General features: G+C 44.5%; 1 protein-coding gene across 1 annotated transcript; it reads left to right on the plus strand.

Annotated features, from left to right (window-relative positions):
- The first annotated feature begins 26,405 nt into the window (after positions 1-26,405).
- LOC123086299 (ATP-dependent DNA helicase Q-like 2) lies at positions 26,406-50,254 on the plus strand. Its single transcript, XM_044508048.1, has 21 exons — positions 26,406-26,706; positions 26,842-26,931; positions 27,524-27,744; positions 28,117-28,263; positions 28,339-28,554; positions 35,601-35,705; positions 35,777-35,881; positions 35,993-36,115; positions 39,474-39,562; positions 40,619-40,655; positions 40,731-40,764; positions 41,906-41,958; positions 42,038-42,115; positions 42,216-42,281; positions 47,578-47,644; positions 47,718-47,771; positions 47,907-48,014; positions 48,166-48,245; positions 48,682-48,760; positions 48,931-49,148; positions 49,235-50,254. Exons 2-21 carry the CDS (start codon positions 26,865-26,867, stop codon positions 49,397-49,399), a joined length of 2,112 nt encoding a protein of 703 aa, XP_044363983.1. The 5' UTR covers positions 26,406-26,706; positions 26,842-26,864; the 3' UTR covers positions 49,400-50,254.
- The last annotated feature ends 21,835 nt before the right edge of the window (positions 50,255-72,089 follow it).

Raw genomic sequence — 72,089 nt, forward strand, 5'->3', positions numbered from 1 at the left:
TTAGTGTGTTTGGTCAGATGGCAACCCCATACAGCTGTTGGCCCGTGTTTGTCATTCCACTCAATCTCCCCCCCCCCCCGGGCAGATTATGCAACGAAAGAATATTTTCCTGACGTTGATAATTCCAGGGCCCAACTATCCGGGGAAGAATATGAATGTGTACATGCAGCCGCTTAAGGACGAATTGCAAGAAGCTTGGGATAATGGGTTCAAGACATACGACGCCTTTAGCAAATAGAACTTCATAATGCGTGCCTGGTGCATGTACTCGACGCATGACTTGCCGGCGTATGCGCTATTCGTTGGCTGGTGTGTGCATGGAAGGTTCCCGTTCCCCACATGCAAGGGAGCTCTTGAGTTTCATTGGCTGACGGCAGGGCGCAAGTATAGTTGCTTCGACTTGCATAGACCGTTTCTACATCCTGGCCATAAGTTCAGGAAAGACAAGAAGAACTTCATGAAAGGTAGAGTTGTCAAACACTCTACACCACCTGCGTTGACATGCCAACATACCTTAGATCAGTTAAACGCTCTCGAGCTAGATCCAGAGCGTCCAGGGTATTTCAAGGGGTATAATAAGGAACACGCCTGGACTCACAAGACATGCTTCTGGGATCTGCCTTACTTCAAAGACCTCCTTTACCCACACAACATCGATGTGATGCACACTGAAAAGAATGTCGCCGAAGCCATTTTTGGTACATTGTTCGGCATAGAGGGGAAATCAAAGGATAATACTAAGGCTAGAGTCAATCAAGAGGAGCTATGTGATAGACCATTACAAAACATGAAAGAACTAAAAGGAAAAGGGATCAACTGGATGAAGCAAAAGGAACAGTTCAATCTAGGACTGGGCGTTTGGTTAAACCGAACCGTTCGGTCCGGTTCTCCGGGTTTTGAACAAATTCAGTTTTGGAAAAATAGTAACCGATTGGTCATGTGAAAAACAGCTAACCGAGCATTCGGTGGACCGAGATTTTGGGTCGGTCCTGGGTCAAGGCCGAACTGACTGATATATTAGAGAACGAGAACAAAAGCAGGCACACTTCTGAATTTAATCAACAAATAAACATTGTGTACACACAAGAAGTAGATCCCGTGAGTAGAAAAATCAGATCCTACTAGCGGAACCATCACGTGAACTCATCAGCATCTCACGGGCCTATCAAGAAGATCCAAAGTCATAGAAAGAGGAGGCAGAAGATTAGAGGAAAAAGACATGCGTAGGCCGGAGGGCACCACTGCTGCCCGCTGGGTGCAGTCGTGCAGATCGTGGAGAAGCAGACGCGACGCACTTGCTGCTAGTCGTGCAGATCGGGGAGAAGGAGAGGCGGCGCATTGGCTGCTAGGGTTAGGAGTTGTGTGGGAAATCGATCGGGAGTGGAGTCAGAAGCGTAGCAGTTAGTAGGACGGGCCGCTGGAGGTTGTGTACAGAAACAAGACTTGAGATGTTGGGCTGTGGGCTGGGCTGAGATTTTACGTAGACGTTAGTCCTTCTGATCGGTCTCATTGATTATTTTGGTTAACCAAAGTAGAAGACCGAAATTTCCAAATTAATTTCGGTTTTTACAAAGTGCAGACTGAATTAAAGACTGAAATTCTCGGTTTCGGTCTATTCGGCTTCAGTCTCGGTTTTTTTGGTTCGGTAGTTTGGTGCTCGGTTAATATGCCCAGCCCTAGTTCAATCTTGGAAGGCCAGCTATGAAGGAAATTATTTTGTGGGTGAAAATGCAGTTGATGTTCCCCGATGGGTGATAACCCACAAGTATAGGGGATCAATTGTAGTCTCTTTCGATAAGTAAGAGTGTCGAACCCAACGAGGAGCTAAAGGTAGAACAAATATTCCCTCAAGTTCTATCGACCACCGATACAACTCTACGCAAGCTTGACGTTCGCTTTACCTAGAACAAGTATGAAACTAGAAGTACTTTGTAGGTGTTGTTGGATAGGTTTGCTAGATAATAAAGAGCATGTAAATAAAAAGTAGGGGTTGTTTAGGTAAAGACGCAACTAAGTTAGTATTAGTAAAGAGTTTTTTGTTATGAGAAAGTTATTTGTCCCTAGGCAATCGATAACTTGACCGGTAATCATTATTGCAACTTTATATGAGGGAGAGACATAAGCTAACATACTTTCTCTACTTGGATCATATGCACTTATGATTGGAACTCTAGCAAGCATCTGCAATTACTAAAGATCATTAAGGTAAAACCCAACCATAGCATTAAAGCATCAAGTCCTCTTTTTCCCATACGCAACAACCCCCTTACTCGGGTTTGTGTTTCAGTCACTCATGCAACCCACTATAAGCGAATCATGAACGTATTGCAACACCCTATAGCAGGGATCCCTCACGCTTGCGCGACACGGAGAGCACCATAGGACAGCACCAATAATAAAACATGCAACTCAAACCAATCTTGATCATCAAATAGCCCATAGGACAAAACAGATCTACTCAAACATCATAGGATAGCCATACATCATTGGGAAATAATATATAGCGTTGAGCACCATGTTTAAGTAGAGATTACATAGGGTAAGAGAGAGTTTACACCGCTGCATAGAGGGGGGAAGAGTTGGTGATGATGGCGGTGAAGTTGTTGGTGAAGATTGCGGTGATGATGATGGCCCCCGGTGGCACTCCGGCGCCACCGGAAGCAAGGGGGAGAGGCCCCCCTTCTTCTTCTTCTTCCTTGACCTCCTCCCTAGATGGGAGAAGGGTTTCCCCTCTGGTCTTTGGCCTCCATGGCGTGGGAGGGGCGAGAGCCCCTCCGAGATTGGATCTGTCTCTTCGTCTCTCTCTGTTTCTGCGTTTTTAGATTCTTCCCTTTCACCGTTTCTTATATTCCCGGAGATCCGTAACTCCGATTGGGCTGAAATTTGAACACGATCTCTATCTGGATATTAGATTTCTTGCGGCGAAAGAAGGGCATCAACCGCCTTACGGGGTGGCCACGAGGGTCAAGGGCACGCCTGCCCCCCTGGGGGCGCCCCCCTACCTCGTGGGCCCCTCGAGCATCGTCTCGCGTTGATTTCACTTCCCAAAAATCACATATATTCCAAAAAAATTCTCCGTCCGTTTTTATTCCGTTTGGACTCCGTTTGATATGGATATTCTGCGAAACAAAAAACATGCAAGAAACATGAACTGGCACTGGGCACTGGATCAATATGTTAGTCCCAAAAATAGTATAAAAAGTTGCCAAAAGTATATGAAAGTTGTAGAATATTGGCATGGAACAATCAAAAATTATAGATATGACGGAGATGTATCAGCATCCCCAAGCTTAATTCCTGCTCGTCCTCAAGTAGGTAAATGATAAAAAAGATAATTTTTGATGTGGAATGCTACCTAGCATAATCTTGATCACATATCTAATCATGGCATGAATATTAAGATACGAGTGATTCAAAGCAATAGTCTATCATTTGACATAAAAACAATAATACTTCAAACCCACTAATAAAGCAATCATGTCTTTTCAAAATAACAAGGCCAAATAAAGTTATCCCTACAAAATCATATAGTCTGGCTATGCTCCATCTTCACCACACAAAATACTCACATCATGCACAACCCCGATGACAAGCCAAGCAATTGTTTCATACTTTTGACGTTCTCAAACCTTTTCAACTTTCACGCAATACATGAGCGTGAGCCATGGACATATCACTATAGGTGGAATAGAATATGGTGGTGGAGAAGACAAAAAGGAGGAGATAGTCTCACATCAACTAGGCGTATCAACGGGCTATGGAGATGCCCATCAATAGATATCAATGTGAGTAGTAGGGATTGCTATGCAACGAATGCACTAGAGCTATAAGTATATGAAAGCTCAAACTGAAACTAAGTGGGTGTGCATCCAACTTGCTTGCTCATGAAGACCTAGGGCATTTAAGGAAGCCCATCGTTGGAATATACAAGCCAAGTTCTATAATAAAAATTCCCACTAGTATATGAAAGTGACAACTCAAGAGACTCTCTATATGAAGAACATGGTGCTACTCTGAAGCACAAGTGTGGTAAAAGGATAGTAACATTGCCCCTTCTCTCTTTTTCTCTCATTTTTTATTTTTTTATTTTTTTATTTTTTTGGTGGGCTTCTTTGGCCTCTTTTTTTTATTTGGGCTTCTTTGGCCTCTTTTATTTTTTTGTAAAGTCTGGAGTCTCATCCCGATTATGGGGGAATCATGGTCTCCATCATCCTTTCCTCACTGGGGCAATGCTCTAATAATGATGATCATCACACTTTTATTTACTTACAACTCAATATTACAACTCGATACTAGAACAAAGATATGACTCTATATGAATGCCTCTGGCGGTGTATCGGGATGTGCAATGATCTAGCGTAGTAATGACATCAAAAAACGGACAAGCCATGAAAATATCATGCTAGCTATCTTACGATCATGCAAAGCAATATGACAATGAATGCTCAAGTCATGTATATGATGATGATGGAAGTTGCATGGCAATATATCTCGGAATGGCTATGGAAATGCCATAATAGGTAGGTATGGTGGCTGTTTTGAGGAAGGTATATGGTGGGTTTATGGTACCGGCGAAAGTTGCGCGGTACTAGAGAGGCTAGCAACGGTGGAAGGGTGAGAGTGCGTATAATCCATGGACTCAACATTAGTCATAAAGAACTCACATACTTACTGCAAAAATCTATTAGTTATCGAAACAAAGTACTACGTGTATGCTCCTAGGGGGATAGATTGGTAGGAAAAGACCATCGCTCGTCCCCGACCGCCACTCATAAGAAGACAATCAATAAATAAATCATGCTCCGACTTCATCACATAACGGTTCATCATACGTGCATGCTACGGGAATCACAAACTTCAACACAAGTATTTCTATAATCCACAACTACCCACTAGCATGACTCTAATATCACCATCTTTATATCGCAAAACTATTGCAAGGAATCAAACATATCATATTCAGCGATCTACAAGTTTTATGTAGGATTTTATGACTAACCATGTGAATGACCAGTTCCTGTCATCTCTCTAAATAGATATAAGTGAAGCAAGAGAGTTCAATTATTTATACAAAAGATATGCCCAAGATCGAACAAGTATAAGTGAAGCAAAAGAGCATTCTACAAATGGCGGTTGTATATGTAAAGAGAAACAGGCAATCCAAGCTTCAAATGATATAAGTGAAGCACATGAAGCATTCTATAAAGCCATACTCAAAAGATATAAGTGAAGTGCAATGAGCATTCTATAAATCAACCAAGGACTATCTCATACCAACATGGTGCATAAAAGAAAAATGAAACTAAATGCAAAAGACGCTCCAAGATTGCACATATCGCATGAACGAAACAAATCCGAAAACATACCGATACTTGTTGAAGAAAGAGGGGATGCCTTCCCAGCATCCCCAAGATTAGACGCTTGAGTATCCTTGAATATTTACTTGGGGTGACTCGGGCATCCCCAATCTTGAGCTCTTGCCTCTCTTCCTTCTTCTCACATCGAGACCTTCTCGATCATCGAACACTTCATCCACACAAAACTTCAACAGAAAACTCGGTAAGATCCGTTGGTATAATAAAGCAAATCACTAATCTAAGTACTGTTGCAAACCAATTCATATTTTGTTTTTGCATTGTGTCTACTGTAATATAACTTTTTCATGGCTTATTCCACTGATATAAATTGATAGTTTCATCAAAACAAGCAAACTATGCATCAAAAACAGAATCTGTCAAAACAGAACAGTCTGTAGAAATATGAACATTCACCATACTTATTATACTTGAAAAATTCTGCAAAAATTAGGAAAAATAAAAAATTTGTATAGGAAGATTGTGCAAAAAGAATCAGAACCATTTGACGTTCCAGCAAAAAATGTAAAATCGCGCACTACAGCCAAAGTTTCTGTCCTGCACCATACAAACCATCAAGCAAATGTAAACATCCTAAAGGCAAACCTCGGCACATTATTTTTATAATACAATGGAATTGTACAAGGGGATAAATATTTTTGTTGAAAGGTTTCTGTAATTAAGATTCACAAAGTTCCCATGGGCATGAACAAAGTTCAAGGACGTCCCCCACTTTCACAATGCTCGTCTCTCTCACTTTTCTTTTAGAAAAAGTTTTGGGTTCCCCTCTTTATTTTTGTTGTTTTTAAACTATATGAAAGCACTCAACAGAAATAAATGACTCTCTAAAACTTCCGGGTTGTCTCCCTGGCAGCTCTTTTTTTAAAGCCATTAAGCTAGGCATATAGTGCTCAAGTAGTGAATCCACCCGGATCCCAAGGTATATCAAAGCCAATTTTAATTAACAATGATTTGTAATTTAGTGGTGAGCACAAGGTAACATATATCATGTAATGATGAAGTCTAACTCTCTTCCTATGCATCGCCATGTCATAAAAGAACAATTCATTCACACATAGTAAAGGCCAATGCATAGTATAAACAGTTTCTTGCAATTTTTTCGTGTTGGAAACATAGAGAGGTGGAGATATAGTTCCTATCTCATAATAATTGCAAGTAGGAGCAGCAAGCACATGCATATTATATCTATCAAAAACATCATGTGCAATGGTAAAAGGCAACCCATCAATATAATCCTTAATAAAAGCAAACTTCTCCGATATAGTGTAATTGGGAGAATTCAAAAAGATAATAGGACTATCATGTGTGGGTGCAATAGCAACAATTTCATGTTTAACATAAGGAACTATAGCAAGTTCATCTCCATAAGCATAATTCATATTGGCATCTTGGCCACAAGCATAGCAAACATCATCAAAAAGGGATATTTCAAAAGAATCGACGGGATCATAGCAATTATCATAGCATTCATCCTTCGGTAAGCACGAAGGGAAATTAAACAATGTATGAGTTGAAGAGTTACTCTCATTAGAAGGTGGGCATGGGTGATCAATCCGCTCTTCCTCCTTTTGTTCTTCGCTCTCCTCCTCATCTTTTTCATCCAATGAGCTCACAGTTTCATCAACTTCTTCTTCCATAGATTCCTGCAAAATATTAGTCTCTTCTTGGACAACGGAGACTTTCTCAATAAGTGCATTAATATCGGAATTGTATTCATAATTCTCATAGCAATATCTGAGGATAGCTAAATTTTCAGGTCTATAACAAGCATCATCAAAATCTTCAAACTCTTTAAACATAGATTCAATTTCATAAGCACCCATAAAAGCAACAAATTCTTCTATTTGTTCCACATCATAGTAATCATATATACCATTAGCATAAGAAGCTAAGGTTTTATTATCATTAAATTTGCATGAAAAGGGAAGGTGTGGAGCATTCATCCTAGAGCAACAAGTATAATCATATTCTGAGCATAGTTGTCTAGCATACCACTTCAATATATGAATTTGATCCCATAATAGTTTCCCTTTTTGTGTCAAGCGATAATCCCTAAAGTATTCACATTGATCCAACGTTACTCCCATTACATAATTGAATGGGGTTTTCTCAGGATTATTAAAGTAGTACATAATATTTTTCACGTAACCAGCATCGAGGGTTTTAGGAGGTTCCCCATCTCCATGAGTAGAAAGTACACCTAATTTTTTTTGGTATTTCGTGTTCCATATCAATAACTAAAGATAAAGAACAAATAAGAACAGCAAATAAAAAATTACTTAGTGATAAAGCAAACAAGCACACACGAGAATATTCACCCCACGCTATTGCTCCCCGGCAACGGCGCCGGAAAAGGGTCTTGATAACCCACAAGTATAGGGGATCAATTGTAGCCTCTTTCGATAAGTAAGAGTGTCGAACCCAACGAGGAGCTAAAGGTAGAACAAATATTCCCTCAAGTTCTATCGACCACCGATACAACTCTACGCATGCTTGGCGTTCACTTTACCTAGAACAAGTATGAAACTAGAAGTACTTTGTAGGTGTTGTTGGATAGGTTTGCAAGATAATAAAGAGCATGTAAATAAAAAGTAGGGGCTGTTTAGGTAAAGACGCAACTAAGTTAGTATTAGTAAAGAGCTTTTTGTTATGAGAAAGTTATTTGTCCCTAGGCAATCGATAACTTGACCGGTAATCATTATTGCAACTTTATATGAGGGAGAGGCATAAGCTAACATACTTTCTCTACTTGGATCATATGCACATACGATTGGAACTCTAGCAAGCATCCGCAACTACTAAAGATCATTAAGGTAAAACCCAACCATAGCATTAAAGCATCAAGTCCTCTTTTTCCCATATGCAACAACCCCCTTACTCGGGTTTGTGTTTCTGTCACTCACGCAACCCACTATAAGTGAATCATGAACGTATTGCAACACCCTATAGTGGGGATCCCTCACGCTTGCGCGATACGGAGAGCACCATAGGACAGCACCAATAATAAAACATGCAACTCAAACCAATCTTGATCATCAAATAGCCCATAGGACAAAATGGATCTACTCAAACATCATAGGATAGCCATACATCATTGGGAAATAATATATAGCGTTGAGCACCATGTTTAAGTAGAGATTACAGAGGGTAAGAGAGAGGTTACACCGCTGCATAGAGGGGGGAAGAGTTGGTGATGATGGCGGTGAAGTTGTTGATGAAGATTGCGGTGATGATGATGGCCCCTGGTGGCACTCCGGCGCCACCGGAAGCAAGGGGGAGAGGGCCCCCCTTCTTCTTCTTCTTCTTCTTCTTCCTTGACCTCCTCCCTAGATGGGAGAAGGGTTTCCCCTCTGGTACTTGGCCTCCATGGCGTGGGAGGGGCGAGAGCCCCTCCGAGATTGGATTTTTCTCTCCGTCTCTCTCTATTTCTGCGTTTTTAGATTCTTCCCTTTCACCGTTTCTTATATTCCCGGAGATCCGTAACTCCGATTGGGCTGAAATTTGAACACGATCTCTATCCAGATATTTGCTTTCTTGCGGCGAGAGAAGGGCATCAACTGCCTTACGGGGTGGCCACGAGGGTCAGGGGTGCGCCCCCTACCTCGTGGGCCCCTCGAGCATCGTCTCGCATTGATTTCACTTCCCAAAAATCACATGTATTCCAAAAAAATCTCCGTCCGTTTTTATTCCGTTTGGACTCCATTTGATATGGATATTCTGTGAAACAAAAAACATGCAACAAACAGGAACTGGCACTGGGCACTGGATCAATATGTTAGTCCCAAAAATAGTATAAAAAGTTGCCAAAAGTATATGGAAGCTGTAGAATATTGGCGTAGAACAATCAAAAATTATAGATACAATAGAGACGTATCAATGGGTATGCAACAAATCTAAAGAGGGGAGCGAGTCTTCAAAAATTGAAAATATTTGGTCTAAAAAGTCTTGATTGGCACATATGGATTGAGCGGACAATGCCGGTGATGTTGCGTGGCTTCATCCCTGAGGATGAATGGCTAGTACTGGCAGAGCTGAGCTATTTCTTCCATGTTCTTTGTGCGAAAGAACTATTGCCTGGCCTCCTAGAAGAAATGGAATAGTTGGTGCCAGAGTTGATCTGCAAGTTAGAGAAGATCTTTCTGCCAAGCTTCTTTAATCCAGTGCAACACTTGATTTTGCATCTCCCGACTAAGGCACGATTGGGGGGGGGGGCGTGCAAAATCGTTGGTGCTACTCAACTAAGAGGATGCAGAAGACGCTTAGAGCAAAATGTAAAAATAAACGTAGAATAGAAGCATCGATGGTGGAGGCATTCATCACTGAGGAGGCGACAAACTTTGTGGACGCACACTACGAAGCCAAAAATCGTCATTTGCATAATCCGAAGCCTCGGTACAATGCTAACGAACCTCAAAAGGGTCAATCCAACCTCAGCCTATTCAAAGGGAATCTCGCACCAGCCGGTGGTTGGAAACCAGTAAGGTTGGATGTTGAAGAATGGTGGACCATTTCGCTATATCTCTTCAACAACCTAACAGAAGTGCGGTCGTACATCGAGTAAGATATCGGTACATTGTTTCACAACTTCTAATTCCTTTGAACTTCTCTTATTCCTGGATATTTGATGCAGTCGATACGTCTCCATATTCTCATATGGAGCGGTGATCCAAAAGGATTCCGTCGAAGAGTATGAGCTTCTGGCAAAACAAGGAGCCGAATTTCCCGATTTCATCTCTTGGTTCAAAAAAACGATAATTTCCATTAGACCCTTTCTTTTCTTTGGCTAATTTGCGACTAATGCAACAATCCTTTCGTATTAAACTTGTAGGCTAATTCAGAGATTATGGATGCCGAGTTGAGACAAGTAACTAATGGTTTTGACTATAAGGTCCGTTCATTTGACAAATACGACATCAACGGGTATCGCTTTCGTATATGGCAAAGAGCTATCTATGGCCGACCGAAAGTCTACAAATCGGTGTGTCTCTACTATCGGCGAAGGAGGTATCAAGTATTATGGAAGAGTTGAAGCAATTTCTGAACTTGAATTCTATGGTGAAAACCCACCAAACGTCGTAGTCTTCAGATGTTATTGGTTCCAGCCGAGGGAGACTAGAAGGACTCATGAACATATAGGGCTAGTCAAAATCAAACAAAGCACCCATTTGGATGTTCCCGATGTCTATATTATGGCTCAACAGGCAACCCAAGTTTTCTATCTACCGTGGGCCTGTCAAAGTGATCCAAATCTCAGTGGTTGGGACGTCGTTTATGAAGTGCCACCACGTGTTAGACCACCTCCCCCCAATGAAAAGGATTATGAACCTCACATTAACCAAGACACATATGACGAAGGAGAATTCTTCCAAGAAACACGTCTTTACAAAAAAACGTTTCAAGAACCGCTCTACTCCACCCCAGAACATTGAAGTAGACAACGATAATGAATCCGACTTCACCCTTGAGTCGGAACAAGAAGAGCCGGAAGAAGAAGAAGTTACTGCTGCAGATGACCTGCCAATGCTTGAATGATTACGTAAAGGTGGCCTTCCACATGATGATGCATTTATTAATGATGATGATGAGCACGTCATTACCGATAGTGATGATGATGATGCTTTTATTAATGATGATGAAGAGCGCGTCATTACCAATAGTGATTATTAGGTATTCAAATTTTTACGTTGTACTTGATTTATATAGTTATTTGTATGATTGTATGATTTATATAGTTGGTATTTATAATTTTCTTACTTTGTATGATTGTTTCTTATACATAGTGCCATGGTCTTGATGTCCGTCCCGGTCGGCCCTCGCCCGCTTTTATGATTCGGATGTGGTAAATTCTCTTTCATAACTATTTGTTGCATTTCGCATTTATGACAATTATGGCCATCAAGTTGACATCGAGATATTTTAATCTAGGAGGTATGTGAACCAGAATTTGAAACGGACCCTCTTGTCGAGAAGTTAAATTTAGTTGAAAAAGAAAATGAGTATTTGAAAGAAAAAATTAAAAGAATTGAAGAAGAGAAGATGACATTGGAGTTGTATGTTGCCGATGTCATCGATGATCACAAGATGAAGATGAATGCAATGCGCTTGAAGATGGATGCAATGCGCCTGAAGCTTAAGAAGATTAGAAAATATGTCATTGATAATGAGGCTTGGTATCATTATGCCGTTGGATCAGTTGTTACCTTTGTTGCGATCTTCATCACATTTGTTGTGATTAGGGTAAGTTTTCTCTAGTGTTTTGCTTTACAAATGGATACTTAGCTTATTTAGGTAAAAAATGGCATGATAATCTTTGTTAGCTCCAAAATGATATAGACTTAGCTTATTTTCCTCGAAAATGACATAATAACCTTACTAAGCTCCAAAATGACCTATTTACCTACCTTAGCTCTAAAATGACCTGCACTTAGCATTTTTACCTAGCGTAGCAATAAAATGACATTTATACCTACCTTAGTTAGAAGAAGAATATAAAGAAGAGGAGAGGAGAAAAAGAAAGAGAAGAAAAAAAATCTTCTTCTTCTTCTTCTTCTTCTAACTAGTCTTCTTCTTCTTCTTCTAACTTTCATCTTTCCCAATTTGCAGATTTGCTTTACATGAGGAAGCTTGGATTCATGGAGTGTACTATTCTTGTGGTGCTTCCTTGTTGTTTATGAAAACTTGTTTGGATATGTATGTCTATATGGATATGTTGTTGGAAACTTGTTTCTGGTTATGTATATATGGATATGTTGGACTTTGTTGAACTGTGTTGTTGGATTGGATGAAATATATTGTTGGACATGCTGTTGGATATGTTGGATATGTATGCATGTATATATGTGTTTGAAACCATGTCTAATTAATGGGATTTAAATAAAAACAGGGGATATATAGCCCTTTGTCGTCCTCTAGCAGACGACAAAGAGCTTTACCGTCCACTAGCAGACGGCAAAGAGGACACGTGGCAGTCACCTATGCAAACTGGGAACATTGGCTGCCTATTTGGTCATTTTGCCATCTGCTGGCGGACGGCAAAGTGACCAGCTATGCCGTCCGCCAACAGACGGCAATGATTCAAACCTCTTTGTCGTCTACTGGCGGACGACATATCTCGACACGTGGCAGCTTCCCAGTGCTGCCTAGCTGGGCTCTTTGCCGTCCACCAGCGGACGACAAATATCTTTGACACTTTGTCGTCCGTTGGCAGATGGCAAAGAGTGTCGTTAACCCCCTAACGGCTCTCATGCCACCGCATTGCCGTCTGCTTGCCTCGGATGGCGGACGACGTAATCCTTTGCCGTTCATGTCTAAGAAGCGGACGACAAAGAAGGCCTTTGCTAGCAGGCGTTCATCCGGACAATTTGCCGTCCGCTAGCGGACGGCAAAGATGCTTGTCGTCTGTGATCTATGCACCTAGTTCTTCTAAAAAGAAGAAAAAGAAAAATGATAGAACTGTGCAAACTTCTAGTGAACCTATTGCTGAACCACCTGATAATCCAAATGATATTTCTATTTTTGATGCTGAAACTCAATTTGGTAATGAACATGAACCTAATGAAAATGTTAACGATGATGTTCATAATTATGCTCAACCTAGTAATGATAATGATGTAGAAATTGAACCTGCTGTTGATCTTGATAACCCACAATCAAAGAATCAACGTTATGATAAGAAAGACTTTGTTGCTAGGAAACATGGTAAAGAAAGAGAGCCTTGGGTTCAGAAACCCATGCCTTTTCCTTCCAACCCATCCAAGAAAAAGGATGATGAGGATTTTGAGTGCTTTGCTGAAATGATTAGACCTATTTTTTTACGTATGCGATTAACTGATATGCTCAAAACCAATCCTTATGCTAAGTACATGAAAGATATTATTACAAATAAAAGAAAGATACTGGAAGCTGAAATTTCCACCATGCTTGCTAATTATACTTTTAAGGGTGGAATACCAAAGAAACTTGGAGATCCGGGAGTACCCACTATACCATGCTCCATTAAAAGAAACTATGTTAAAACTGCTTTATGTGATCTTGGAGCCGGTGTTAGTGTTATGCCTCTCTCTTTATATTGTAGACTTTATTTGAATAAGTTGACACCTACTGAAATATATTTACAAATGGTTGATAAATCAACTGCTATACCTGTCGGTATTTGCAAGGATGTGCCTGTTGTGGTTGCAAACGTTACTATTTTAACAGACTTTGTTATTCTTGATATTCCCGAGGACGATAGTATGTCTATTATTCTTGGAAGACCTTTTTTTAATACTGCAGGGGCTGTTATTGATTGCAACAAAGGCAATGTCACTTTTCATGTTAATGGTAATGAGCATACGGTACACTTTCCGAGGAAACAACCTCAAGTTCATAGCATCAATTCTATCGGAAAAATTTCATCGATTATATTTGGAGGTTTTGAATTTCCTCTTCCTACTGTCAAGAAGAAATATGATATACTTATTATTGGGAATGTGCATATCCCCGTTGAGGTAACCTAGTGTTATTCGAAATTTCTCTGGTTTCATGTTAATCAGAATGAGTTTGTTAAGAAGACTTGATCAACCTTGTTAGTGGATTCCTTTTGACGAGCATGAGATGGATGAAACTAGAAGCACAACCTTCTGTACCCTCACTTTTACTTTCTGTTATTTAGTTGAAATAAAATAAAAATAAATAATTTTCTATCTGTTATCTGATTATCCGTGCAATATAAAAATACCTCAAAATAAAAGTTCTCCAAATGCCCTGAAAATTAAATATGATTTTTATAGAATATTTGAGGATTTATGGAACAAAGATCACACCAGGGGGGCAACCACCTTGCCACGAGGGTCGAGGGCGCTCCCACCCCCTAGGGCACGCCCCCTGCCTCGTGGGCCCACGGTGGCCCTCCTCCACTTATTCTTTCAGCCACACACTTCATCTTCATCCCCCAAACACGAAAAACCAGCTCAAACCCGAGTCCAAGCTCGTTTTGCTGCCATTTTTATCTCCTTGCTCAAAGCACCTCTCACAAAACTGCTTGGGGAGATTGTTCCTTGGTATGTGACTCCTCCATTGGTCCAATTAGTTTTTGTTCTAGTGCTTTATTCATTGCAAATTTGTGTTGCTTAGGTGACCCTGTTCTTGAGCTTGCATGTCAAATTTATATGGTCAAAAGTAGTTTTGATGCATGATATAGGCCCTAGGCACTTGTAGGAGTAGTTGCTATCAATATTATTGAGTTTGGTTTACTTTTATTTTGAAGTTACTAAAAATTTCAGAATTTTTCAGAAAATGATGAGGAGATTATTGAGGGGCTCATCGAGCCAAAGCTTGAAGGAAAAGGAACCGAAGCCTAAGTATAATTTGCCACGCACCGCGGAGGTTCGGGCGTGTGAATGGCCTTCTGAGGATTTCTTGAGAGCAGTCGGGATTTATGAAGATTTTCATGAGTTGGCTCATAATGCAGGCCTCACCGCTTTCCTCCATGACCAATGCGATCAGTGTCTCTTACTCACAAATACCTTTGTGCAAAGCTTTCATTTTCATTCTTGGAACTCACCACCTATGGTGGAGTTTCATTTATATGATGAGCATAAGGAGATGTCACTTCATGATTTCTGTCGGGTTTGTTTAGTCCCTTTTGGAGCAAGACAGAAGAACCACATCATGATTATGTAGAGGGATTTATTAATACTACCATTGTAGGGGAAACTAGGAAGGTTTCTGATGCATGAATCATTAGCATACATTTTCCTGTCTTACGTTACTTTGCATTATTTGCTAGTCGTTGCTTAATTGGTCGCGGAAACTGTGGAAACCTTAGTATCCCTGATATTATTATTTTGCTCCAAGGTTTATACAGTGATAACACTTTTAGTATGGGCGGCATTATTGCTAGACGGTTAAGTATGAACTGTACTAAGGGTCCCATCTTTGGAGGCATCTATGCTACACGCCTAGCTGCACATTTTAACATTCCTATTAGGCATGCTGAGAAGGAAGAAAAAGTGTTGCCTCATGTTTATTTAGATTATAAAAGTATGGTGTAACATGATTTTATTGTTAAGAATAGGGCAGGAGAGCTTAAATATCAATTGTTCTTTAATAAACATCATCCTGAGACCATTACCTTGCCTGCTCCTGCTTTGTTTGATTTGACTGTAGGCAAGTACCTTGTTCCGTTAAAGTCCATCCACGCCTACCGGAACCCTACACCAGCCGAGGAGCCAGAACCAGAACCACAATTTGATCCTTCATGACAGTCTAACTATCAGTGGGATCCGGAGATGATTGCCAGCCAGTGGCAATCGAAACCTTCTTCTTCCTCATCACAGTACGACCCCAACAACTATTATTATGGATATCAGCCAGGCCAGCCGTGGCCATAGACCAACTTAGGCCAAAAGCCTAAGCTTGGGGGAGTACGTATTTCTCACCGACATTACATTTATGTTCACACACACTCATTGCTAGATGTCGGTGCTCATACTTTTTCATTGTATCATCCATGCTAGTTTATTTCCCTTTTATGCTTTCTTCTTATGTGTTTGATAAACCTTAAGAAAAACAAAAAAATAGTTGTAGCTTTTAATTAATTTACTTTCCATGCTTGTAGTAGTAATTAAAAAGAAAACCCAAAAAAATTTCATGTTCTTCTTTTGCTTGTTGGGAGCTTTCCCGTGTAAATAGTTTTATTTCTTTTCTTTTCTTTGGGGGTCAGTAGGAGAAGACCATGATTAAATTGTTGAAGTGGCTCTTATATGCATTATTGTTTATCTGACAAAAGAGCCCATATTGCCTTATCTTCTCCTGTTTATTGAATGCTCGCAGATTCCAGCTTAGTCCAATGCACGTGCACTCTTATTATTATTCACATCGTTCGGTCGTGCAAGTGAAAGGCAATTATGATGATATATGATGGACTAACTGAGATGAGAAAATCTGGTATGAACTCGACCTCTTTTGTTTTTGTAAATATGATGAGTTCATCGTTCTTGATTCAGCTTGTTATGAATAAACATGTTTGCAATGACAATTAGAGATCATAGTTGCTTGTGCCATGCTTGATTAGCTATAAGTTATAATGGTTTACCTTGCATGCCAACATGCTATTAAAATGGTTATGATGTGGTATGATAGGGTGGTATTCTCCTCTGAATGATTTAAGTGACTTGACTAGGCACATGTTCACACATGTAGTTGAAATAAATCAACATAGCCTTCACGATATTTATGTTCATGGTGGATTATATCCTACTCATGCTTGCATCCAATGTTTATTAATTTTAATGCATGTACATGGCTGATGTCGCTCTCTAGTTGGTCGCTTCCCAGTCTTTTGCTAGCCTTCACCTGTACTAAGCGAGAATACTGCTTGTGCATCCAAACTCCTTAAACCCCAAAGTTATTCCACATGAGTCCACTATACCTTCCTATATGCGGTATCTACCTGCCGTTCCAAGTAAATTTGTATGTGCCAAACTCTAAACCTTCAAATAATCATCCTGTTTTGTATGCTCGAATAGATCATGTATCAACTAGGCTGTCTGTATCTTCCATGTTAGGCGGGTTATTCTCAAGAGGAGTGGACTCCGCTCCTCACTCACGAGATTAAGGGCTAGTCACCGAGATGCCCAGTCCCATGCTTTATGCAAACTAAATCAAAATAATTTCAAACAAAACTCCCCCTGGGACCTGATGTATGTTGGAGGCACTCGTTGTTTCGAGCAAGCCATGGATTGATGTTTGTTGGTGGAGGGGGAGTATAAACTTTACCATTCTGTTTGGGAACCGCCTATAATGTGTGTAGCATGGAAGATATCGCCATCTCTTGGTTGTTATGTTGACAATGAAAGTATACTGCTCAAAATTTTATTCACCTCTATTTCAAAACCGAGCTCTGGCACCTCTACAAATCCCTGCTTCCCTCTGCGAAGGGCCTATCTATTTACTTTTATGTTGAGTCATCACCCTCTCATTAAAAAGCACTAGCTGGAGAGCGCAGCTGTCATTTGCATTCATTACTGTTAATTTATATTGGGTGTGACTATGATTGGATCTCTTTTACCATGAATTACAATGTCTAGTCAGTCCTTGATCTTTAAAGGTGCTCTGCATTTATGTTTTGTGGTCTCAGAAAGGGCTAGCGAGATACCATCTTGTTATATCATATTATGATTGTTTTGAGAAAGTGTTGTCATCCGAGATTTATTATTATGGCTTGCTAGTTGATTATGTTATTGATATGAGTAATCATGAGACCTGAGAATTATTGCAAATGTGGTTAGTTATAATCTTTGCTGAAAACTTGAATGCTAGCTTGACATATTTACAACAACAAGAGCAAACAGAGTTTGTAAAAGTTTTCTTTATTTCTTTCAGTTTGTCAACTGAATTGCTTGAGGACAAGCAAGGGTTTAACCTTGGGGGAGTTGATCGTATCTACTTTTCCAAACACTTTTGCCCTTGTTTTGGACTCTAACTTGTATGATTTGAATGGAACTAACCCGGACTGACGTTGTTTTCAGCAGAATTGCCATGATGTTGTTTTATGTGCAGAAAACAAAAGTTCTTGGAATGACCTGAAACTCCACGGAATACCATACAATAAATAATAAAAAATCCTCGCCAAATATGAAGACCAGGGGGCCCACACCCTTCTCACGAGGGTGCCCCCCCCCCTCGAGGGCATGCCCCCCTACCTCGTGGGCCCCCTGGAAACCCCCCGACTCCAACTCCGACTCTATATAACTGCTTTCGGAGATAAAAAAATCAGAGAGAAGAAATCATCGCGTTTTACGATACGGAGCCGCAGCCAAGCCCTAAAACCTCTCGGGAGGGCTTATCTGGAGTCCGTTCGGGGCTCCGGAGAGGGGGATTCGTCGTCATCGTCATCATCAACCATCCTCCATCACCAATTTCATGATGCTCACCGCCATGCGTGAGTAATTCCATTGTAGGCTTGCTGGACGGTGATGGGTTGGATGAGATTCACCATGTAATCGAGTTAGTTTTGTTAGGGTTTGATCCCTAGTATCCACTATGTTCTGAGATTAATGTTGCTATGACTTTGCTATGCTTAATGCTTGTCACTAGGGACCGAGTGCCATGATTTCAGATCTGAACCTATTATGTTTTCATCAATATATGAGAGTTCTAGATCATATCTTGCAAGTATATAGTCACCTATTATGTGTTATGATCCGTTAACCCCGAAGTGACAATAATCGGGATACTTACCGGTGATGACCGTAGTTTGAGGAGTTCATGTATTCACTATGTGCTAATGCTTTATTCTGATTCTCTATTAAAAGGAGGCCTTAATATCCCTTAGTTTCCATTAGGACCCCGCGGCCACGGGAGGGTAGGACAAAAGATGCCATGCAAGTTCTTTTCCATAAGCACGTATGACTATATTCGGAATACATGCCTACATTACATTGACGAATTGGAGCTAGTTCTGTGTCACCCTATGTTATGACTGTTACATGATGAACCGCATCCGGCATAATTATCCATCATTGATCCGATGCCTACGAGCTTTCCATATACTGGTTTACACTTATTTACTTTCCCGTTGCTATTGTTACAATCACCACAAAACACCAAAAACATTACTTTGCTTTCATTACTCTTTTGTTACCGTTACCATCACTATCATATTACTTTGCTACTAAACACTTTGCCGCAGATACTAAGTTTCCAGGTGTGGTTGAATTGACAACTCAGCTGCTAATACTTGAGAACATTCTTTGGCTCCCCTTGTGTCGAATCAATAAATTTGGGTTGAATACTCTACCCTCGAAAGCTGTTGCGATCCCCTATACTTGTGGGTTATCACACCCATATCACATAAGCCATGATAGCAATGATCTCCTATTTTAACAGAAATAACAGGCGTGCCTACAACAGGTCTATGTTTATTTTTAGTATCAGGCCTAGCAATTCTAGCAGCTTCATCACATAAGTAAATAACATGCCCATCAATATTATCGGCCAAGAGATCTTTAACCATAGCAATATTAGGTTCAACTTTAACTTGCTCAGGGGGTTTGTGTGTCCTAATATTACTTTTGTTGACTACAGTTGAAACTTTAGCATGATCCTTTATTCTAACAGGGAAAGGTGGTTTCTCAACATAAGCAGTAGGAACAATAGGATCATTATAAGTGATAGTCTTTTCTTCAACTTTAATATGTGCAACTACTTTTACTTCAATGGAAGGATTATATTTAAACCACTTCTCCTTAGGGAGATCAACATGAGTAGCAAAGGATTCACAGAAAGAAGCTACTATCTCAGAGTCAAGTCCATATTTGGTGCTAAATTTACGGAAAACATCGGTATCCATAAAAGATTTAACACAATCAAACTTAGGTGTTATACCTGACTCCTTACCTTCGTCGAGATCCCAATCTTCAGAGTTGCGTTTAATTCTCTCCAATAAATTCCGTTTGAATCAATAGTCTTCATCATAAAGGAACCAGTGCAAAAAGTATCGAGCATGGAGCGATTGTTGTCAGAAAGCCGAGCATAAATTTTCTGAATAATCATTTCTCTTGAGAGCTCATGATTGGGGCATGAATATAACATTAACTTAAGCCTCCCCCAAGCTTGAGCGATGCTTTCTCCTTCGCGAGGCCAAAAATTATATATATAATTATGATCACGACGAATAAGATGCATAGGATAAAACTTCTGATGGAATTCCACTTTCAAACGTTTGTAGTCCCATGATCCCATATCATCACATAGCCTATACCATGTCAATGCATCTCCCTTCAAAGATAAAGGGAAGACCTTCTTCTTGATAACATCATCGGGCATACCTGCAAGCTTAAATAATCCACAAACTTCATCCAAATAGATTAAGTGTAAGTCGGGATGCAATGTTCCATCTCCTATAAAAGGATTAGCTAGCAGTTTCTCTATCATACCCGAAGGAATTTCGAAGTAAACATCTTCATTTTCAGTAGGTCCAGTAGGTTGAGGAGCAACTATTTGCTCTACCGGTCGGGGTGAAGATACCCCGAACAAGCCCCTCAACGGATTACTTTCCATAGTAACAAGTGACAGTAAATTTTAGCACACTATATAAATTTTTCCTTACCAAATTCCACCTACCAAAGGCGCTTCACTCCCCGGCAACGGCGCCAGAAAAGAGTCTTGATGACCCACAAGTATAGAGGATCTATCGTAGTCCTTTCGATAAGTAAGAGTGTCGAACCCAACGAGGAGCAGAAGGAAATGATAAGCGGTTTTCAGCAAGGTATTCTCTGCAAGCACTGAAATTATTGGTAACAGATAGTTTTGTGATAAGGTAATTTGTAACGAGTAGCAAGTAATAAAAGTAAATAAGGTGCAGCAAGATGGCCCAATTCTTTTTGTAGCAAAGGACAAGCCTGGACAAACTCTTATATGAAGGAAAGCGCTCCCGAGGACACATGGGAATTATTGTCAAGCTAGTTTTCATCACGATCATATGATTCACGTTCGGTACTTTGATAATTTGATATGTGGGTGGACCGGTTATTGGGTGCTATCCTTACTTGGACAAGCCTCTCACTTATGATTAACCCCCATTGCAAGCATCCGCAACTACAACAGAAGTATTAAGGTAAACCTAACCATAGCATGAAACATATGGATCCAAATCAGTCCCTTACGAAGCAACACATAAACTACGGTTTAAGCTTCTGTCACTCTAGCAACCCATCATCTACTTATTACTTCCCAATGCCCCATCTACGCCCAAACAATGGTGAAGTGTCATGTAGTTGACGTTCACATGACACCACTAGAGGGATGACAACATACATCCTATCAAAATATCGAACGAATACCAAATTCACATGACTACTAATAGCAAGACTTCTCCCATGTCCTCAGAAACAAACGTAACTACTCACAAAGCATATTCATGTTCATAATCAGAGGGGTATTGATATGCATAATGGATCTGAACATATGATCTTCCACCAAGTAAACCAACTAGCATCAACTACAAGGAGTAATTAACACTACTAGCAACCCACAGGTACCAATCTGAGTTTTGGATACAAAGATTGGATACAAGAGATGAACTAGGGTTTGAGATGAGATGGTGTTGGTGAAGATGTTGATGGAGATTGACCCCCTCCCGATGAGAAGATCGCTAGTGATGACGATGATGATTTCCCCCTCCCAGAGGGAAGTTTCCTCGGCAGAACAGCTCCGCCGGAGCCCTAGATTGGTTTCGCCAAGGTCCCGCCTCGTGGCGGCGGAGTCTCGTCCCAAAAACTTGCTTATGATTTTTTTCCTCTACGAAAGACTCCATATAGCAGAAGATGGGCATCGGAGGGCCACCAGGGGGCCCACGAGGCAGGGGGCGCGCCCAGGGGGGTAGGGAGCGCCCCCACCCTCGTGGCTGGTGGGTGGCCCCCTCAGGACTTTTGGAGCTGTGCAGAATAGGTCTATAATATTTGCTCCTTTTCTAGCCCAGAATCCCAGCTGCCGGCATTCTCCCTCTTCATGTAAACCTTGTAAAATAAGAGAGAATAGACATAAGTATTGTGACATAATGTGTAATAACAGCCCATAATGCAATAAATATCGATATAATAGCATGATGCAAAATGGACGTATCACTAGGTCAGAGTATTTGAGAGCACCAATGCTCAGGACATGCCGAAGCTTTTGGAGATGAACAAAGCCTATGGGTTTCCAGGTATGCTTGGCTCCATTGATTGCATGCACTAGAAGTAAAAGAACTACCATGCATCATGATATGGACAAATTCAAATGACACAAGAAGGGTGCCACAATCATTCTTGAGGCCGTGGCCAATCAGGAGACATGAACCTGACATGCATGTTTTGGGATTCCTGGATCTTGCAATGACATAATGTGCCCGAGAGGTCACATTTGTTTGCAAAGTTAGCCAAATGGGTAACCACCATCGATGGAGTTTCAAGCAAATGGCCCATACAACATGGGCTACTACCTTGCAGATGGGGTATATTCGAAGTGTGCAATTTTTGTGAAGCCAATTTCAAGCCCCCAAGGTAAAAAAGAAGTCTACTTCCATAATGCTCAAGCAACTGCTAGACATGGAGAGGGCTTTTGAAATTCTACAAGCCCAATTTGCTATCATGCGAGGACCGACTAGGTTTTGGGATCAAGAGATCCTCTGCCACATTGTCACTGCATGCGTGATCATGCACAACATGATCATTGAGAATGTGCATGAGAAAATTATGGATTGCACCTTCTATGAACTCATGGACAACCGGTGCGGTCGGAGAAAGGGAAAGACTGAATCCAATGCTTTCTTCAGGTGTACCATGGCATTCGAGATTCTGATACCCACAAATATCTTTAAAAAAATTCTCATTGAGGAGTGATGGACATTGCATGGGCAACAATGCAACTAATTTTATCTTTATGTGTTCATGTCATGTGTGATGAACTTTGTTGTTATGTGTCATGAACAATTTATGTTGAAATTGATGTTATGGATTGATGAACTATGTAATAATTGATGTTGTGGATTGATTATTTTGATGTTATGTCTGTACTATTTGTGTCTTATTTGTTACAGATTTTTTGGGATGAGTTTGATATTATTTGTTTCAATATGTATGCAATTGTAGTGTCCTATTTTAGTGCAATTGTAGTGTCCTATTTTAGGACGAGTACTAGTGTTTACTGTTGGAGAAGAATTTTTTTTCGTATGCAATAATTTATGCTCTAATAGCACCATATTACACGAAAAGTGCCTGTAGAGGCAGAGCTCCATTGAGCTCTTTAATTTTTCAGCGAACATACCTTTTCCACATCTCAAAAGAATTTTAAAAAAGTTTTCATGTGGACATATATTTGTAGTATATATGTATAAATTTTCATGAACATACATATTCATATGTGATGTACATAAAAAAGACAAATATACATACTAAAATAGGTCTTTTCTTTATCGTATTTGGATCACATTTTTCTTTTTTGTAGCATGCAAATAATTAAATTAGTTGATGAAATTTTATGCACGTTTGAAGAATATGCATATGTGTTTGTAGAATTTTTTTGACATTTTTTTTGTAAAACGAGGTCCATGCCCCATAGTACTCCATGAAGTATAGAGTGCGATTTGGTGAACGGGTACATTGAAGGATTTTATTTTGAATGATTAAAAAATTATATTTTCATGGTTTTAGAAAATAGAAAGAATCAGTGAAAGCTTATACATATTCGCGACATATCTGTAAAATTTTGTTCAAAAATATTACGATTTGCAAGATGCACAGAAAAACAAATCCCGGCTCAACAATAACAAATTTTTTGCCCATTTTCACATACATAATTTAGTATACACCACGTATGAAAGTATATTGTTACGTAAATTTCTCTGAACGTGTTATATTTGTATGTGTGCATGTACAAACCTGTAGTTGAATGGTTAGGTGGACACTGCTATCTCCGACCCACCAGGGTTCAAGTCCTGGTGCTCGTGTTTATTCTGAGTTTATTTCAGGATTTCCGACAACGCACGTTCAGTGGAAGAAAATATTTTCATCGACTACGAGGCGCCTACGGTGACTTCGTAAAATCTCAAGATGATATGCCAGCTTAGAGCATCTTCAGCCGCGCCCCCAACAGGCCCCTCAGGCCACTTTTTCGGCGCCGATGCCAAAAAAAAGCCCTAGTCGCGCCCCTAAGACGATGAAAAGCGCCGGTTCAACCCTTTTTTCCGCCCGGCGGCCGCAGGCCGAACCCGGCGCACTGGGGGGCGATCGGGGGCTCCGGCGCAAGGGAAAAGCGCGGCCGGCCCACACCGTTAGGCGAAAAGTCAAGATTTTCTTCCCCGACCTGCCTTCCATCCCCCGCGCCCTCGGCCGCCACTAGCTATATCCCGGTGCCGCCCGCCGCCCTTCACCGCTAGATAGCCATTCCCCGCCGGACAAATAGCAGAGGTTCGCCGCGGCAGCCCCTCCAACAACTGGGCGTTTCCGGCCGTGGAGGGGCAGTTCGGCGGGTGCACGCCCACCGGGCGCAAGGTGTTCGGTGATTTGCCTGCCTCGGTGATGGACTCGGATGACGAGGAAGTGCTCGCCGTGCTGCTGGAGGAGGAAGCCTAGGCCGACGTCCAGGAAGAAGAGCATTTGATGGTGCTCTCCGTCCTCGCCCAGCTGCTGGCGAGCAATGAAAAGCCGCGGCGAGGTGGCTCGGCGCCGGGGCGGGTGAAAGCAAAAAACTGGCATCATCTCAAAGGCTACTGCATGCTCTACTCCGACTACTTCGCCGATGCTCCACTTCACGGCGACAAAACATTTTGGCGCCGTTATCGGATGAGCCGAAAACTCTTCCTAAGGATTCTGAATTACATTCGGGAGTTCGACAACTACTTCAAGTGCAAGATGGATTGCACCGGCAAACTTGGATTCACCTCGATCCAGAAGTGCACGACAGCGATGAGGATGCTTGCATACGGAGCTCCCGGTGATTCACTCGACGACCATGGGCGCATGGCCGAGTCCACCAACATAGAGTGTTTCTACAAGTTCTGTCGGGCAGTGGTGGCAGTGTTTGGACGGCAATACTTGAGAACACCCAATGCGGAAGACACTGCTCGGATCCTAGCACAAAATGCAGCAAGATGATTTTCTGGGATGCTTGGAAGCATCGACTGCATGCATTGGAAATGGAAGAATTGCCCATTTGCTTGGCAGGGGATGTACAAAGGCGCCAAAGGCGGTTGCAGTGTGGTACTTGAGGCGGTGGCCACACAGGACCTCTGGATTTGACACTCCTTCTTTGGTATGCCAGGAACTCACAATGACATCAACACGTTGCAGTGCTCTCCTGTCTTTGCCAAGCTTGTTGAAGGTCATTCTCCTCCGGTGAACTTCGAGATCAATTGGCGGCACTACAACAAGGGGTACTATCTAGCTGATGGCATCTATCCGAGATGGTCGACATTTGTGAAGACGATCTCAAACCCTGTGCCAGGAGGCAAGAACGCCTGGTTTGCGAAGATTCAGGAGGCTTGCAGGAAGGATGTCGAGCGGGCATTTGGTGTGCTCCAATCTCGATTTGCTGTTGTCCGGTACCCCGCTCAGACCTGGTCAAAATATCAAATGTGGGAGATTATGACTTGCTGTGTCATCTTGCACAATATGATCATCGAGAGCGAGCAAGAAGACCCAGTGTTTGACACTGAACCATATTACAGGCAGGGTCCTCTAGCCGAAGTTGATCACCAGCCACCGACAACCTGGACTGCCTATCTCAGTACGCGTCAGGAGATTCGAGACCCATAGGTGCATCATCAACTGCAGCAAGATCTGATAAAGCATCTATGGAGGCTCAAGGGCGACGCTGGGCGCGACATGTGATGAAATATGAGCTTTTATTTGTTGAACTATATAATTTGTATTGAACTATTTGTTGTTGTACTATTTTGTTAAAGTATTTGATTTTTTTGTGATGAAATATGTGATAAAAAAATTTATGTTGATAATTGAACGCCGAGCAACGGCGAACCACGTCGAATATGGGCCTATTCTCGCTCATATAGGTCCTTTATTCGCCAAAATGGGGCTGAAAAGTGGGCCAATATCGGCGCCTGGGGGCGAGCTGGGGGCGACGACTGGGCGCAAAACCACCCCAACACCGATTGTATCGCCGGCTCGCCCCCAGGGGGCGATTTTTATGCGTCGTGGGGGTGGGGGGCAACGGCTGGAGATGCTCTTAGTCTCTCGGAGGTGCTCATAGGAATATGAGGTGCGCATGTATATGAGCGCTTACGTCTTTACTGTGTTAAAAAAAAGAGTGTAGCCATTGACCTTTTCAAAAAAAGTTAAAAAATCTATTTTTTTGTGATGCAGAAATATTTTTTTGTAAAGTCCACCATGGAGCCCGTCCTCCATTTGCTCTTTTTTTCTTGACGTGTCCATTTGCTCTTTTCGATATGGTAGAAACTATCATCCGAATCGAAATCAGGGCTTAGCAAAATATTTAAAGACAAGAAACGGTGTGTAATTATAACAGAGCTGGAGGATGTTTTCGTAAATGCTCCAAAGAACCCTTCCTGCCGGTTCCTCTCCTCCCCAGTCCCCACCTCTGAACACCGGTGAGCGCCGCCTTCACCGCCACCAGCACCAACTCACCGAATCCAGAGCTCCCGCCTGTCATCCCGCCGTCGCCCCGGCATTAGTTCCGCTGTCCTCTACCTCGTGCCTCCCCGCCCGCAGGTCACGCACGACCCCTCGTGTTTCCCCATCTGCACCGGTGACCTCGACACCCCATCTGCACCGGCCTTCGTCTCGGTATCCCTGCTGTTCTGCTCTTCACTCTCGGATACAACCCACAGGCAATATTTCATCTCCCTCATCACTACAGCCTCCGCGCCCCTGCCTTCTTTTCCTGGGTTATCATCAAAATCCTTCCACTTCTGTATATGGTTAACTACATAATTAATCTGCAAAAATCATACTCTGTATTTCAGCAATTTAGGTGAAATTTTGAGGCATGGAGGATGAAGAAAACATCGAGGAAGAACTTTTGCTGGTGGAGTCGCAACTCAATGGACTACAAGGTCATCACTATAATCATCATCCACAATTGATCCATATTCCATAAATATTTCAGTTAAATGAGTTCGTTATCTGTATCGTTTGTCCATAACAACCCATCTGTAGGATAACCACGGTAGAGCCAAGAATGAGGGGCAGGAAGTTGACATACAGCATGTCTAGTTTCCAATTGCACGCCATCTGTGTGGAAACAGGCCAGCCACACTTGCCTGTAAAACAACCCCAAATGGTCTATTAGCGTATGCCCAGGTCCCAAGGATAAGCAATGACACCTTCTTTACTTAACTGATAAATACCTATCATGAACCACATTCATACTTCTAAATGCATAGTTTTGAACATGGCAACTTATTCCATGTACGTATATGGATGCGGTTAATGTCGCCACTATTAGTGCACTTGGCCCTGGGTCCCTCTTGTCCTCTTCAATTGATGTTAAAGGGCATTTTGTTATTTTTCCAGCAAGTGGTGTTATTTCAGACATAGAAACAGATGTCACCAGCTGTCTTTTCTGGTGTTTTTTTTTCTTAATTACACCTTTAACCTGTTTGAGTGCTACTGAGCTAGTTTTCCTCTTAAAATTATTATATGCAGACAAAATCAAGACATTACTTGATCAGCAAGAAGAATTGTATGAGCGCCAAGCACAGTTGAAGGCTATGCTGGAAATATCTAAAACTTCCAGAGATGCATCAAATAGTGCCCCTTCAGTTGCTCTGGAAGATTGGTCTGGAAAGTTCTCATGGGATTCTCAGGCTGATGACACTCGATTCAATGTATTTGGTATTTCTTCCTACAGGTCAAATCAACGAGAAGTAAGTTTGTAGCAGAAATAATATATCTATTTTTAATTTTGATGTTTACTCTTTGATGAACTGCTTATTAACCCGCAAAAATTATCCAGGATATATATAGTTTTTAACACCACAAGTGACATCTTATAATAACTTTATTTTGTGAAGAATCTTACGTTTGAAATTCTTCATATACGTAAGATACTGCTTTGTAGCATGTCAATTGTTTTATCCGTTGTATGTTGCTCAATGCCCTTTGATGTCTTTTTATTTTTTATCTCCCATTTCTTGGTAGTGTTGAACCTAATGCTATATACCAGAAACTATCTCAGTATTGTTAGAATTGTGTAGTTTTTTCTTGTTTTGCATTCTTTAAGCATGCTGTCCTTACAGATAATTAACTCAATCATGAGTGGAAAAGATGTTCTGGTTATAATGGCTGCTGGTGGAGGGAAGAGTCTGTGTTATCAACTTCCAGCTGTACTTCGTGATGGAATTACACTTGTCGTCAGTCCTTTGCTTTCGCTTATTCAGGATCAGGTGTTTAAGACTTTTCTGTTCTTTTGTTGCCCTATATATGCTCGTTCTCACTCTTGAGGATTTGTTTTATTGTAGGTCATGGGACTGGCGGCTTTAGGTATACCAGCTCACATGTTGACTTCCACTACCAACAAGGAAATCGAGAAGTTCATTTATAAGGCACTTGAAAAAGGTGAAGGGGAATTGAAGATATTGTATGTGACACCTGAAAAGATATCCAAAAGTAAAAGGTTCATGTCTAAGCTTGAGAAATGCCATCATGCTGGGCGTCTTTCTCTTGTTGCAATAGATGTGAGTGATGATATTTTCTCCCTTCGTTGCCAATGCCAAAATATATGCTGTAGTCTTTTGTTTATTTTATGATTATCTAATCTGCTGGTTTCATTGAACTATACATGATTGCAACACTTTTACATTATGGACCACACAATGATCACCTTTTGACTGGCTAAAGTTGGATCTTGTGTGATACTTACAGTGCCTAAGAATTTACTATTTACTTTGTGCTGGTTAATGTCGACAATGTCTATGTTTATTTTTTTTCGAGAAAACGCGTGAGAGCGTGCGTTTCATTGCATTGTAAAGAGGGAGAGTTTGGTTACATTCCTCCTAGGAGGTTGTTTACAAAGACTGGACTAATGGACGTCCCAAGTCTGGGGGGTAATGGCTTTGAGCCATAGCGCGCCTGCATTTGCCGAAAGGGCAGCCTCTTCCTTGATCTTCGCTACGAGGATGTTCACAGATGGGCGCGCTCCGTTGAAGATGCAGTCATTGCGGTGTTTCCATATCATCCAGGGGACGAGGAGGGTCACGGTGCCGAGGCCCTTGCGCATGGGCGCAGGGGCGGAATGTCGCGCCGATTGCCACCAGTCTAGAAGCGAGGGCTCGTCGTCGGGCGGGGTGCACGGGATCCGTAGCCAGCTTAGCGTCTCATGCCAGGTTTGCCGGGTGAAGGGGCATGCAAGGATGAGGTGATGCATGGTTTCAGGCGCCTGGTCGCAGAGGGGGGGGGGCACCGTGCGGGGTGTTGCAGCCCACGGCGAGCGAGCCTATCGGCGGTCCAACACCTGTCTAGGTGGGTGAGCCAGTAGAAGAAGCGGACGCGCGGCGGCGCCCAGTTTTTCCAGGTGAGCTTCCAGGCGGCGCAGGTCGTGGAGCCGGCAAAAGTGGCCGTGTAGGCCGACTTGGCCGAGTAGACGCCATTTGCGCTCCATCTCTAGATTAGGCGATCGGGCTCGGCAGAGAGGGTCGTGTCCTCGATCCGGTGCCAAAGCTGGAGGTATTGCCCGATCTCGTGAATGCCAACCGTGCCCTGGATATCTCGTGCCCAACGGTTGTCTTCCAGCCCATCCGCAACAGTTCGGAGTTTGCGACGGCGTTTGGGGATGCATGCGTATAGGAGCGGAGTGATCTCGCGGACGGACCGTCCGGCAATCCATCGGTCCTCCCAAAAGAGGGCGTCCGTGCCGTTTCCGAGCTGCATGGTGGTGGAGGCGAAGAAGAACGCGCGCTCCTCGGCAGTGAATTGGAGGTCGAGGCCTGCCCACGCCTTGTTGGTGTCCGTGCGGCTGAACCATAGCCACCGCGTACGCAGCGAGAGGCTGGTGCGCGCGAGGTCGGGGACTCCTAGGCCACCAAGAGGGATCGGGCGGGCAACTCGCTGCCAGTTGACGTGGCAGTGCCTGCCGTTCGCCTCCGCGCGCCCGGCCCATAGGAAGCCGCGTTGGATCTTCTCGAGCGCCTTGATGGTCTTCTTGGGGGGGGGGGGACAGAGCCAGCAGCTGGTGGATGGGGATCGCGCTGAGGATGGCTTTCACAAACGCGAGGCGCCCAGCCTTGTTCATGAGGTGCGCCTTCCAACATGGGAGCATGCCGGCTGTTTTGTCGACGACGGGCTGAAGCTGGGCTGCGGATGGTCGGCGCAGCGTGAGGGGGATGCCCAGGTAGGTGATAGGCAGCTTGACGATGGGGCAGCCGAGCGAATCAACCATAGGCGCGGTCTCGTCCGCGCCGGTGCGGATCAGCGTGGCCATGCTCTTGGCGAAGTTGACCCGTAGTCTTGAGGCGCGCCCAAAAAGTTGCAGGATGCTCTTGACGGCGGTGACATCGCTTAGGGTGGGGTGACAGAAGAGAATCATGTCATCAGCGTAGAGAGAGACGGATGGCATCGGCCGCCGAGGGTGTAGGCGTTGCAGAATACCCAGCTCGGTTGCGCGGTGGAGAAGGCGTCTAAGCGTGTCGACGGCGAGTACGAAGAGCTGGGGCGAAAGGGGGTCACCTTGGCGGAACCCACATCGGTGCCAGATAGCAGGGCTCGGCTCCCCGTTAACAAGCACCCTGGTGCTTGCCGAAGAGAGAAGGATGGCAAGCCAGCCGAGGAACCTGGAGCCGAAGCCGTATCGGCGAAGGGCATCGAACAGGAATGGCCATCTGACCGAGTCGAAGGCGCGCGCCAGGTCCAGCTTCAGGAGCACGCGTGGGGCACCGAGCTGGTGCAGCAGACGAGCCGACTGGCGGACGAGGATGAAGTTGTCGTGCAGACTGCGTCCGGGGATGAAGGCGTTCTGGCTTGTGCTGACGAGAGTGTTGAGCTTGGGCGCGAGGCGCAGCGACAGGACTTTGGCGAAGATCTTGGCGACCAAGTGAATGAGGCTAATGGGCCTGAAGTCGCCGAGGGCGTGGGCGTCGGCGCGCTTGGGCAGCAAGGTGAGTAGCGCTTGATTGAGGCAGCTGAAGCCACGACCTCGCAATGTGTAGAGCTGGCAGAAGACGTCGACGAAGTCCTGCTGAACGGTGGGCCAGCATGCGCGTAAAAATTCAGCCGTGAAGCCGTCGGGGCCGGGGGCTTTGCGCGTGGGGAGCCGTTTGACCGCCTGCCAGATCTCCTCGGCGTCGAACGGGGCATCCAGGCAATCCCGGGGCGCCTCCTTGCCCAAAAGCGCGTCGAAGTGAGCGTAGGCAGCCGCAGCCATCTCCGAGCGGTCGGTGACTACGCTCTCACCGACAAGGAGGCTATGAATCCTGTTCTTTTGGCGCCTGTATGTGCATTGCCGATGAAAGAAAAAAGTGTTGGCATCGCCGTCCTTGGGAGTGGCGAGGCGGGCACGTTGCCGGGCAATTGTGCGCTCGAGGGAGGCGAGGCCAAGGTATGACGCCTTGATTTGCCGGCGCAGCCAATCCTCATGCAGGGATAGGGCGTGGTGGTCCTGTGCTGCATCAAGCCGGAGGAGGAGCTCTCTGGAGATTGCCAGTTTGAGCCGCACATTGCCAACTGTCTTCGAACTCCAGCTTGTGAGCATGCGCACCGTGGACTTCATGCGGAGCATGAGCTGCCTGAATGGGTCAGGGTCATGGACGGAGTGCCAGGTAGCCGTGACGATGTCCTGGAAGCCATCCAACCGGATCCAGAATTCCTCAAAGTGGAATCGCCGGTGGGTGGGTGGCATCGGGGCACAGTCAAGTAGCAAGGGGCTGTGGTCCGACACGACGGAGGCGAGGCAGCGAAGATGGCACTCCCCGTGGAGCTCTTCCCAGTCTGCCGTGCAAAGGACACGGTCAAGGTGAACGAGGGTCGGGGGTGACTGCTCGTTGGACCACGTGTACCGGCGTCCGTTGAGGTAGATCTCCTTGAGCGCGAGGTCGTCGAGGATGCGCCGGAAGCGACCCATCATGCGGTGGTTCAGGTGGCCATTGTTCTTGTCTTCTTCACGATATATGAGATTGAAGTTGCCACACACCATCCATGGTCCAGGGCAGTCCACGCGAATGTCGCGCAACTCTTGCAAGAATGCGATTTTGTCGGCGTCTAGTTGGGGCCTTTAGACCACGGTGAGCCACCAGGGCGTGCGAGCGCTCGATGGGTGAGAAACCTTGGCCGTAATGGCATTTGCCGTGAAAAGAGGATCGGTGATGGACACCTCACGGCTCTTCCAGGCAAGCATGATTCCGCCGCGAGTGCCAACCGCGGGAAGGTACATGTAGTCGTCGAATTCCGAGCCAAGGGTCTCAAGGACAGTCGACGAGCAAATCAAAGTCATCTTCGTTTCCTGGAGGCAGACAATGGAGACATTTGCGGTAACAACGAGCGAACGGACGGCGGTGCGGCGAGCGCGCGCGTTGAGGCCGCGCACGTTCCAAATGAGCATCTTGGGGTTGTGATCCATTGAGGAGAGGTCGACGTCGTGGCGCGCGGCGTGGCTATGCCTCGATGGGGTTGCCCGCAACCATCATGGTGATCGGCGCGATGGTGGGATCTGCGGGGAGCTCGCGATCAACCAGAGCGGCGATGGCCGACAGGACGGATAGGGGAATGGTCGCCGCGAAGAGGCCCTCGTATGCCTGCATCTCCGCTGCGGTGATCCTCTGATCAACTCCGACAATGCTGAGGGTGCGCAGAATGTGGATCTGGGCGCGACTCTCAGCTGTCGGCGGCGCGGCCGTCTTGCGGGCGGTGGACGTGGCCGATCTCCCATGCCTTGGGGTGAAGTTGGGCGGGATCCGTCGCTGGCGCCGGCCAGGGATTGGGAGGGCGGCGTCTATCTGCTTGGTTGCGGCGGCGAGGAAGTCACCCAGGGTCCAGGCCGTAGGCGCCGTGACGCGCAGTCGGGAATGGCGCATGGTGATCGGGGGAGTTGCAAATCGCGCAGGTGGGCAAGGCGAGTGGGCGGATCTTGTCATGTCGCTCGGGGTCCCATGTTGGGCCTCATGATGGGCTTCAGACTGGGCGTGGCGAAGGGCCTCGGGGCCTTGCTGGGCTGGAGCGGCGTCCAAGGTGGATTCTGTGCGCATCACGGCATGCACGGGCGCTTCTGGAGGTTCCTGGACGGCCTCGGCTGGCCCCGTGGGATTGGTTGGGTGTGCCGTGGTGGGTTCCATCTCTTGCGGTGTCTCCGTGGACCGGTCCGCAATGGGCGCGGCCTCAGCAGCCAATGGCAGCGAGGGAGCAGCAAAGCGTCCCGACAGCGGGTCCGGCGTGACCTCCAAAGGCTGGGAGTCGGGGACCTCGCTTGCCAGGGATTGTCTGGCTGGGCTGCAATCCAGATCCCCATGCGTGTCAGGGTGATCCACGCCTGGCACGACTGCGTCACGAGTGGGCCTTGGGGGCAGGCGGGATGTCTTGTTGCGCGGGCGAGGGGTGGGTGCCAGCGCTCTCAGACTGGCCGCGAAAGGCGCCAGCCAATGGGCGGGTGGCAACCGCTGCCAGGTCACGCGGGTCCTCCGCTGTTGGGCCACAAGTGGCAGGGTGAGGGGGCAAAGCAGCCGCAGGGGGTGCAGCTTTTGCACGTCGGGCCGCTTCTGCCATCCTTCTTTTCTTTCCACCGCGCTTTCCCCTTTTGGCAAAGCCGCGGGAACTGCGGGGGCCACCAACAGCGGGCCAGGGGGCCATCGTGCGGCCGGTGGTTTGCCTTGTCGTCGGCGGCACCGCTGCGACCGTACGGGTACGGGAGCCTGGCTAGCCAGCATCGATGGCAATGCCATCAGCGCGGGCACGGAGGTTGGACGAGTGCCAGCCCACGGAGTCGATGGCCATGCCATCCGCGCGGCCATCAGGGGCGTCGGAGGTGCGGCGGCGCTTGCGCCCGCGTCGATGGCCTCGGCCGCCCTCATTGCGGCAACCGGCGCCTCTGCCTCCTGCGCCAGGTGCACCGTCCCACGGGCCGCGATCTCCGTTGGCGGTCGGGGTAGGCCGCCCGACCGCGGCAGCGGCGGCGATCGTGATTGACACCGGGTATTGGAGGGTGCGGATGGTCGGCGGTGAGGAGCGGATGCGAGCTGGGATGGATTCCACGATCTCGAGGATGGCCGCCCGACAGATGTTTGCTAGGTCGTGGGTGCGCGCGGTCACCCGGAAGGTGGCGAGGTCAGCGCGGGAGCGCGTGCTCGGGTGAAGCCGCTCTACCCAGCAGCTGCCGCCTAGAAGGTGGCCGTGGACAGGTGCCAGGCCTGCGCCGGGATGCCACGCAGTTCCGGCTGCACGGAGTGTTCGAGCGAACCAACATCGGCGCGGGCGAGCTTGCTCCAGGGGCGTAGCGCGAGGGTGAACCCGGGTCCGCTGATGAAGTGGTCGCCGGCAAGGCGGTCCATGAGCTCGCGGGTGGTGAAGACGAGGAGGAAATCCTCCGGGTGGTAGGCGTGGACGGTGAAGTCTCCAGGGTGGAGGTCGAGGGAGGAGTACAGGACGTCCTCAACGTCGCGTGCAGCCACGGCCGGCCTATCTCCGGTGATGGACACCACCATGCCCCGGCGCAGCACCAACTCTGCTTCTTCCATCTCAACAGAGCGTGAGAGAATGACGCATGTAGGAGCCTGGTCTGTGGGCAAGGGGGTCGGAGCCGGCGGTGGCGCGGCGCTGCCTGGGCTACAACGGCAAGGGTGGCCGCGGCAGCAGGGGGGGGGGGCGCAGCACGCCGCGGCAGTACTTGTAGTAGTCACGGGAGCTGTGCCCAGGGTAGAGGCAGCGGCGGCACCGGACGTCGTTGGTGCACTCGCGCACGGGGTGGCCGGGCTCGAGGCAGCGAAAGCACAGCCCGGCGGACTCCTCCAGGGACGGGCTGCGACGTCGCTGCGGGCGGGGGGGGGGGGGGTGTAGCAGCCGAGCGCCGCGCACCACGACGGCGGTTCCTGCGGCGGGGGGGTCTGGAACTGGAAGCCATCGGCGTCGATTTCCACGCCGCCGTTGACCCGGTGGACCTCGCTGCGGGGGCCGAGGCGAGCGGCCGCCGGGACGCGCGTGTTGGGTGCGGCGGGCCCGCGCATCGCCGGAGGCGGGGTGGCCGCCGGGCCGAGCGCGGGGGGGGGGGGGGTCCTAGCGACCTCGCTGTAGGACCGCGTCGGACTCCAGCCAGCGCCGCGAGCCGGCGGAGCTGAGGTCGAGGTCGCCGGAGCTGCCGGGGGGGGGGGGGGGGGAGGGCTACCGGCGGGGTTGGTGGGGGCTGGGCTAGGAGGAGCGCGTGGGAGCGGAGCGCCTCATCACTAGGAAAAAGCAATTTGATGCTTTAGCTTGTGTATGTCTATGTTTATTCAGTCTCTCTCTAACAATATTACTACTGTTCAAATATGTGTACTTTGCCTATTATACTAAACTTCCCCTCACAGACTAAAATAAGAGATGCACAAAAAAAGTACGGTTTGCTCTAAATAATTTGTGACATGTTTTGTCTACTCATACAAGAAGAGCAATTAATCTTGATTATTCTGTTGACTGTCCACATTTTCCAAGCTGTTCATCACCTCATATTATTTGTAGTTTGTACCTCATGTAAGAACTATAAGATCAACCCATGCTTTCAAGCACAATATTATCTATGTAGAGTTACCCATTGACAACTATCATGTAGGAGGCACACTGCTGCAGCCAATGGGGGCACGATTTCCGTCCAGACTACAAGAATCTGGGCATATTGAAGATCCAGTTTCCCAGTGTTCCCATGATAGCTTTAACTGTGAGTTATGCAAGTGAACTCAAGTTAGAAGAAGTAAAAGTTTGTGAAGCAGAAACTTTTGTTTTTTGTAGGCAACTGCAACAAGTAAAGTGCAAATGGATCTGATAGAGATGCTTCATATCCCAAGATCTGTCAAGTTTGTCAGCACTGTTAACAGGCCCAACCTTTTCTATAGAGTATGCTTTAGTTTACTTTTCTTGATACAACCATGAGAAAGTCTATTGCAGAAGCACACAGGAAGGGAACATAGGATTTAACCAATTTACATGCTGATGCCCATCATGTAGGTATATGAAAAGTCATCAGTTGGAAAGGTTGTTATTGATGAGATTGCAAATTTCATAAGCGAATCATATCCAAATAACGAATCCGGGATAGTGTATTGTTTTTCCAGGAAAGAATGTGAACAGGTTTGTAGACCATACAATACTGAGATGCTTTCATTTCAATTGTTTGCTGGTATGTAAATTAATATCTGTCATTCCAATAGCTGTAACTCTAACCTCTCCATTTAGTTTTAATGTGTGGTTTACATTCTTTCAGACTTTACGCTATCTGTTAGGTCATATAGACCCCTCCATTTAGTTTTAATGTGTGTTTTACATTCTTTCAGAGTTTACGCTATCTGTTAGGTCATATGATCTGATTTGTCAAATAGTAAACTAGTTGACTCAATGCTTGAAATATTTGTGGTTTGAGAGGGGCATACCAACCGCAGGGTTCTATAGCACTGGCGGCGCTCAGGGTCAGACAGCGTTGAGCGCTATGTTTAGGTCAGCCAGCCACTTGACCAGTATGGGCCTGGGCCTGGGCCTCATGGGCCAGCAGGGATGGGCCACACATACAACACTCCCCCTCAAGAGAGGTGGTAGATATCTATCATTCCCATCTTATCACACGCTAAGCTGCAGTCTCTGGTTCCAGCCTTTAGTCAAGTAATCTGCAATTTGTTGCCCTGAACTCACATGCTCTGTCTTGATAATCCCAGCATCCAGCTTTTCTTTGATAAAGAATCTGTCTGTCTCCACATGTTTGGTTCTATCATGTTGAGCTTGGTTGTTTGCAATAATTAATTGCCGACTTCTTGTCACACCATACATTCATGCAACTGGTCTTAAATATATTCAGCTCTTCTAATAGGTTCATTGTCCTGAGACATGGCTCTGTATTCAGCCTTTGATTTGATTTGGAAACAACAGGTTGTTTCTTGCTTCTCCAAGACACTAGATTTCCTCCTACAAAAACACAATGTCCTGAAGTTGAATGCTTGACCTCCAGGCAGCTAGCCCAATCAACATCACAATAACCATCTACAACAAGGTGTCCATGACTCTTGAAGAACAGTCCTTTCCCATGAGTACCTTTCAAGGATCTCAAGATTCTATATACTGCCTTAAGATGTTCACTTCTAGGCTCATGCATGTATCTGCTCACAACACTTAGGGCCAGTTCTTTTTTAAGCCTCCTCCTCCCCAGCTTTTCCCATAAGCCGCCTCTCTCATTCATTGGGGCTTCTGCACTAGTTATGGGATAACTAATTTAGAAGCCTCAACAAATTTACGAAGCGGCTTTTTTTTAAGCTGGGGAGAGGTAGCTTATTTTTTAAGCCACCCAAAAGAACTGGCCCTTACTGCACATTCAATATCTGGTCGTGTGTGACACAGGTATAATAATCTTCCCACCATACCCCATGTCATACACCACCCGTCTAAACTTGTCAAACCAAGCTCTTGGAGACTGCTTCAATCCGTAAAGGGCTTTCTTTAGCCTGCAAACCTTGCCAGCAGTCTCAGAAGTCGAGAACCAGGTGGGATTTCCATGTAGACCACCTCCAGCAAGTCCCCATGCAAGGAAACATTCTTCACATCAAGTTGATGTAAAGACCACCCGAATTGCTGCACAGTAGATCAGAATCCTCATAGTGTTCATCTTCGCTACTGGGGCAAAGGTCTTATCGTACTCAATGCCGTATGTCTGCTTGTACCCCCTCGCTACAAGCCTTGCTTTCTACCTTTCAGTCTTTCTTTCTGCATTCTGCTTCACAGTGTACACCCACTTGCAGCTGACTGCCTTCTTTCATGTTGGGAGGGGTGTTAGTACCCATGTCTTGTTCTTACATAGAGCCTTCAGCTGCCCCACCATGGCCACACGCCACTTTGAGTCCTCCTTTGCCTTCTTCCAGTCTGTTGGAATTGACATAGATTGAAGAGAAGCAACAAATGCTTTGTAGGCCAGAGATAATGCTTCATAGGAAACATAATTTCCAATATCATTTACATTGAACCCATACCGTTTCTAAGGTATCCCTGCTGTTGCTCGAGCAGTTTTTTCTGAAACAATTGGCCAATCAGTTGACCCTTTTGCAGCCACTGACCCTTCAGCCTGATCCCTGTCAGAAGATGGAAATCACAGCAGTACTACCCTGTCGTTTCGTCAGTGAGTGAGGGGCAATACCATCATATCGCTTCCGTGAATACACCTTCAGTGGTTCTCTTGCTCTGCTGTCCACCTTGGCACACTATCAATTTCGCCAGTGCAACACCATCTTCTCACTTCCATGAATATACCTCTAGCTGCTCCTCTTGCTCTGTTGTCCACGTGGGCACACTACCAATTTGAGCCGATGAACCAACCTGCACATCACCAGTGGAAGTCGATGCTTGTATCACAGGAGCCACAGGAGTTAATATTGAGCCGCCTAGTTTGCCTAGTGACTATTGCATCTGCATCTGCTGTGTGCTACTACTCTCCCCTCTTGACCAACCTCCGGTTGGAGACATTAATCAAGTCCTTCAAACATGACAACCTAGATTAGTTTTCTTACCATAAAAAGGTTCCGATTCACGGAATGTAACATCCATGCTCACAAATGCCCTCTCAGATGGAGAATGGAAAGTTAGAGCTACGGAGACAAACTTTGGAATCGAAAGGTTTTAGGCTTAGTAGAACTAAAACTGAGTACATGAGGTGTGATTTTAGTACTATTAGGCACGAGGAGGAGGAGGTTTGCCTTGATGGGCAGGTGGTACCTCAGAAGGACACCTTTGGATATTTGGGGTCAATGCTGCAGAAGGATGGTGATATCGATGAAGATGTGAGCCAGCGAATCAAAGCCGGATGGATGAAGTGGTGCCAAGCTTCTGGCGTTCTCTGTGACAAAAGAGTGCCACAAAAGCTAAAAGGCAGGTTCTATAGGACGGCAATTCGACCCGCAATGTTGTAGGGTGCCGAGTGTTGGCTGACTAAAAGGCGACATGTTCAACGGTTAGGTGTAGCGAAGATGCATTTGTGTAGTAGCATAATCTGAATAACTGTTTCCAAAGAAAATTCTGAATAAATGGAAGGGCAACTGAATACGTAGACAAGAGTACACATTATGAAATGAATACATAACATTCTCGCAAAACGTCCATTGGTTGGCTGGCATGGACAAGATTATTGGTGTACTACTTCACAAAAGGGCAAAATGAGCTGGGATGGTAGATGGTGAAGTAAAATTTGGAAAGTACAGCATATAATGAATAGGGAATTATTTAATGGCATATGAAAAAACGAGTGTTACTCAGCAGTAAGCAATTTTTCCTAAATTATATTGTAATATTGAGTATTTGAGTTTCGTATGCTAGTATTTGTTGATAGATCTGCCAGTCGAACATGACTCACTCTTGTAGTTTAAAGTGGCATTCATTTTCTGCAGTCTGGACCAGCACAATTTTCCTTTGTGCTCTTGCACGTTTTGTTGAAATCATGCACTTCACTGACAAACAGGTTGCCAAAGAATTGCGTGGAAGGGGTATTTCAGCAGATTATTATCATGCAGATATGGATGTTGTTGCTCGTGAGAAAGTTCATATGCGGTGCGTTGACAATTTTTATTCATTTTTTCTCTGAGCTGAAATTTTCTCTTTGATGATGGATTTTCTGTTACTCTCGTTCCAAATAGATCACATGCTTATCACAACATTAGTATGTACCTTAGATGTATTAGGATATGTTAGAAGAATTCTGTTTATCAACTTTATAGCAGTCTCCCTGCATGAACAAAATGAGTTTCCTTGTATAACTCTGAATTCTTCTCATATCATGTTGATAGTGATAGTTCTCCAGAAGTTGATGTCATTTATACCCATTCTGGATCCTTATAACTAAGGTGCCTCTGCGTTTATCTGAAATATCAAATGGAACATTTTGTATAATCTGCACCAGTTGAAGTCAAAGCCCACTGACTTTGGGAGGGACAAACCTACTCTTTTAACACCCATTTATTTGGGAAACAAACGCCATATAAAGTTTTTTTAGCTATACCTGCCCTGCCCATGAAAAATATATAAGAACTAATATCAGAATGAAAGTCTACAGTTCAATAAAAAAACACTTTGCCTAATAACCACAGCATGTCCAACCGATCAATCACTGTTCTGAACAGTGAACCCCTGAACATGTGTAGTATGTTTCTGAATCCTAATTTAGTTGGAAATTACAAAGTTGTGTTGCTGACCTCTCTTTGAGTATCCGAGCCATGTAAATGTTGATGCAAGAATTATTCTGGAAATTGGTATTTCATTAAGTATCACTTTGTTTGTCATGTTGGGCAGGGTGCCACACGCACAAGGATAAGGACAAGCAGCTGGCTGCTTGATTCCTCGATAACCTAGGGAATTCCATGCCAATTAGTTTCCAAGTTTGTTAGTGCTTGCCTTATGGTTTGAGCCTTCCTTTTCTCCCATCTCTCCATATACACAAAGGAATAGCCATGCAATCGTACCCGCTATTGATAAACCAGAAAGTGGAGATTAAGTTCCAAACCCTAAGGACACGGCATTATTAAATTGTTTTTCGTGTGTAAATCTGCATTTTGAGCTGCTATCTCTCGTATGGTTGCATATAACTAGTCCACTGTTTCTTTTCAACAGTTGGAGTAAAAGCAAATCACAGGTCATTGTTGGAACAGTATGTGCTCTCCCTCCCCCTCTGCCCCCCCCCCCCCCCTCTCCTAGCATTTAATCTGTCCGTTACATTATGTAGGTGGCTTTTGGAATGGGAATCAATAAACCAGACGGTACGTGCAGTTTTGGACTTTGATCACAATGATGACATCTGTTCAAGATGTAGATCTATACTTAACTAATCTAATTATCTTGATGCCTCAAGTTTCCAAAAACTGATGAAAAGTTAGCCCATAAGCTTGGACTAGATACCCGTAACCAGTTTTTGCGTAGTTATCGAGGCATCCATGTTGCACTAGCACTTATGTGGTACTGGCACATGTCATCCATGTACTGTTCCTCTCCACCCTCCCGGCAACTCCTCACTCTATATTCTGTCTTTGTCTTTTTCCTTGTAGATTTATATCGATAGTAGCTACGGTTTCCACCATCTCCACAACTCTCTCCCGCCATTTATGCTCTACATCCCCTCTCCTGACACAGTAGTGAGTAGTGACGCAATTAAATTGAGTAAGAACGCGAGGGAGTTGAGGCTGAATGGCTGATGTTTGATCTGTAGGACTATAAACCTTATAATTAGTAAATTATCCTTATGAGCCACCGCACAATCTCTTAGCAAGTTCCTATGTTCTCTTATGCCAATGCAATCCAGCATTTTCCCTATTACTGTGTTTGTGGAATATTACGAAACAAAGAAGCCCTAGACTTTGATTTACATTGGATCGCTATTTGCTAGAGATAGAGTTTGGGTTGTATTTCATTTGAGATGTAGAATTGACTCTTAAGCCTCTTAGGAGGATAACCACATCGGATAAATCATATCTTTGAACCACTTATACATGTTTGTGGGTATAAATATCTTCCTGAGTTCATTCACCTTCTTGCACCACCTTCGCAAATTAAGGGACCTATGGTGCGATACTCTTTGATATTCATGTCCTTTCTCTTTGATAATCCTTAAAATAATTAATTGATACTGTTTATTTGTTCTTGTTTTTGCCTAGTTCAGGAATGATTTAGTCATGCCATTTAGTCATTTACTGGATGTGCTCATGCCTTTCCAGTTGTCGTGGGATATTTGAACATAGGATATTCAATTATGTGCAATTCCTCCTGTATAATTTGAACAAGATTACTGGGGTACTCATTGTTGAGTCTGAAGCCGTTAGACTGGTGATATGGAGCAACTAGGATTATTATGTTTGCAACTATACTATCTAGGAAACTAAATACATATTCCATTTGGTTCTGCAGTCAGGTTTGTGGTTCATCATAGCCTTAGCAAATCTATGGAGACATACTACCAGGTACATCTAAGTATTGTGTTTTTCAGTTGTCTGACACTCTGACGATGTGGTCCCTTAAAATAGACTTCCGTGACTTCAGGAAAGTGGTCGGGCAGGGAGAGATGGACTGCCTTCAGAATGTGTTCTATATTATCGGCCTGGTGACGTTCCCCGCCAAGTGAGGCTAAACCGTCTTGTTTTCAATTTTTGTTGTGAGTTCTGCGAGGAGTTCCAATTTTCATAATCCCAGATTCCCTCTTGTTATGTTCAATGAACAGAGTTCGATGGTCTTCTATGAAAACTGTGGTCTGCAAAATCTTTATGACATAGCGCGATATTGCCAGGTACATTTCGCAATCATGACACTATCAATTTTTAAGAAGCCAGAGGATAGTAGGAAGTACTCTTTAACACTTGATTTTCTTTTATTGATCCTGCCTATACCAATTTCATGGATTTTTGTCCCTTCCATACTAACAACTGTAAACGAAGCCTTCCTATATGATTTTGGTCTACTGGGTATCCTATCTGGATATTCATTGTATGACATGGTTACAATAACTACTGCTGAACATGTGCGGGATAGGACTATAAGCAACAACAGGTAAGCCTTTAGTCCCAAACAAGTTGGGGTAAGCTAGAGCTGAAACCCATAAGATCTCGAAACCAACTCATGGTTCTGGCACATGGATAGCTTACTTCCACGCACCCATGTCCATGGCTAGTTCTTTGGTGATATCAGATGTCTCTTTACGGACTCCTCCCATGTCAAGTTTGGTCTACCCCGACCTCTCTTTTGACATTATCAGCACGCTTGGAGCTTCTGGAGGCCTGCGCTGTATATGCCCAAACCATCTCGGACGATGTTGGACAAGTTTCTCTTCAGTCGGTGCTACCCTAACTCTCTCACATATATCATCATTCAAGACCTGATCCTTTTTTATGTGGCCACACATCCATCTCAACATGTGCATAATGTCCATGGAGGCATTTTAACGTTATATGAACGTTCTTGCTAGATAATTACTCTTCAGGCATAGAACACAGCTCTCAGAAATACGATATCTCAAGGATAGCCAATTAGGGATAATAAAGAGCCTTGGCACATCTATTTTCATAAAGCAAGAACATTAGTAAATTGCAATTTATCCTTATCTACTACATCCTCCCAATCCCTAATCTAACCCTCACTCAGATCAGCGGTGCCGCCTGCCATACTCCTGGCGCTATTTACCCTCAAGTGTAGTCCATGACATGTATAATAAGAGGCTAATAGCACATGTCAGCTTCTGGATCCATTGGATCCAATCAACTCCATTGCAGGAGACATATTCAGGCTTTTGATCAATAGGGCCACTATTTTAGCCTAGTTCAATTAGGTTGCATTTTGTATTGATGTGGACTATGATAATCCAGTTTTCCCAAACAGCTTTTGTCCATTTTTGTGTTCGGGTAACCAACTTTTGCCTGCGTTTGTGGCTATTTTACCACAGCAGATTATAAATAGTTCAGCACAGCACAGTTCAGCAACGACAGATTGAGCCTTGCGAGCTGACTGCTTAGAACAGAAGTAAACCTAAAATTAAGTGCCATTGAAGTCTATAACAAATGAACATTTCCAAGCGGTCATGGAAGGAAACAATGCAATAGCAGGGATGCTCGGCAAAGAGGAAAGCGGCAGTGCATCCCATGAATAGCAGCATGGTCTTAGTAGAGGGGGAGGCAAAGGAGTCGTGAATTCGTAAAGCGGCGAGGAAGTTGCAGATCTGTGAGCGGAAAGATAATTTCCTCCCTTTGGTCACAAGAAGTTGATCTAAACCCCAGAGATGACACAGAATGGGTATACAAACACACGGTCTATCTGGCCTTGGGAAAGGTTCCCATGTGGTTCCAGGACCCCCGAGGGTTGTAAGCTGGATCAGGAGGAAGAGTTGACAAGATACAAGATATTGGGAGGAATATGAGGTTAGAGAAGATGTAGATCTCACTAGACAAGTTCTCTAGAAAAACACGACTAAATCAAGTTAAATAGTGGGAAGGGCCTGTACCATAATCTTTCATATAACAAGAAAGGAATATAATATTCCTGGTCTGGTAATTGGAGATAATGTGCGTTTGGTATTTTAACAACAAAAAAAACAACAACAATCCGTCAAAAAACAAAAACAAAACAACAACAACAACAACAAAGCCTATAGTCCCAAACAAGTTGGGGTAGGCTAAAGGTGAAACCCATAAGATCTCGCGACCAACTCATGGTTTTGGCACATGGATAGCAAGCTTCCACACACCCCTGTCCATGGCTAGTTCTTTGGTGATACTCCAATCCTTCAGACCTCTCTTTACGGACTCCCCCCATGTCAAATTCGGTCTACCCCGACCTCTCTTGGCGTTATCTGCACGCTTTAGCCGTCCGTTATGCACTGGAGCTTCTGGAGGCCTATGCTGAATATGCCCAAACCATCTCAGACGATGTTGGACAAGCTTCTCTCCAATTGGTGCTACCCTAACTCTATCTCATATATCATCATTCCAGACTCGATCCTTCCTCGTGTGGCCACACATCCATCTCAACATGCGCATCTCCACCACACCTAACTGTTGAACATGTCGCCTTTTGGTCGGCCAACACTCAGCGCCATACAACATTGCGGGTCGAACCGTCGTCCTATAGAACTTGCCTTTTAGCTTGTGTGGCACTCTCTTGTCATAGAGAATGCCAGAAGCTTGGCGCCACTTCATCCATCCGGGTTTGATTCGATGGTCACATCTTCATCAATACCCCCATCCTTTTGCAGCATTGACCCCAAATATCGAAAGGTGTCCTTTTGAGGCACCCCCCGCCCATCAAGGCTAACCTCCTCCTCCTCGTGCCTAGTAGTACTGAAACCGCACCTCATGTACTTGGTTTTAGTTCTACTAAGCCTAAAACCTTTCGATTCCAAGGTTTGTCTCCATAACTCTAACCTCCTATTACTCCCATCCGACTATCGTCAACTAGCACCACATCATCCGCAAAGAGCATACACCATGGGATATCTCCTTGTATATCCCTTGTGTTCTCATCCATCACCAAAGCAAAAAGATAAGGGCTCAAAGATGACCCCTGATGCAGTCCTATCTTAATCGGGAAGTCATCAGTGTCGACATCACTTGTTCGAACACTTGTCACAGCATTATCGTACATGTCCTTGATGAGGGTAACGTACTTTGCTGGGACTTTGTGTTTGTCCAAGGCCCACCACATGACATTCCGCGGTATCTTATCATATGCCTTCTCCAAGTCAATGAACACCATATGCAGGTCCTTCTTTTGCTCCCTGTATCTTTCCATAAGTTGTTGTACCCAGAAAATGGCTTCCATGGTCGACCTCCCAGGCATGAAACCAAACTGATTTTTGGTCATGCTTGTCATTCTTCCTAAGCGGTGCTCAATGACTCTCTCCCATAGCTTCATTGTATGGCTCATCAGCATAATTCCACGGTAATTAGTACAACTCTGAACATCCCCCTTGTTCTTGAAGATTGGACTAATATACTCCGTCTCCAATCTTCTTCTGGCATCTTGTTTGCCCGAAAAATGAGGTTAAAAAGCTTGGTTAGCCATACTATCGCTATATCCCTAAGGCCTTTCCACACCTCGATGGGGATACAATCAAGGCCCATCGCCTTGACTCCTTTCATCCTTTTTAAAGCCTCCTTGACCTCAGACTCCTGGATTCGCCGCACAAAACACCTGCTGGTATCATCTAAGGAGTCGTCCAGTTCAATGGTAGAACTGTCATTCTCCCCATTTAACAGCTTGTCAAAGTGCTCTCGCCATATATGCTTAATGTCCTCGTCCTTAACCAGGAGTTGGTCTGCTCCGTTCTTGATGCATTTGACTTGGCCAACATCCCTCGTCTTCCACTCCTAGATCTTGGCCATCTTATAGATGTCCCTTTCGCCTTCCTTCGTGCCTAACCGCTGGTAGAGGTCCTCATACGCCCGACTCCTTGCTTCACTGACAGCTCGCTTTGCGGCTTTCTTCACCATCTTGTACTTCTCTATGTTGCCTGCACTCCTATCCAGGTATAGGCGTCTGAAACAATCTTTCTTCTCCTTAATTGCCTTCTGGACATCATCATTCCACCACCAGGTATCCTTAGAGTCGCTTCTCCTTCCCTTGGACACTCCAAACTCCTCCGAGGCCACCTTACGAATGCAAGTCGCCATCTTCATCCACACATTGTCGGCATCCCCTCCTTCCTCTCCCAAGGGCCCTCCTTAATGACCCTCTCCTTGAACGCCTTAGCTACCTCCCCCTTGAGCTTCCACCATTTCGTTCTAGCGACTTTGGCACACTTATCCCACTGGACACAAATCCGAAAGCGGAAGTCAGCAACCACCAGCTTATTAGGTATCACCTTACAATCTAGGCACACACGCCTATCTTCTCTTCTTGAGAGGATGAAATCAATCTGGCTAGAGTGTTGATCACTACTAAAAGTCACTAGATGTGATTCTCTCTTTTTAAAGAGGGTGTTAGCTACGATCATGTCGTAGGCTAGAGCAAAGCTTAAGACATCTTCTCCTTCTTGATTCCCGATGCCATAGCCAAAGCCCCCATGCACCCCTTCAAAACCTGTGTTAGATGTACTCACGTGGCCATTGAGGTCTCCTCCTATTAAGAGCTTCTCGCCAATAGGTACACTCCTAACCATGTCCTCCAGGCCTTCCCAGAACTCCCTCTTGGTGTTCTCATTGAGGCCTACTTGCGGGGCATACACGCTGATAACATTGAGAACCAAGTCCCCAACTACCAGCTTGACCTGGATATTCCAGTCCCCCCGTCTCTTGGCGTCTACCACTCCATACTTGAGGCTCTTGTTGATCAAGATGCCTACACCATTTCTGTTTACAGCCGTCCTCGTGTACCACAGCTTGAAGCCGGTATCCTCCACCTCCTTCGCCTTCTACCCCCTCCATTTGGTTTCTTGGATGCAAAGGATATCAGCACCTCTCCTCACCGCTGCATCAACTAGCTCCCGAAGCTTCCCTGTCAGATACCCTGCGTTCCAGGTACCTAAGCGGATCCTCCTTAGCTCCTAGGCTCGGCTAGTTTCCTTACCCTTCGAACTCGTCAAGTCAAATGCGAAGACCCTTGCTCATTTTCCACTACATCCGGGCGCTGTTGTAGCACGCCACTAAGGATGTGACGACCTGATCCTTGCTCACTTGCCACCGTATCCAGATCAAGGTACGGCGCGCCACCGGGAGGGGGGGGGGGGGTGACGGCCCGGCCCTTGCCCATTTGACACCACACACGGGTTCTGATGTGGTGCGTCGCTGAGAGGGTTACGCCCCAACGAAAATCTTTTGGGTTTCATCTCCATAAGAGTGGCTGAGTTTTTACATTGGCTCGCCAAGCCTATCACAATCCTCCTTTACCCGGGCTTGGGACCGGCTATGTTGAGACAACATAGGCGGAGTTGGTATTTCAAAAACAAAGTGCAAGAAATTATCCGTTCAGTCCCCCTTGCTTGAATGGATAGAAAGGTATATTGATTTTCTTAATTAATGTCGCGCTACCTTTTGTTGCTGCTGGTCATGTTGTATTTGACAGTAATTTCTGACTGCAAGCTTGTTAAATTTTTGCAGTCTAAGAAAAACTGCCGTCGTGGTGCTTTCTTTCAACATTTTGGAGAGGCCGTGCAGGAATGCAACGGTATTTTCTCAGTACTTGCGTCTATCCAAGATCTGAACTTTCTAAATCTTGATATTTACATAGTTTCTTGCAGGAATGTGTGACAACTGTGTTTCCAGTATTGAGCTCAAGGACATAGATGCTACCTGTATGATGATTCTACCATTTTAACACGGAACTACACATTCTTTAATTATAGCAAAAATAAATAAATAGAGATATTGTTTTTTGTGCGTGTGTGTTATCCTCTTGTCGATGATGGGTTATGTGACTTCTTGTTCAGACCATACAAAAATCACTGTTTCACTTCTCCAAGAAATGCAACAAAATGACCAAAGAGCTACATTGCTGCAGCTAGTGGATAAGTTCAAAACAAAGTGGAAACATTCAGGTAAATGTCCTCGACTAATACTTTTCTGATTCCAGTAAGTTGGTGAATTCTGTATTTTATGTTCTTTGCCTGGTAAATGTTGCATCACACAAGAGTCTTAAAGTATCTCCTCTGAGCCGAGCTGACACTACAATTGGGAATGCTCAAGCAGGTTGTTCAAATGAAGCAGTTGATCTTAAGAAGGAGGAAATTGAGCAGCTGATAGTTCAACTTATACTTGACCGTGTTTTGGTATGTGTATCTCCATTTTCGAATCTTATGTTGTCGACAAATCACTCCTATTGGACTCTCTTTTTGTAACAGTTCATGGTAATGCTAAATGTCTATTTATATGTAAAAACTTCATAAGAACTATCATGACTACGATTACGAAAACCAGTCATAGCTGTGACCATGATGCTAAACATATTGAGCACTGTATTTTAATGTTGGAAATTATTAAATTACCTGAAAACATTTTTATGCTTTTAAACAATTGGTGCAACACATCTTTTGCTCTTTGTACGTCTGCAGCCACTTGTTGCATCTCCAATGTGGTGAATTACCTATATAATGCCACTGCATTTCGCAATCTAAACATTGTAGTTTGAGCTGTTAAACATCTTTTTATTTGCCCCAATGACCTGGATTGGCAACGATTGCTAAAATTCATCCTTTTCCCTCCCAGAAAGAAGAATTTCAGCATACTGCATATACAACCAATGCATATGTTGTCTTAGGACCACTGTGGAAGCCAGCATTGCAAGGTAAATGATTCTTTTTTCTTGCAACAGTCCATTTTACTTTATCATCATTCCATGGAAGTCATTGAGTACATGTAAAGGCACACATGCCACTGTCTCCATTGCTGGCTTGTTGCTAAAAGAATTACAAAAATACTTGTGGATTATGGTGTGAACACGCTTTCACTATGCAGGGAACAGACCGGTGAAGCTAACTAGTGCTATTCACTCTCAAGATAGTGGTGATAGATTCAAAAGTGCAAAGCGCAATCAGATGAGCAATTTGGAAGCTAAATTGGATGACCTGCGTAGAACCATCTCTTCTCGTAATGGGGGCATATTCCCGCATGCAGTTCTTTCCACGGAGCAAATTTCCCTGCTAAACTGCCATACTCCAACCACTATTGCCGAGGTAAATCTTGGTTTAACTTGTTATTTCCAGCTAAGTAGATTGCCAGTGCATCTCCAACATGTGCATTTTTTTTCAATCTCGTGCAGCTAGAAAAGCTGATAGGGAAGGTAAAGACCGACAAGTACGGTAGCGACATCATTGAGGTGATGTGGTCAGAAACTGGCAGTGGAAAGGACAGTGGTGATGGAGCTAAGAGGCAAAAGAAAGATAAGGGTGTTGTTTTCGTTGAGAGTGGCGAGGAGGAAGGCTAGCATTACCATGGGTGAGTCAAGTGTGCATGCTCTGACAAGGTAATATACATTTGATTTGAGAGGGTATGTTAGATAATGGTCTGGGCTGAAATGATTTTTCTCATCATTTTCTGAAAATAAAATAGTTTTTCTGGTTTGTTTTGGGAATGGTTTCATTTGGATGGGCTGGGGTGGACAGATGAGAAATATAGTTTGGTTTGGTTCAGGCTGTGGAAGAGGACGTTTTAGTTTTGTCTTGGGTAGGCTGAAAGTTTTTGTTCTGAATTCCTTTCAACCTGTGGTTCCTGTTAGTCCCATAGTTTTGTGCCGGCTATTTACCAACCGAGCCAGAGCGGCCAATCGCTCTCCACCTCCGCATTCGGCGTGTTTTGCTTGTCAGTGTCATCTTCTGGCTCTCCACTCCTATGTCATCTGGTTCTCGTTGGCGGCGTGTACCCAACATCTTCTGCTAGGCCATACTTGTTCAACATTGGTTGATATGATTTACTGGACATGCTCACCTTGACAGACCTGAGCAAGAGATTTCGTTCCTAATCATCCCCTTCATGTTCAGCTCACACCATATGGATTAGTGCTCTCTGACTGCTCCACGTGGATTGAACTGGATGTATATGTATGGCATATCTTCATAAGCTAGTTTGCATGCTGAACTCGAAAGAAACAGGGCTGTATGGGATTGTGAACTTGGATAAGTTTTTCTTGACATGATCTTTCTCCAGATGAAAACTTGGTATCTTGATGGTATTCTATATGTAATTCTTGTGGTGGTCAGAAGTGTAGTTCTTGATGCTACTATGAGCTCTTAGATCTTCCATGGGGTCTCGATTTTCAATTGATTGAGCTTGTTTCCATACAGTATAAGGTTTATATTAGTCGGGCCTTCTAGTTTTGTATCCTCTGGCAGTATTTGTTAACTGAAACTCTGCATCCATGATTCAAACTTATAGTAACCTAATTCAAGAGAGTTGCATTTCTGCGCATTACGCCATTGTTCTTCCTGTTGTAGCTGAAACAAACTTTCCCAGTGGGCGCACCTCATTGTTTCTATCCTTATTCTCTGTACTAGGCTTATTTTTTATTTATCAGATCACTTGATGTTTCAGGCGGGAGAGTGTTTAAACAAACCATCCTAGAGTAGTTGAACGGAAGTAAGCAATATTAGCAAATGAGGACGAATGACTGACAACACGACAGTAGATTTTACTGAGCTGGTTACCAGGAAGATAAGATGGTGATCAAAAGGGTGTAGAAAGATGGAGCCTCTGCTCACACCAAATGGAGTGAAGCTGTAAAACCCTAGGAGGATTATTTTCGAGAAAACGCAAAGGACCTTTGCATTTCATTTCATGGAAAAGGTAGAGCAAGCCTCCTAGGAGGTGAGAGGTACAGAGTCAAACCATAGGAGGATTATGATAACGAAGCAGATGTGTTGGTGTGACTTGACTAGTTGTGGTTGGCTGAAATAACATTTTTTGTTGCTATTACCATTTTTCTGGCTTGAGAATATTGATTCTTTCAGAGACCATACTGCTGATCTGCAGGGCACCTGAATGTTTCATGGGAAAGGGATGAACTCCACATCTAGGGTGTGAACACACAAAGATCGTGGCTTCCACTTCTTTTTAAAAAGAATTATAAGGCGTCCACATTTTGGTCTGAACATCGCTTCCTGGACCGTCTGATTGTTTGATTGGTTCGGCCGTGTGGTGTCGAGTGCACTGGTGGCTCGTGGTGTAGATTGGATTATGGATTTATGGGAGCTAAGGGCATCACTAAAGTGGACCCTCAAACGGAAGTACCTTTCTACACCCAGGAGCAAATGCTCCTGGTATGAATAGAAAAAATAGAAAAAATGTTTAAAAAATTCTGAAATTTTTTTGTGACATACTTTCACAAATGTTTGTTTTGCACGCAAAAATTCATTGGAAATCACATTAGTGGAAGGTGTGCCAAAAAAAAAATTAGAGCTCCAATATGCTTTTGTAAGTAACATTTTCAGAGCATCAATTTTGTTTTTTTACCACGCTTTCCACCAATGTGATTTTGCAATGAAATTTTGCAGGCATAACAAACATTTGTGAAAGTATGGCATAAAAAATTCAGTTTTTTTGAATTACTTTTGAATTTATTTGATTTTACCGTTCACACCAAGAGCATTTGCTCCTGGGTGTAGAAACTCCACGTCCTCCCTCAAACCTTTACTATATGTCCAGGCCACAATGTCAGGTTCACTTTTGCCATCCGACGGGGGCTGCATATGTCTACTTAGCAATGTATCGAAGAGACAACCGTGCGGGAGCCAAAGAATGTTAGAGCTAAAGAACATTTCGTTGCGTATGAAAGAGTGTTAGAAATAATCATTACCCTTTAAAATAAAGTGCTAAAGAATGTTATTCCTACTCATTTAATCATGTAAGCATGGCATAGCTCGGTCTTTCTAACATAAAGTATAAATCATGATCATCCCGGTGCCAAACCAAGCAATTGTATCATACTTTTTCTTGCTTAGGTTTTTCAACTTCACTTAATACATGAGCGTGAGCTATGGACTTAACACTTTGGATGGCAAGGAGAATGTTGATAGGGGTTTATAAGGAAAGATTTTTTTTTTTTTTTGAGAAAGTCTCGCATCAACTCGGCGGATTGTTAGGCAATGTAGAGGCTTACAATCGATATTAATGTGAGGGTTAGGAATTACCATGCAACAGATGCACTAGAGCTATAAGTGTATGAAAACTCTCTATATGAAATTAAGTGGTGTGCATCCAACTCGCTTGATCTTGAAGACCTCGAGCATTTGAGGAAGCTCGTCATAGGAATATACAAGCTAAGTTATATAATGTATCCCACCAGTATATGAAAGCGACAAATCATGAAGACTATATGAAGAGCATGGTGCTACTTTGAAGCAAAGTGTGAAAAAGGGATAGTAGTGTTGCCCCTTTCTCTTTTTCTCTCTTTTTTTCTTTTCCTTTTTCTTTTTTTGTTGGGCTCTTTTGGCCTCTGTTTTTTTATATCCTCACTGGTGAGGACAACATTCTAATAATGATGATCACCACACTTTTATTTACTTACAACTCGATAAACTGAAAGAATATGATTCTATATAAATGCCTCCGCAGTGTACGAGGATGTGCAATGATCTAGCATAACATGTATAACAATAATGGACAGTGGCTTTGCCACAAAATACCATGTCAGCTCTATATGATTATGCAAAGCAGTATGACAATGAATGCTCAAATCATGTAAACAGTAACCATGGAAGTTTCATGACAATATATTTCGGAATAGCTATGAAAATGTCATAATAGATAGGTATGGTGGTTATTTTGAGAAAATATATAGTAAGGCTTATGTGTGATAGAGCGTATCATATCACAAGATTTGGATGCATCAACGAAGTTTGCACCAAGTCTCGAGATGAGAACGAGCAATGCACGACATCGAAGAGGGTAAGAAAATATGGAAGGGTGGAAGTGCTTATAGTCCATAAACTCACATTAGTCATAAATAACTCAAGTACTTTAGTGAAAGTCTAGAAGCCCATGAAGCAGAGTATTATCCCCCCGTCTAGGTGTGTAGGGCATCTAAGAGAATCCATCTTTTCCAAAAGTTTTAGTCGCATATAGGTAGTTAAACCAGCTTTGTTTTACAGTCTCTTGTTTTGGCTCCCTGTGCAACCATTTTTAAATGTCGTGTGAATGAAAACTGATGACCCGTGGTATGTGTTAGGCCAATGCATGCACAATTAGTTAGTTGATTATTGGTCAGCCCGAGCGAAAAAATCGGAAGGCAATTAACTAGCACGACTATTGTTGCATGCATGCGCAGCTCGCTGAGGAAGGGAAAAGTCAGGCAATAAATTGGCGTGTCTAGCGAGATTTACCAGCGAGAATTAAGGGCTAAACTTGCTCGGTAATTGGCTATTTTCCTGGTTTAAAATTTCCCTTCGCCCACTCCCCTCGCGCCTAGATCACACTGCCCTTCCTTAGGCGCCCAATGCACGTGGACGGAGGGAGTACTTGTATTCCCTTAGGAAGGAGGTTGGGAGGAGTTAACCATCACGCGCCTTCGAGTTGGACAACACAAAGGATCTCAATCAAGGATAAATTATGCTCCAATTTCCTGGCCATGCCATGACCGACATTTTTTATGGGGAACGTTGCAGGGAAAACCAAAAAATTACTACGAAACACCCGGGATCTATCCCATGGAGATGCTAGCAACGAGAGGGGGAGTGTCTACATAACCTTGTCGACCGAAAGCGTCAACGATCTAGAGATCGTGGTTGGCGTAGTCGTACTTCTTCGGGATCCAATCCAATCCGAGCACCGAATGAACATCACCCCCGAGATGTGCACACGTACGGCTCGGTGACGTCTCTGCCTTCTTGATCTAGCAAGGGAGGGTGGATAAGTATATGGGATCAAGGCCAACACGACGACGTGGTGGTGGTGATTGAAGCAGAACTCCGTCAAGGCTTCGCTAAGCAACTGCACAGAGGAGGAGGATATGGGAGAGGGGGTGGCCAAGGGTTGAAGGGTGCAGCCCCCTGCGCCTCCCCACTATTTATAGGGGTGAGGGAGGGGGCGGCCAACCCTAGCCCCTCCTGCAAGGGTGGGGCGGTGGCCCAAGGGGGTGGCTTCCCCCAAGCCAAGGAGGGCGTCCCCTTTAGGGTTTCTCCCAACCCTAGCCGCATGGGCCCTTGGGGAGAGACTGGTGCACCTGGCCCAAGCAGGCCAACCCCCCTTACAACCCATGTGGGTTCCTGGGGAAGACGGACCCCCCCAGTAGACCCCCGGAACCCTTCGGTGCCTTCGGTACACTGCCGGCATACCCTCGAACTTTTTCGGTGCTCAAAATATGACTATATAAATCATTACCTCCGGACCATTTCGGAGTTCCTCGTGATGTCTCAAATCTCATCCGGGACTCCGAACTACTTTCAGATTTCACCGTATGAATATCCCAATACTACCCTAGCGTTACCGAATGTTAAGTGTGTGACCCGACGGGTTCGAGAACATGCAGACATGACCGAGCCCATATTGACTCCCACATATTCAGCGAAGATCTTTATCGGTTGAACCACGATGGCGAGGATTCAATTAATCCTGTATACAATTCCCTTTGTCCGGCGATATGTTACTTGCCCGAGATTCGATCGTCGGTATCTCCATACCTAGTTCAATCTTGTTACTGACAAGTCTCTTTACTCATTTTGTAATACAAGATCCTGTGACTAAACTCATTAGTCACATGCTTGCAAGCTATTCACGATGTTGTATTACCGAGAGGGCCCAGAGATATCTCTCTGTCACACGGAGTGACAAATCCCAGTCTTGATCTATGCAAACCAACAAACACTTTCTGAGATACCTATAGAGAACCTTTATGATCACCCAGTTACAAAGTGATGTTTGATAGCTCACAAAGTATTCTTCCAGCATTCAGGAGTGGCACGATCTCATGGTCTAAGGAACAGATACTTGACATGAAGAAAATTGTAGCAAATAAACCAAGTGACACGATCTGATGCTAAGCTTACGGTTGGGACTGTCCATCACATCATTCTCCCAATGATGTGATCCCGTTATCAAATGACAACTCATGTCTATGGTTAGGAAACCTTAACCATCTTTGATCAACGAGCTAATTTAGTAGAGGCTCACCAGGAGCACTATGTTGTTTATGAATCCACACATGTATTTAAGTTTCCGGTCAATACAATTCTAGCATGGATAATAAACATTTATCATGAATGGGGAAATATGATAATATCTTCTTTATTATTGCTTTTAGGGCATATTTCAAACAATTTTAATAAATAGGACATCACGAACCTTAGCATTGATATTTTACTAAGCAATGATTATCAACTAGTAAACCTTCATATTATAACCTTAATATCGTTAATCACATGCATCATATTAAGTGATCTACATGCAACTTTTTATTATACCACCATTATATATCTATTATTTTTGGATTAAACATATAGCTCATGCAAATTACCACTTCCTATTTAACTCTCAAAAAGATATAAGTAAAGCAAGAGAGTGCAAAAAAAATTCTATAAGATATTTCTCGCCATGCTCAAAAGATATAAGCGAAGAACATAGATCATTCTATAAATTTAAGATGAATGTGTGTCTCTCCTAAAAGGTGTAATCATGAAACATTGATTGTGCAAGTAAGCAAACAAACCTAAGAAAAGCAAAAGACGCTCCAAGAAAAACACATATCATGTGACGCATAAAAATATAGCTCCAAGTGATATTGCTGATAGATTGCAGGTGAAAGAGGATATGCCTTCCAGGGCATCCCCAAGCTTAGATGCTTGGATATTCCTTGAATATTACCTTGGAGTGCCTTGGTCATCCCTAATATTAGGGTCTTGCCGCTCCTTATCTTCTTTCATCGCCATCTCACCCAAAACTTGAAAACTTTGACCACACAAAACTCAACAAAACCTCATGAGATCCATTAGTATAATAAAATAAATCATTAACTTAGGTACTATCATAAGTAGCTTCATAATTGTTCTTACATAATACCTATTGTATTTTATCATCTCTATAGCTTATACCTCCTATACAATCCATAGAAACACCATAATAAGCACAATATGCAATAAGAACAAAATCTGTCTAAAACAGAACAATACGTAATGATGGAATTTTTAGTCATGCTTCTGTAACTCTAAAAATTGTGAAGTATCTCTGTTTTAAGCAATGAGCTCTGGCACATAAGAAAATCCTTTCTTCCCTCTACGAAGGGCCTATCTATTTATTTTTCATGTTGAGTCAATTCCATCTGTCTTTCTTTTGGCACCACGTACCGAGTATGGGGAGCTCTCTTAGCTTTGCATGCATTTTTCTAATAGAAATTTGTTGAGCATTATATAAGTATGTTGGTTGTCTTCAAATTGGGGTACCTAGTCGTCATCTTTAATTCATTGTTTTCTTTATGTTTGCAATATAATCTTGAAAGGTTGCGAGATACTTCATTACCACATTATGGTATGTTGAACTTATTAGAACGGTGTTACTTGTTATTAGATTGTCATTGCCTATGTTATCAAACGTTTTGTTCTATTCTAGCATTCACATTTCATAAATTATTTCCTTTGATCATTTACGTACTCGAGGACGAGCAGGAATTAAGCTTGGGGATGCTAATACGTCTCCAATGTATCTATAATTATGAAGTACTCATGCTATGTTTACGATAATTTTACATGGCTTTAGTGCACTTATATATTATTTTTATGGACTAACCTATTAATCTAGTGCCAGTGCCAGTTCCTGTTTTTTTGCCTATTTCTTTGTTTCACAGAAAAACCAAACCAAACAAAGTCCAAACACGATAAAAATTTACAGTGATTTTTTATGGACAAGAAGAGACCTAGGAAGCTTTAGGGAAGGACTAGAAGGTGCCCAGGGGACCAACAAGCTCAAGGGGCGCGCCACCTGAGCTTATGGGGTCCTCACGAACCCCCTCGCTTGAATCCACCGCTGAAAATTCTTATATACTCGGAAACCCCTGAAGGTTGACCTAGATGAGTTTTTCCGCCATCGCAAGCCTCTATTCCAAAGCGATCTCATCTGGAGCCCTATTCCGGCACCCACTCGGAGGGGGAAAGCCATCACTAGAGGCCATCTTCATCATCCCCGTTGCCTCCATGACGAGGAGGGAGTAGTTCACCCCCGGGCTAAGGGTATGTACCAATAGCTATGTTTTTATCTCTCTCTCTTGTGTTCTTGATTTGACACGATCTTAATGTATCATGAGGTTTGGTAATATAGTTGGATCATATGAAGTTCTTCCCCTTTATATCTTTTGTGGTGAAGTGAGCATTACTCTTTGAGGTCTTTTTGTGATCGAATGAATACGCTGGATTTGAGATCACTTGATGTATGTCTTTCTTGTGGATACTCATGGTGACAACAGGGTAATCTATTGAGATCACTTGATGTATCTTTTGGTAATCAACTTGCGGATTCTCGTGGTGACATTGTGTCAGGACCCCGATTCCAAGTCACATCGATCTAGCCGGTAACACTTCATATCACTTTGCGGCCTCATGCACGGTATTCCCACGAGTGTCGCCTTACCATGGCCCGGGACCGTTTGCGCCTTTTGGCTCATGTATATGATAGTGTCGCTAGCATCCATATGACAGGGAACCCGGGCCGACATGGCTAGTCGTGAACCCAAAGCGGCACCAACCTATGGGGACAGGCATACATGAATCACATCGAGCATGTCGGTCAGCAGCGTGTGAATCCGGGCTGTAGCACTGGGCTAACAGGACTCCGGGAACCCGGGCTATAGCAGGCTAGGCAGGACTCCGGATGTCACCGCGTGACATTTCCCCGAAGGGACAGACACAAGAATGAAGTGAAACACATGCCGGCCAGTCAAGTGTCCTGAGCAGTAGTGCTGGGCTAACAGGACTCCGGTGAACCGGGCTGTAGCGGACTACTATGGCTCATGGAAGCACTAGACTACATTTCCCCATAAGAGAGGCTGCCAAGGATAAACAACTAGATTATCGGATCCCACACATACCAAGAATTTCAATCATACACACAATATGCTCGATATGTGTAAATACAACATGGCATCACAACATAACTCTACAACTCAAGTATTTATTCATTAGGCTTCGAGGAGCGAGATATTACAAACATGGGTCTCATGACCCAACAATCATAGCATACAAATCAAAGCACATGCGGAAGCTTAACATGTCTGAGTACAGACATCTACAAATGAAAAAGGCTGAGAAGTCTGACTATCCGAGGGCACAAGATCGTAGCTGAGGTATCAAGCTAAACGTCGAAGTCCACGCGAAACTACTAGCGAGACTGAAGTCTCTCTGCAAAACATAAATTAAGAAAACGTGAGTACAAAAGTACTCAACAAGACTTACATCAGAACTAGCTACATATGCATCGGTATCAAAAGGGGGGGGGGTGGAGTTTAACTGCAGCAAACCAGCTTTGACTCGGTGGCTATCTTAAACTACGACTGCAAGTAACTCTTTTGAGGTGGCGCACACGAGTCCACATATTCACCATATCAATACACCACTATGGATCCGCTCCCGTCTCCCTACGAGAACGCCATCCATAGCACTCACGCTTATCTTGCGCATTTTAGAGTATCCACTTTCACTTGTCTATGAACTGTTATAAGCAACCCAGAAGTCCTTTACCGCGGACGCGGCTATTCGAATAGTTTTATACCCTGCAGGGGTGTACTTCGTCACACATGTTTCCACCACTTAGCGTCTGCACACAACATGTGCTCGACAGACTTCAAGCGAAAGCCGACGTGGGTGTAGACCACGACCTGACTAACCGCACAAGTCTCTAGTCCAGGTTTATCGCCTATTCGGGTTCCATCCGCGAGGAGATCCGGCCGGAGTTTCGCTCACAGCCCCAAATGATGTGTGCAGGGTTCCCGAGACACCAAACGGGCGCCCGGTACACCGTGCCACGGTGTATCTACCGCATCATAGCCCACCCCTAGGGTCAGCGCTACGCACGGCCGCCAACACATATCCTATAAACACTAGAAACTAGTTGCAACTCCTGGACAGAGGACGAGAGGGGTCAGTAAGTCGAGCGGGGTCATATTTCAGGGCCCAATGTGTGGTAGTAGCTGTTTCATGGATCACAAACACAGAACTCAGTTCCTAAGGACGGCTTCAATGAAACAACCCACCATGTACTCCTACATGGCCTCTCATCGATACCTTTACCAAAACATGTTCACACACTTAGCTCTCAACAATAGGACATGTTCACACACCTCCGATTCATCCCCGATGAATCAGACCTGACACAATTCTATGCAATAGCAGGCATGACAAACAAGCATGAATGAGTAGGCACATCAGGGCTCAAACAACTCCTATTCATGCTAGTGGGTTTCATCTATTTACTGTGGCAATGACAGGTCATGCAGAGGATAAGGGGTTCAACTACCGCAGCAAGTAACAGATGAATCATTGTTGTCCTAATGCAGTAAAAGAGAGCAGGAGCGAGAGAGTGGGATTGTATCGGAATGAGCAAGGGGTTTTTGCTTGCCCGGCACTTCTGAAGATGATATAGCTCTTCATCGGTGTCATCAATCACGTCGTCGGAAACATCGTCTACTAAGAGGGAACAACCACCGACAAACACAAAAGGAACCACAATCAATGCAATGCACATTCATATGAATGATATGTCATATTAAAGTACTGAATTGACCTAGTGCAACCGTTAGTCATATTCATTGAAGTGGAATTCAAACCTATAGCAAATTCCAACTCCAAAGCTAATTACCATTTATTCCATAATCATGAATTGTCCTATTCAGTGAGGTTAACTTGTTCAAACATGCATGAAAATGCCATAAACAGATTCTTTGGATTTTTCTGATCATTTTTCATATATAAATTATTTCCCTTCGAGTTATATATTATTTTCTACGATTTTTTTGAAGTTTTGAAAATTTTCTGAAAATAATAAATCATTTCTGATTTATTTCAAAATTCCAGAAAGTAATTACTGCGTCAGCCTGACGTCAGGGTGATGTCAGCAGGTCAAAGGCGTCGACCAGGTCAAACCTGACCAGTGGGACCCACTTGTCAGTGACCCAGTCAACTAACTAAGTTAGTTAGCCCTAACTAACTAGCTTGGGCCCACTGGTCAGCGACTGTAGTGACTAACCTAACTAGTTAATTAGTGCTAACTAGAGTAATTAGTCGGGCGGGTCCCGTAAGTCAGTGAAAGAGAGAGAGAGAGGGGGAGGGGGTCAAACCGGGCAGTGGGGTCAACCCACGCCGGTCCACGGGTCAGCGGTCGCCGGCGTTTAGCCGCCGGCAACGACAGAGACGGCGGGGCGGCTCGGAAATGCTTTACAGGGCACCATTCGATGCGCGAGTTGCACCTACGGGTTCCTGGGAGTGAGGCGCATCCATTGGTGGTGGTGGTAGGAGCTGCGGTGGTCAGGACCGACGGCGGCGACCAAATCGACGGCAATCGGAGTTCGGACAGGTGCGGTTTGGCGCTAGGGGGCACATCAGGTCAAATGGGTGGGCGCGTCCGGCTCCTGGGAGAGTGCTGAGCACGGAGCAAAGCTAGGACGCGGGTGGCAGCAGCTGTGGCCACGGCGGCGATGAGGCACGACGCCGGCGAGCTTCGGCGTCCGCGCAGCTACGGCCTAGAGGAGGCGGCGAGCAACGGGGTTCGGGGAAGGAGGAAGAGAAGCTCACCACGAGCACGATGGGAAGGTCAGTGGGCGCGGGGGAGGTCCGGAGCGAGCAGGGCGACGGTGGCGATCTCGGCGACCCGAGGAGGAAGAAGAGGTCAGGGCCAGCGCTTCGGGGCGTTTGGCGTCGCGTGAGTCGACAAAGAGACGTCGGCAATGGTGGCGGAGCTCCCGAGCATGTCGGAGAGGCGAGGGGGAGGCGGGGGCCGCGGTGGTGCACGTCGGCGGCGACGAGCTCCGCTCAGTCGCGAGAAAGAGAGAGAGAGCAGAGAGGGGAGTGAGGTCCAGGGAGAGGAGGGGAAGCGAGAAGGAGCGCTGGGCGTCTCCGTGGCACGTCTGGAGGGCCGGGGTCGTGCGGCTAAAGCAGGAGGTGGCAAGGCGTCGTCGGCGCGCTCGCCACGCACCTTCCTGTCCTCCTGGCAGGAGGAGGAAGACCACTCAGCCCCTGGTGGGCTGGGCCTCTTCTGCCAGGTAAGGCCCAGGTACTCCCTCCTTCTCTGTTTTCTATTTTAATTACTGTTTTCTATTTTATTTCCTCTCTGTTTTGATTTAGTTTTAGCCACTAAATCATTTTCATAAATTCTGTAGGTTATTATATGGCTTGCTAAAATATATACAAAGCCACTCACAAACTTCCAGAATTATTGAAGTTATATTTAATATATATTAAATATAAATCCAAAGCAAATAATTATTGGATTAATTCAAATGGCCAAAATAAATGTTTCTGAGCTCATAAAAATATTGGTTTGAATTTTAGCTCTTGCCAATAATTCTATGGAATAACAGGAACATTTTATTGGACTCATTTGAGAAGATTTTTAAAGTTGGTTATTTTTGAACTGATTTCTGAGGGTTTCAACAAACCTCAATTCAACTTTCAGAAATTAGACATGATGCATGGATGCTCTCTTATGCAACTATTGCAAACAATTCTAGGGCTGTGACAACTCACCCCCACTAAACAAGAATCTCATCCCGAGATTCAGGACGTGAGGTAAGAAGACAGAGGGGACACAAATCTAATTCAATCCTCATGACCCAACTGCTCTTCTCGAATATATTGATCCATTGCATCATATTGATCTTGGCGTCTTGCTTTGAGAACTACGTCCAACATGACAACGAGTAGAAAGGGACAATTTTTACAAGAATCGATCTTCTTGAGGTTCGAGCAACTTAGGATCATCTTTATGATCACAAGATCAACTCTCGGAATGAGACATAGAAACATCTCTGGAGCTGAGAGGCAAAACTTGCATCAGGAGCGATAGAAGAAACAATTTGACGAGGTTTCAAAGTGGCGAGGAAATTTGCCATGATCCAAAACGGGGCACCTCAGGGAAGGTGACTCGAAGAACTATTCCCTGAAGTGGAAAAAAGAATTACTTTTGATACAAGATCATTGAAATTCTTTATACCAGCCTAAGGCATTCACAAATGATCGTGTGAACGAATTCGAAAGAATGGCATACCCATACCAGAATGGATGATGTGGACTACCTTGTTGAAGACAACACAATGGATGATTTTGCTTATCATCGGGGATGGATGGGACCCATAGTAGGACCACTTTTGAAGATGACCCTAAACAGTAATTACTGAGGTGCAAGCTGGGAACAAAATGCAAATGATGGGAATGATTCTGGTAACTGGGAATAACTCAACGAGAGTGATTCCACCGTTCGAATGGTCATAGCTTAATCGAGGAAACCAAGAGCACAAGAATCCCTAAGGAACAACTTATAGGATAAGCCGCATGAAATCCTCGCGGAGAAGATGGACAATTGCCCAATCAAGATACTATAGTGATAGATTCTCCGGCTAGGTGCGTCGGCCAGAACATCAACCTTGTCGGGACCTACATCATTGATCTTGGAGAAGTTCCAACCATCATATCTGCCTGAGATTCAATCTGGTTGGTAACGGGATATTTCAGACAACATGTCCGGAAAGAAAGTTTGCAACACAAACCGACGAGACGATGTTGCGAGATTCTCGGGATTTGAACTACGATAGTAAACTCCAAAACATGAGCGGGTTCTGCTACACACATGTGAACACGTTGTCCAAGACAAGAATGGCCACATAGTAGTCTTATAATAAAACACTATCGAGTTCAGGTGGGGAACCATCATCGAGGATATCAAAGTCCTTGCATAAGGCATGCTCTTAAGAAGGAACTTCTTCTCCTTGAACAATTCAATCAGTGGCTTGGTGTGCTAGGGACACATATAGAATGAAGGTTGCAAGTCTCCAAACCACAGAATACTTCGCACGTATGCATGACTGATTTGGGATGATTCCAGAGGAAGCAAAACAAACTTTCTCAAATCCACGGCGGCAACTTGCATCAAATGCACGTGATTCAAAGGAAGTCACTTCTTTCATCCAAGCGTATGCTTCATGAGCTAGCATGAAGAAATGCTTACAAAAGTTTCCAACACTAGCTTAATGTTCAACATGAATCATGGAGGAGATAAGATGCTACTGATGGGCTCAACAACAACTCATCGGGATTTCCATATCACTGGAATTCCACCATTATGTGAACAAGGTGATAGCACTGGTCAGTCCCAAAGATATAATGGTGCATGCTCGAGGGGTCAACCACGAGTAAGACAACATTACGAATATCGTTGGTTCTGATTTGATTTGACAATAGCCCATACTCAAATCAAGGTTTGGACAAGACAATAGATCCAATAACTGATCACGAGGACCAATCGATGAAGATATCATCTTTCTTCAACACACACACACACACACAAGGATATCCCTTTGGAATGAACTAATTCAGACAAGCTTTTCTTCCAACTCTCCAAGTTGTTGTTTGGCTTAACCAACTTGCTTAGGGATATCCAACATAGATTCTTGGAGAAAGAGTGGTTTATTGGAAAACCAACTTGATCACGAACTCAACATATCGGTCAGGTGACAACCTGGTAATACTTCCGAGAAGATATTCGGAACATCACGAACCACCGATATGTTATTAAGCTCGAGAACAATCTTGCTTTTCAGAGCAAGATGATATGATCAAATAAGCAAGGGATTGAATAATCCTAACTCATTGATCGAAGAGTGCACTGGAGATAAGGACTAGGTGGCACAATCTATCTTAGAATGACGATTCAATAACCAACACGCTAAGAATGAGAATATTTTCCATTTACTACCAAGCAACAGGGTTGCTAGTAGTATTGATTTCACACATCATGGTTCACTTGTCGGCATTCCGGTTGCGACAACACGGGACCGAGGAATGAAACAATGATAGCGAGAAGTATCAGTATGTCAAGAATTCATAAGAGATGGTGCAATTCTCATGACAATCCTGACATAAAGGGGGTAATACTCCAGGGTAGAACAGAGCAAAAGCTGGATTGTCATTTGATCTGCAGAGCACAACTACTTTGACCCAATCCTGGAAATGGACGAGGTACTGGAGTTTGTTTCTCCTAGTCATTCCGGAATAGAACGACTTGACGGACCACAAGAATAAAAGGCATCGATGAACACAAACGCACAAACACTCTTGGCTATCAACTGATAGAGGATGGTCAGAATACAACTGAAGAGGAACAACTCAAGGAACATATAACTTTCTGAGTTGTGGATGCATAGATTAGTATGTCGAGCAAAACTCAACATTTCTTCCGGATAACCCATGCAGAAAGGTAGGACTGGCAGATTCACAATGCAGAATGGAGAACTCATCAAGAGCACTCTTATTGTGATCTTTTGGTTCAAAAGAACTCCTGCCAAGAATGGTTCATGGTAATTGGAAGAAGGATGTACCACGAACCTCGAGGACTATCGCAAAGGTTACTAATATCCTAAAGGAACTAGCAACACTATCAACATGAGGTAAGTAGGGTGAATCTTGGGTCAAGAACCCAGGAGTAGAATACCTACTACTAAATGGCATCACGGGATGCTTTCGAGAATGGTGGCCAGAATCATCACACCGGGAACACAAAGCATTGCTAGATTACTAGGTGACTCCCTAAAACACCTAGGGACATAATAATAGCTCCAACATATATGTCGAGGCAATAGAGTACCTCAACTCACAGATTAGTGTGGTTGAACTGGCCCAAAGGAACATCGGGAACGGAAAGAAGCGATTTGCAAATGCATCAGACTATTTAGAAACCTGGGATGACTCGGACGGCATAACGGCTGTAAATGCTCAAAATGATTTGAGACATCCTGCAAAATGGTGGCATAACCACTTAACATCACAATATCAAACTTCTGAGATGAACTGCCAACACACAGAAGTAGTAGGAACCGAACTCGGGCTTAAACTCAACAATCCTAGGCAACTACGGTTTAGTAACACGTCATCCTGATAGATAGACGAGAAGGCCTAGTTCTTAATCCCCGTAGAAAAGAAGAGGTTGAGTCAGATCAGAAGGGCATATGGTAAAGGAGTAAAAAGAGCCTTATGTTCCCTTCCACAATCAATTCCCTTGCATAACTAAGCATTTCTAGACTCAACTTCGACCAGCTTGGCTTGGTAATCCTACAAGCAGTCAGGCTCTGATACCAACGCTGTCAGGACCCTGATTCCAAGTCACATCGATCTAGCCGGTAACACTTCATATCACTTTGCGGCCTCACGCACGGTATTCCCACGGGTGTCGCCTTACCATGGCCCGGGACCGTTTGCGCCTTTTGGCGCACGTATATGGTAGTGTCGCTAGCATCCATATGACAGGGAACCCGGGCCGACATGGCTAGTCGTGAACCCAAAGCGGCACCAACCTATGGGGACAGACATACATGAATCACATCGAGCATGTCGGTCAGCAGCGTGTGAATCCGGGCTGTAGCACTGGGCTAACAGGACTCCGGGAACCCGGGCTGTAGCAGGCTAGGCAGGACTCCGGATGTCACCGCGTGACATTTCCCCGAAGGGACAGACACAGGAACGAAGTGAAACACATGCCGGCCAGTCAAGTGTCCTGAGCAGTAGTGCTGGGCTAACAGGACTCCGGTGAACCGGGCTGTAGCGGACTACTATGGCTCATGGAAGCACTAGACTACATTTCCCCATAAGAGAGGCTGCCAAGGATAAACAACTAGATTGTCGGATCCCACACATACCAAGCATTTCAATCATACACACAATATGCTCGATATGTGTAAATACAACATGGCATCACAACATAACTCTACAACTCAAGTATTTATTCATTAGGCTCCGAGGAGCGAGATATTACAAACATGGGTCTCATGACCCAACAATCATAGCATACAAATCAAAGCACATGCGGAAGCTTAACATGTCTAAGTACAGACATCTACAAATGAAAAAGGCTAAGAAGTCTGACTATCTACCAGATCCTGCCGAGGGCACAAGATCGTAGCTGAGGTATCAAGCTAAACGTCGAAGTCCACGCGAAACTACTAGCGAGACTGAAGTCTCTCTGCAAAACATAAATTAAGCAAACGTGAGTACAAAAGTACTCAGCAAGACTTACATCAGAACTAGCTACATATGCATCGGTATCAACAGGGGGTGGTGGAGTTTAACTGCAGCAAGCCAGCTTTGACTCGGTGGCTATCTTAAACTACGACTGCAAGTAACTCTTTTGAGGTGGCGCACACGAGTCCACATATTCACCATATCAATACACCACTATGGATCCGCTCCCGTCTCCCTACGAGAACGCCATCCATAGCACTCACGCTTATCTTACGCATTTTAGAGTATCCACTTCCACTTGTCTATGAACTGTTATAGGCAACCCAGAAGTCCTTTACCGCGGACGCGGCTATTCGAATAGTTTTATACCCTGCAGGGGTGTACTTCGTCACACATGTTTCCACCACTTAGCGTCTGCACACGACATGTGCTCGGGAGACTTCAAGCGAAAGCCGACGTGGGTGTAGACCACGACCTGACTAACCGCACAAGTCTCTAGTCTAGGTTTATCGCCTATTCGGGTTCCATCCGCGAGGAGATCCGGCCGGAGTTTCGCTCACAGCCCCAAACGATGTGTGCAGGGTTCCCGAGACACCAAACGGGCGCCCGGTACACCATGCCATGGTGTATCTACCGCATCATAGCCCACCCCTAGGGTCAGCGCTACGCACGGCCGCCAACACATATCCTATAAACACCAGAAACTAGTTGCAACTCCTGGACAGAGGACGAGAGGGGTCAGTAAGTCGAGCGGGGTCATATTTCAGGGCCCAATGTGTGGTAGTAGCTGTTTCATGGATCACAAACACAGAACTCAGTTCCTAAGGACGGCTTCAATGAAACAACCCACCATGTACTCCTACATGGCCTCTCATCGATACCTTTACCAAAACATGTTCACACACTTAGCTCTCAACAGTAGGACATGTTCACACACCTTCGATTCATCCCCGATGAATCAGACCTGACACAATTCTATGCAATAGTAGGCATGACAAACAAGCATGAATGAGTAGGCACATCAGGGCTCAAACAACTCCTACTCATGCTAGTGGGTTTCATCTATTTACTGTGGCAATGACAGGTCATGCAGAGGATAAGGGGTTCAACTACCGCAGCAAGTAACAGATGAATCATTGTTGTCCTAATGCAGTAAAGGAGAGCAGGAGCGAGAGAGTGGGATTGTATCGGAATGAGCAAGGGGTTTTTGCTTGCCTGGCACTTCTGAAGATGATATAGCTCTTCATCGGTGTCATCGATCACGTCGTCAGAAACATCGTCTACTAAGAGGGAACAACCACCGACAAACACAAAAGGAACCACAATCAATGCAATGCACATTCATATGAATGATATGTCATATTAAAGTACTGAATTGACCTAGTGCAACCGTTAGTCATATTCATTGAAGTGGAATTCAAACCTATAGCAAATTCCAACTCCAAAGCTAATTACCATTTATTCCATAATCATGAATTGTCCTATTCAGTGAGGTTAACTTGTTCAAACATGCATGAAAATGCCATAAACATATTCTTTGGATTTTTCTGATCATTTTTCATATATAAATTATTTCCATTGGAGTTATAGATTATTTTCTATGATTTTTTGAAGTTTTGAAAATTTTCTGAAAATAATAAATCATTTCTGATTTATTTCAAAATTCCAGAAAGTAATTACTGCGTCAGCCTGACGTCAGGGTGATGTCAGCAGGTCAAAGGCGTCGACCAGGTCAAACCTGACCAGTGGGACCCACTTGTCAGTGACCCAGTCAACTAACTAAGTTAGTTAGCCCTAACTAACTAGCTTGGGCCCACTGGTCAGCGACTGTAGTGACTAACCTAACTAGTTAATTAGTGCTAACTAGAGTAATTAGTCGGGCGGGTCCCGTAAGTCAGTGAGAGAGAGGGGGGGGGGGTCAAACCGGGCAGTGGGGTCAACCCACGCCGGTCCACGGGTCAGCGGTCGCCGGCGTTTAGCCGCCGGCAACGACAGAGACGGCGGGGCGGCTCGGAAATGCTTTACAGGGCACCATTCGACGCGCGAGTTGCACCTACGGGTTCCTGGGAGTGAGGCGCATCCATTGGTGGTGGTGGTAGGAGCTGCGGTGGTCAGGATCGACGGCGGCGACCAAATCGGCGGCGGCCGGAGTTTGGACATGTGCGGTTTGGCGCTAGGGGGCACATCAGGTCAAATGGGTGGGCGCGCCCGGCTCCTGGGAGAGTGCTGAGCATGGAGCAAAGCTAGGACGCGGGTGGCAGCAGCTGTGGCCACGGCGGCGATGAGGCACGATGTCGGCGAGCTTCGGCGTCCGTGCAACTACAGCCTAGAGGAGGCAGCGAGCAACGGGGTTCGGGGAAGGAGGAAGAGAAGCTCACCGCGAGCATGATGGGAAGGTCAGTGGGTGCGGGGGAGGTCTGGAGCAAGCAGGGTGACAGTGGCGATCTCGGCGACCCGAGGAGGAAGAAGAGGTCAGGGCCGGCACTTCGGGGCATTTGGCATCGCGTGAGTCGACAAAGAGACGTCGGCGATGGTGGCGGAGCTCCTGGGCATGTCAGAGAGGCGAGGAGGAGGCGGTGGCCGCGGTGGTGCACGTCTGCGGCGACGAGCTCCGCTTGGTCGCGATAAAGAGAGAGAGAGCAGAGAGGGGAGTGAGGTCCAGGGAGAGGAGGGGAAGCGAGAAGGAGCGTTGGGCGTCTCCGTGGCACGTCTGGAGGGCCGGGGTCGTGCGGCTGAAGCAGGAGGTGGCAAGGCGTCGTCGGCGCGCTCGCCACGGACCTGCCTGTCCTCCTGGCAGGAGGAGGAAGACCACTCAACCCCTGGTGGGCTGGGCCTCTTCTGCCAGGTAAGGCCCAGGTACTCCCTCCTTCTCTATTTTCTATTTTAATTACTGTTTTCTATTTTATTTCCTCTCTGTTTTGATTTAGTTTTAGCCACTAAATCATTTTCATAAATTCTGTAGGTTATTATATGGCTTGCTAAAATATATACAAAGCCACTCACAAACTTCCAGAATTATTGAAGTTATATTTAATATATATTAAATATAAATCCAAAGCAAATAATTATTGGATTAATTCAAATGGCCAAAATAAATGTTTGTAAGCTCATAAAAATATTGGTTTGAATTTTAGCTCTTGCCAATAATTCTATGGAATAACAGGAACATTTTATTGGACTCATTTGAGAAGATTTTTAAAGTTGGTTATTTTTGAACTGATTTCTGAGGGTTTCAACAAACCTCAATTCAACTTTCAGAAATTAGACATGATGCATGGATGCTCTCTTATGCAACTATTGCAAACAATTCTAGGGCTGTGACACATTGGGGTAATCTAGGCATAGAGGTTGATACATGTATTCATCCTACCTTTTCCGATGAGACACTTTGAGGAATTAGTATATGATTCAGTTATGTTAGTACTGTCGACAGATAGCACTAGTGAAAGCATGAACCCTAGGCCTTGTTTCCAAGCATTGCAATATCGTTTGTGATCATTGTTATTGCTTGTTACCTTATTGTTTTTATTATTTTAGATTATAAAAATCTATATCTACTATCCATACTACACTTGTATCACCATCTCTTCGCTGAACTAGTGCACCTATACAATTTACTATTGTATTGGGTGTGTTGGTGTCAGTACTAAAACTGGATGATCTTAGGTAGGGGGTTCCGAGCTGTGGATCTAGGATCGATGGTGAACAGGAGACAAGGGACACAATATTTGCCCAGGTTTGGGCCCTCTCGAAGAGGTAAAACCCTACATCCTGCTTGATTATATTGATGATGGAGTATCGAGTATAGATTGATCTACCTCGAGACCATATATTGTGTTCTAAACCCTAAGGCTAGTAATTCTGATTGTGTCTCTACGGACTAACCCCACGGTTTATATAGGCACCGAGGGTATCTAGGGTTACACATGGTCAGTTACCAACTAGGAATATGTGCATGGACAACTGAGGTAGTCCTTGAAGTACACGCCAAGTCTTCGATAGAGTCTATCTTGATTATGTCGGGGTTCGAGGCTTCTAGAGTCCCTCCTTGCGAGATCGGTAGGCCATAAGATCGACCCATGGACTGTGGGCCAACCAGGTTGGTACCCCTTAGTCCAGGACACCGTTAGTAGCCCCTGAACTTGTCTTCGAAGCCAGAGTCAACATTCTTCCTTGGACTAATGTCTTCGGCTTGGAGAAGTCGGCTTGACAGGAGAGTTCTCCTTTCTAGGTAGCCTTCATGCAAACTCGAAATCTACTTCATTCAAAGAAATTACCAAGCTTCCCTTTAACGGGGCCTAATACGTCTCCAACGTATCTATAATTTTTATTGTTGCATGCTATTATATTATCAGTTTTAGATGCTTTATATGCAATTTTATATCAATTTTGGGAACTAACCTATTAACTCAGTGCCCAATGCGAGTTCCTGTTTTCTACATGTTTTTGGTTTTCAGGAAATCAATATCAAACAAAGTCCAAACACGATAAAACTTTACGATCATTTTTTCTGGACCAGAAGGGACCCTAGAAGCCTTGGGAGGAGACCGGGGGAGCTACGGGAGCGTCACACGCTCACCAGGCACACCCCCAGGGGGACGCCCCTGAGCTTGTGGGACCCATGGAGCTCCATTTGACCTAATTCCAACTCCATAAATTCGTATAAATCCTGAAACCAATAGAGAGCCACCCGAAAGACTTTTTTCCGCTGTCGCAAGCTTCTATTCTTCCGCGATCATCTAGAGACCTTTTCTGGTACTTTCCTGGAGGGGGAATCGATCATGGGGGGCTTGTACATCAAACTTGTTGCCCTCTAGTGATGTGTGAGTAGTTTAACACAGACCAACGGGTCCATAGCTAGTAGCTAGATGGTTTCTTCTATCTCTTTGACCTTCAGTACAATGTTCTCCATGATCTCCATGGAGTTCTATCTGATGTAATCTTATTTTGCGGTGTGTTTGTTGAGATCCGATGAATTATGGGTTTATGATCAGATTATTCATTGAAAGTAATTGAGTCTTTTCTGAACTTTATTATGCGTGATTGTTATAGCTTTCTATTCATCTCAGATCTATCCATTTGGTTTGGCCAACTATATTGATTTATCTTCAGTGGGAGAGGTGCTTTGTAATGGGTTCAACCTTGCGATGTCCTCACCTAGTGACAGTAGGGGTAGCGAGGCATGTACTTGTATTGTTGCCATTAAGGGTAAAACGACAGGGTTTATTCATATTGCTTGAGTTTATTCTGTCTGCATTATGTCATCTTGCTTAAAGTATTACTCTGTTTGTCGTGAACTTAATAGCATAGATGCATGCTGGATAGTGGTCGATTGGTGGAGTAATAGTAGTAGATGCAGAATCGTTTCGGTCTACTTGTCACGGATGTAATGCCTATATACATGATCTTTGCCATGAATAACATCATAACTCTTCGCTTTTCTACCAATTGCCCAATATTAATTTGTTCACCCACCATATGCTATGTTTCAAGAGAGAAGCCTTTAGCGAAAACTATGGCCCCGGGGTCTACTTTTACCATATTACTAAAACCAAAAAATACCTTGCTGCAATTTATTAACTTTTATTTTGTTTGAAATTTATATATGTACCACTACCAGATTTGATCCTTGCAAGTAACGAGTTCAAGGGGATCTACAACCCTGTTGGCCACGTTGGGTGCAAGTATTTGCTCTTGTGTGTGCAGGTGTTGTTCACTAGGCTTTGTGTGATTCTCCTATTGGTTTGATAACCTTGATTCTCATTGAGGGAATTACTTATCATCTACTATATTTCTCCACCCTTCCTCTTCGGGAAAAATCCCAACGCAGCTCACAAGTAGCAGAAAGAATTTCTGGCACCGTTGCCAGGGAGACATCATAAAAAACCTACAAGTACCTACTTTTTATCTGCTTTTATTAGTCTTGTCAAAAATATCAAAAAACACAAAAATATTTTACTTTTTTAGTTTGCTTGTTTGCTT

The sequence above is a fragment of the Triticum aestivum genome, chromosome 4A (genome assembly GCF_018294505.1).
Source record: "Triticum aestivum cultivar Chinese Spring chromosome 4A, IWGSC CS RefSeq v2.1, whole genome shotgun sequence".
In the NCBI taxonomy this organism is placed as follows: Eukaryota; Viridiplantae; Streptophyta; class Magnoliopsida; order Poales; family Poaceae; genus Triticum; species Triticum aestivum.

Bases quoted from the DNA above. Each gene is read 5' to 3' on its own strand.
- LOC123086299 (XM_044508048.1), top strand. From the start codon at position 26,865: ATGGAGGATGAAGAAAACATCGAGGAAGAACTTTTGCTGGTGGAGTCG. The intron at 48,015-48,165 runs GTAAATGTCCTC...ATGCTCAAGCAG, and splicing joins AACAAAGTGGAAACATTCAG to GTTGTTCAAATGAAGCAGTT. The intron at 48,246-48,681 runs GTATGTGTATCT...TTTCCCTCCCAG, and splicing joins TTATACTTGACCGTGTTTTG to AAAGAAGAATTTCAGCATAC.